The 70,702-nt window shown below is 37.8% G+C and overlaps 6 protein-coding genes and 1 long non-coding RNA gene across 11 annotated transcripts in view; 5 read left to right on the plus strand and 2 right to left on the minus strand.

Annotated features, from left to right (window-relative positions):
* LOC131360524 (uncharacterized) overlaps nt 1–1,110 on the plus strand; it is an 11,477-nt gene extending 10,367 nt beyond the window's left edge. For both annotated transcript variants that reach the window (XR_009205889.1, XR_009205888.1), the window contains exon 3: nt 958–1,110. This is a non-coding gene — a long non-coding RNA (uncharacterized LOC131360524). The remainder of the gene's footprint in view (nt 1–957) is intronic.
* Nucleotides 1,111–7,427: 6,317 nt separating this feature from the next.
* On the plus strand, nt 7,428–21,179 carry hap1 (huntingtin associated protein 1). 3 transcript variants are annotated; one of them, XM_058401080.1, is made up of 15 exons: nt 7,430–7,795; nt 12,636–12,712; nt 13,024–13,140; nt 13,394–13,500; nt 13,636–13,744; nt 14,817–14,895; nt 15,229–15,359; nt 15,685–15,759; nt 15,860–16,071; nt 16,149–16,361; nt 16,641–16,951; nt 17,050–17,244; nt 17,922–18,024; nt 18,379–18,435; nt 18,809–18,948. In XM_058401080.1, the coding sequence occupies exons 1-14, from the start codon at nt 7,666–7,668 to the stop codon at nt 18,416–18,418; spliced, it is 1,899 nt and encodes a 632-aa protein (XP_058257063.1). In that variant the 5' UTR covers nt 7,430–7,665; the 3' UTR covers nt 18,419–18,435; nt 18,809–18,948. The 3 variants fall into 3 exon arrangements, with proteins under 3 accessions (XP_058257064.1, XP_058257063.1, XP_058257062.1); XM_058401079.1 differs by lacking the exon at nt 18,379–18,435 and having other exon boundaries at nt 7,431–7,795; nt 18,809–21,179; XM_058401081.1 differs by lacking the exons at nt 17,922–18,024; nt 18,379–18,435 and having other exon boundaries at nt 7,428–7,795; nt 18,809–19,005.
* Nucleotides 21,180–22,216: 1,037 nt separating this feature from the next.
* Nucleotides 22,217–22,660, minus strand: LOC131360943 (uncharacterized). Its single transcript, XM_058401804.1, has 2 exons — nt 22,410–22,660; nt 22,217–22,324 (listed from the first exon to the last, which is right to left on the minus strand). The coding sequence occupies exons 1-2, from the start codon at nt 22,648–22,650 to the stop codon at nt 22,251–22,253; spliced, it is 315 nt and encodes a 104-aa protein (XP_058257787.1). The 5' UTR covers nt 22,651–22,660; the 3' UTR covers nt 22,217–22,250.
* Nucleotides 22,661–25,779: 3,119 nt separating this feature from the next.
* krt99 (keratin 99) lies at nt 25,780–31,730 on the plus strand. Its single transcript, XM_058400450.1, has 9 exons — nt 25,780–26,063; nt 26,285–26,413; nt 26,581–26,663; nt 26,793–26,949; nt 27,037–27,198; nt 28,824–28,949; nt 29,094–29,314; nt 29,679–29,761; nt 31,281–31,730. The coding sequence occupies exons 1-9, from the start codon at nt 25,848–25,850 to the stop codon at nt 31,385–31,387; spliced, it is 1,284 nt and encodes a 427-aa protein (XP_058256433.1). The 5' UTR covers nt 25,780–25,847; the 3' UTR covers nt 31,388–31,730.
* A 9,262-nt stretch (nt 31,731–40,992) lies between these two features.
* Nucleotides 40,993–43,370, plus strand: LOC131360652 (keratin, type I cytoskeletal 50 kDa-like). Its single transcript, XM_058401295.1, has 7 exons — nt 40,993–41,614; nt 41,767–41,849; nt 41,930–42,086; nt 42,211–42,372; nt 42,529–42,654; nt 42,767–42,987; nt 43,151–43,370. Exons 1-7 carry the CDS (start codon nt 41,048–41,050, stop codon nt 43,239–43,241), a joined length of 1,407 nt encoding a protein of 468 aa, XP_058257278.1. The 5' UTR covers nt 40,993–41,047; the 3' UTR covers nt 43,242–43,370.
* A 2,714-nt stretch (nt 43,371–46,084) lies between these two features.
* Nucleotides 46,085–52,030, minus strand: LOC131360699 (keratin, type I cytoskeletal 19-like). Its single transcript, XM_058401355.1, has 8 exons — nt 51,646–52,030; nt 50,500–50,582; nt 50,251–50,407; nt 48,136–48,297; nt 47,934–48,059; nt 46,603–46,799; nt 46,426–46,436; nt 46,085–46,176 (listed from the first exon to the last, which is right to left on the minus strand). The coding sequence occupies exons 1-8, from the start codon at nt 51,967–51,969 to the stop codon at nt 46,085–46,087; spliced, it is 1,152 nt and encodes a 383-aa protein (XP_058257338.1). The 5' UTR covers nt 51,970–52,030.
* A 14,802-nt stretch (nt 52,031–66,832) lies between these two features.
* LOC131360431 (keratin, type I cytoskeletal 13-like) lies at nt 66,833–69,853 on the plus strand. Of its 2 annotated transcripts, none has more exons than XM_058400901.1 (8): nt 66,833–67,399; nt 67,529–67,611; nt 67,709–67,865; nt 68,183–68,344; nt 68,450–68,575; nt 69,151–69,376; nt 69,493–69,506; nt 69,600–69,853. In XM_058400901.1, the coding sequence occupies exons 1-6, from the start codon at nt 66,956–66,958 to the stop codon at nt 69,373–69,375; spliced, it is 1,197 nt and encodes a 398-aa protein (XP_058256884.1). In that variant the 5' UTR covers nt 66,833–66,955; the 3' UTR covers nt 69,376; nt 69,493–69,506; nt 69,600–69,853. The 2 variants fall into 2 exon arrangements, with proteins under 2 accessions (XP_058256884.1, XP_058256883.1); XM_058400900.1 differs by having other exon boundaries at nt 66,835–67,399; nt 69,151–69,371.
* Nucleotides 69,854–70,702: the final 849 nt, after the last annotated feature.

The raw sequence follows: 70,702 nt of genomic DNA on the forward strand, positions 1-70,702 counted from the left end.
TAATAGGGGAAAATGGAATACAATAAAATAGAAAAAAATAGTCAAAATATAGAAAAGAATACAGATTATAGATTAAAAATTATAGATTTTATAATTATAGATATTATAGATTATAGAAATTATAGATATACAGAAATTATAGATATACAGATTATAGATATACTGAATGAATCATCCGGTTTAAGGATGGACCAATTAGAACAGGGTTTTCTTTATTTTATTTTATTTTATTTTATTTTATTTTATTTTATTTTATTTCTTTATTTATTTTTTCTCAGGAAACACATTAGTAAATGTTCTGTATGAAGACAATCCATGTGGATGCTATTCAGGAGATTCCGCTATTCATAAGAAAATATTTATTTATCGCACAGTATGTGTGAGATCATTATTTTCACCACAGTGTACTCTTTTTAACATGGATTTCTCCTTACATTGACGTCTACATACGTTATTACTAATAGCGTCTTTTCCCCTTCCTTTTTCTTTCTTTCTGACAAATAAATAGTACCTTGAATTATAGAATAAAGTATTTACCCATGCTGAGGTAAAACGGCATGCAGTGCACCTTCGTCATTGTTTTGAACAGCAGTAACATCACGTGCAGTTACATGAATTATTAACATCGTGATGATTCAATATATGATCTGAAAACCTTCATAATTCATGCAGATACAGAGATGAATGCAGTGCATCCAGGGCCTGTTTTCTACAGCAGCTCCGTGAGGCCTATCCTGTTACAGATCAATGCCACAGGGAAGGCTGGCCTGCTTTTAGAGAAAGTGATATGGGCTTATACAAAAGCACTACTGTTGTGTGTATAAACAATTCATTTAAATTATTAACACTAATGTAGATAAGTTTAGAAAACCATATTAACGTGTAAAATGACTCAGACGAGCATTTACAGCACCATTTAGAGTTTGATGCCTCTTTTGTGTCTATTTTGTATTTAAGGTCAGATGAGGAGGACCTACACATCTAAATTCCTCTTTCTTTGGCATCTTTGATCCACTAGGAGGTGGCACCACCATTCGGGATCTGTTTAAGCAACCGTTCATCACACTGAACTCTGGTAACCTGTGCCAGCTTCCTTTCTCTCCAACCTGCATTCCCTCTTCTCCGCCTGTTCCCCTTCAGGCTCTGCTGGAGCCACAGGATTCCTTCACCCTGAACGGGAAGCAGGAGGAGGGATGTGGCCCCCTCACCCAGGACCTCCACCTCTCTCCTGGGAACCTGAGGCATGGCCCTCTCCAGGTTAAAGCACACAAAGACGTGTCCACCCTCACAGGTAGGAGTCTTGTACAGCTATTGATGCAGAAATTACTGCAGATATGTCCATAATATGGTTCCATGATAGAATGATATAAGCATATTACTATAAGTTAATTACTTAAAAATAATTTTAAAAAGTCTAAGTTATTGTTTACACTAATTCATTGTTAAAACTAACAGTGAATTAGTTTTCATTTTAAAATGGTAAAATTAATTGTGGCTTAATAATGTGAAGTTATATTTATTTTATATTGCATGCATGTTTTGCATTAAATAAATCAGTTATTAATTATTACTTAATTAATCTATATAGTCTATAATTCTTAAACCAAGCCTAAAAGCCAAATACCTAAATGCAGTATCAAGTGAAATTCATTTCCATTCTATTTGTCTGTTGCGCACACAGATGTGTGTTCAGGTGTGGATTTGCCCGAGGTGGAGATAGTGAGTTTACTGGCAGAGGAGTTACCCAGATACACTCTGCGGGCAGATCATGTGTTTGGGTACGAGCATGATGACTGGCTGCACACTCCTCTGCTGCCACCTGAGGCCGCACTGGGATTGACCTACGAGCAGATCGAGGAAACCCTCAAGTACTTTTGTAAGTCTGTGCTTTCAAACTTCCATCATTACATCCATCATTGTTCTCATGGTGTTTGAGCTGGTTGTGTTTTCTGTAGAGCGGGTTCTTCTTACTGCTCCTCAAAGTGATCCACAGACTGAGGAATGGCCATTAAATTTATGCTGTGTGGTTGTACTGTATGCATGACCAAAGTAGTGGCCTTTAAGAGTGTAAGGATTTTTTTGCCAGGATTATGCTCAGGTACACTCCACAGTCCAGAGTTATGGGTTTAAATACTCATTTGTTTGTTTCTTTTTCCCTCAAATGATACAATTACTTTTTACACAACACCCAAGCTTTCTCTGAAAAAGGATGTGACATGAGTTATGCACTCTTGCTGTTTCTAAGCATCTGCACTAACATTCTAACACTGCTTTCACAGGGTCACTGTCACAAAAACAGTAAAAGGCAGTAAAAGTGCAGAGTGTGAAAAGATCTTTTTAGTTAGACTTTTTGGGCTAAAATAACTTTTTTAAAATTAATTAATCAATCAATTAATTAATTAATCTATTTATTTACTAAAATGAGTTCTTTTTAGTTTGACCTCTTGGGCTAAAATTTATTTATTTATTTATTTGATGTAATTATTTTTATTTTTTTATTATTATTATTATATTTTTTCTATAATTAGTTACATTTGTTTTTAGGCTATAATAATAATAATAATAATAATAATAATAATAATAATAACAATGATCATAACAATAATAATAATAACAATTATTATTATTATTATTATTATTCATTTGTTTATTTCTTAACCAAAATTAGTTCTTTTTAGTTTGACTTTTTGGGCTAAAACATTGTTATAATGTGGCAATCAGAATTTGTCATCCTTAATAAGCACTTCTTCTTATTATTATAATAAGTAGTAGTCATTTTGCACTCCATTATTGAACGTTTGATAACGTCAACACAATTCATTTTAAAACTAGAATGAATTCAGAAATATTCATATGTTGCTCAAAAGCTCCTGATTACACAGCTGTCCATATAGTACACAGTTATCGAAGGGAAATGAATAATCACACTCTCCGGTGTCACTCAGATGAGGATGGATTCTTTTTAAATCTGGTTTCTCTCAAGGTTTAAATTTTTATTATTTTTTCTGATTTTTTGATATTCCTGTAAAGCTGCTTTGTGACAATGTACACATACAAATAAAATTGAATTGAATATTTGTAGTCACTTCTGGAACAATGGATGCTCGTTGCCCAGAAATTGTTTTTACATGGAAAAGAGGCTTGCTGTATATTATAATGTCTGTATTTATGTCCAGTCCTCCAAATTCAGACATGATCTACTGACCTTAAAACCATTCTGAAGGTTTATACTTCCTATCCTGCCTCTGGTCCTTCTTATAGCCTTGTACAAATCATCCTGTCTGCATGGGCCACAGATGCCAAATACCATCAAGCTGATTAGCAGCCTGCTTTGCCAGTGTAATTAAGCTCCTTTGGCTCCCAGCAGCCTCTCTCTGTTGCCTGGACACCCAGTGTCCTGCCCAGACTAGCTTTGGCAGGCCTGATTTCCGTGTTTGTCAGGTCATCTTAGTGCAGCTCTTTAGGTCTTAAACATACAGGATGCAGAAGTGTTTAGTCTGTTATGGTGGTGTAGGTTGTGAGATAAACTTGGTGGTGGCTTTGACTTGGGTCTGAGGCTACAGGCTATATTTGAGATCATCAGAGATTCCATTTATAAATTTAAGAAATGAATACCAAGAAAGTGTTTTCTGTATGTTGCTACTGGATGCCTGAATTTCCTCAGGGATCAATAAAGTATCTATCTATCTATCTATCTATCTATCTATCTATCTATCTATCTATCTATCTATCTATCTATCTATCTATCTATCTATCTATCTATCTATCTAATAAGTGATAAAATTTAAAGAAAAAAAAGTCTAAATAGTTTTCATATTGTAAAATACTTAGAGTTGATTGAAACTAGAAGCTGAAGTGTCTTATTGGATCTAAAATGTAGATGACAGCTACTAAAGGCTCCTGTTCATCAAGTTACTCAAATATTCCTTTTTATTCCTCTGATGTTCTGTGTCATTTTCATTATCAATAAAATAAATTTGATCTATGGTGTGTATATATATATATATATATATATATATATATATATATATATATATATATATATATATATATATATATATATATACAGAGTGTCCAAAAAACTCCATACATAGGGAGCAGTTTTCATATTATGCCACATATCCTTATAACCTTATTGACTTAATCGACTTATTGGACATTCTTTCTGTGTAAACAAATGAATTATTTTCTTGCCACAAGTCTGATAATGTACGTACTTATAGAAAAGATTTAAAATAAATAACTGAATCAGCACTCTCTTGGCTTTCAGTGTGAGACGTGTGTTTTTCCCTCTGTGATAACCTTACACAGAATTTTAGTGGTTGAAAATAACACCTTTAATTTTTAGATGCTTATGAACAAGGACTTGGTGCAGAGAGCAGAAACAGGTTTAATATCATCATTTATTTTGAAAATATAACTTACACTGATCAATCATAACATTATGACCACCTGCCAAATATTGTGTTGGTCCCCCTTTTGGTGCCAAAACAGCCCTGACCCATCGACGCATGGACTCCACTAGATCCCTGAGGGTGTGCTGTGGTATCTGGCACCAAGATGTTAGCAGCAGATCCTTTAAGTCCTGTGAGCTGCGTGGTGGGGCCTCCATAGATCAGACTTGTTTGTCTAGCACATCTCACAGATGCTTGATTGGATTGATATCTGGGAAATTTGGAGTCCAATTCAACACCTCAAACTCATTGTTGTGCTCATAAAACCATTACTGAACCATTTTTGCTTTGTGGCACGGTGCATTTTCCTGTTGAAAGAGGCCACAGCATTCTGGTGCCATGTGATCCCCAGGTAAGCAACGCACATGCAGCTGGCCATCCACGTGATGTAAAAGGAAACGTGATTCATCAGACCAGGTCACCTTCTTTCATTGCTCCGTGGTCCAGTTTTGATGCTCACATGCCCATTGTTGGTGCTTTCATCGGTGCCCAGGGGTCAGCCCCATAAACAGCTGTGATGCACTGTTATTCTGACACCTTTCTGTCAGAACCAGCATTAACTTCTTCAGCAATTTGAGCAACAGTAGCTCGTCTGTTGGATCACACGGGCCAGCCTTCACTCATCACATGCATCAGTGATCCTTGGCCGCCCATGACTCTGTCGCCGGTTCACCACTGTTCCTTCCTTGGACCACTTTTGATAGATACTGACCACTGCACTCCGGGAACACCCCACAAGAGCTGCAGTTTTGGAGATGCTCTGATCCAGTCGTCTAGCCATCACAATTTGGCTCTTGTCAAACTCGCCGAAATCCTTACGCTTGCCCATTTCTCCTGCTTCTAACACATCAACTTTGAGGACAAAATGTTCACTTGCTGCCTAATATATCCCACCCACTAACAGGTGCCATGATGAGGAGATACTCAGTCTTATTCAGTCAGTGCTCAGAATGTTATGCCTGATCGGTGTACACTTTTGTGTGGAAAAAAACAAACTTTTAAAAAAGAAAAAAATTTTTTTTTAGAAAAATACCAGCCCATAATAGGTTGGGTAAAAACAAATATAATTTATGAAAAATTCTCAAAGCTCTCAAAGATTATCTGCTTTCATATAAGACATTAAGCTCCACTGTGGAGTGAAACATGACAGACACTTAATGCTGAACATTGATTGATTTTTAAACATTTCTTTGGGAAAAAGAGTCGACTAAATAAGGTCATGGTGTAGCAGGAAAAGATACAACACAAAGATCAGTTAGAGGAAGATAGTTAAAGTTGTCTTACATGCAGAACACCAGATGTGTTAACATGAGTTTATGATGAGAGGGAGAGACGACTCGAGAGATCATCATGACTTAAGCAGACTTCAGGGTTCCTGCAATGTCCTTGAACTGCCTGAGGTACTCAATTTGGCTTTTTGAAAATGTACATATTGGAAAACCTTGAAAATAGACATTTTTTTAAAATCAATTAGTGCTTAAAATGTGCTTGAATTATAAAAAGTAAATAAATACAAAATCGTTAAACAGCTTGAGTGTTTATTCTTTGATAGAACATAAATACAATCCTTTGACACAGCACTGCGTCCCCTAAATAATTTAATCCGGCTGGAAAAAAGGTGGCATATTAAAATTAGCTTCTTAAATATCTGACAATAGGATACCTGTTGTCAAATTTATTATTAATACTTTTTTGGGGAGGTATTTTAAAAGAATTAATAAAGAATATGTTTTAATGACATCTCTTGTATAGTCTTTAAAAACTAAAAAAAGTATTGGGATGCCATTTAGGTACATCTAGGTCAAGCTTGGATGACTGTAAACTGATTGGCCTGTGGTCTGATAAGGTGTCATTACATGAAATATAAAACTTTAACGTAAATGCGCAGTGACGTATGGCTACTCGAGACGTGCGAAAAAATTGAGAGTTGGAGCGAATTAAAAACAAAACAAAAGCAAAAACAGCTTAAATATAGCATTCATAAAAATAGATCTAGTTAATGAGTTGTTATGGTCCGTGTGTCCGTATACTCCAGATTTCATGAAAAAAGGCGAAAAACTTTTGTTTACTCTTTAGTTTAAGGAAACTTGATCAGTTAGAAGTGAGATGAGGGAAATGAATTGTGACTTTCCAGTCCTCAGACTCCCAGACCTGCTGCTTTGACTTTTCTTCCAGTATCTGTAATTTTAAAGTGTGCCTTGGCTTTTTATAGAGTACTATAACTGGTCTTATCTCTCTATAGTCAGATTTTCGGGCTCTGTGGGGTGTCTGCAGTGTTAAACCTGACCTGTCTGGAGCTGAAAAATTGATGTGGCTGGAGGTAAATATTTGATGTCAGGTAACATTTTTAGGGTATGAGCCAGATCAGTGTGACTGAAAGGAAAAGGTCAGCGATTTCGAGGAACCATGTCTATGGGTTCAGATTCGTATTACACTTAAAAAAAAAAAAACTACAGGTGAAGACGACATTGAGATGTCTGGGAACAGGAAGCACCAAGTGATGATTAAAATGCTGATAGGTTGTTTTGTGGGTCAAATTGCATTAAGCTATTGTTTAGGACTTTGTTTATTAAAAAGTTTTTGTTAGATTGAAAACAGTGACCCCTGAAACCTAATATCATATATTGAAATAATATCTGACACACGCACACACACAGGCGCACACACACACACACACACACACACACACACACACACACAGTCTGGGCTTCTGCGACAGCATTGCATCTCCAGATGGATACTAAATGTGCCAGAATGGAGCATACCATTAGCATGGGGGTGTTCACTCTGAAGTCTTTTTCAACATTTTAAAAACACAATTCCACCAAAGCACCTTTCTCCAAGCATTATTTCTGTCCTGAAAATGATCAGTGACAGAATAAATAGTTTCCCTCCTCTTCTTCTTGACAGTCACACTCGTTTTAACCGCCCCCCCCCCCCCACACGTCCGGTATTATCTTGACCCATGGCTTTGAGCAGCCAGGTAGGTGTCAGTAAACACACTGCAGCTGAACCACTGAGAGGATTTATCCTGAACTTCATTATGCGTGCAGCCCGAGAGCTCATAGGTGTGTGAGTCAGCGTCCGTGGCTCGTACCAGAGACTGTCGTCATTCACTCAGCACAGAAGTCAAGCCAGATTGTAGGGAATAGGGAGAAGAAAGATAAAAGGGACAGATTGCATTAGAGCAGCGACGACTGGAGAAGTAAACATGGAGGTTTGGATCAGCTCGGGTACAGAGGAGAGCGAGAGAGAGAGCAGCATGAGTCAGGACGAGGAAGATGAAGAAGAACATCTTGGAATTGAGAGTACCAGCGGTCTGTGCAGAGAACTGGTGGAAGGTAATGGCAGAACTGTTTGAGGTAATAACATGGGCTGGGGGAAAAAAAGGGCAAAACTAATAGGGAGAAGAAATGAAGGGGTTTGTTCTAAAGAGGACGGGAGACTGTTGGAGAATGTAATCAGTGAAGTGCGACAGAAAGCTGGCACACAGAGAAATGGATGCTGTTGATGTGTGTTGCATTTGTGCCAGAACAAAATCAAGCAAAGAGAATTTACCGATGCCTCGTGGGATTTAAATTCATTGCATGGAGTCACTTTGGTAAAGAAATAGTGTGTGTTTTTGCAGCCACTGAGAACTACTGACCGATTCACACAGAATGTCTTTAGATGTTCTTGTGTCATTTGTCAATTGTATAAAGATGTCACAAGAGTCCGGACCTCTTTTTTATGATTACTATCCACATCGACCGTTGTCCTTGTGTGCATGCAGTCAGCACCAAATAAAATCGCTGTGACATTGTTTTATTCGCACGAAAAAATGTAGTTTGTTTTAACCTTGGGGAAACACATTCATTAAGTTTAAACAGTACGGTTTTCTGAATTATACATTAGGACCCGGACTTGAGGCTAGACTTACAAAAGCTCATGCAAGCTAGAATGCTGTTACACAGTTACACAAAAAACACACACCTTCATTTAAAAGGTGTATATATATAATTATATTAATTATATAAATATATATAGAGGTGTGTATATATATATATATAATTGCCCTCAGAGCAGCTAGATGAATTTACTATTAAAAGCATGTATTTTTAATGTGTTGAAGGTTACACAAGCTCAAGGACACTTCTTAACACACGCAGTTCTGCAGCACAACACAAATTTCAAAGCTACACTCTACATATACCAATAAGTGTTTTAGTGAATAGCTTAACTACCTATAATTTACTAATAATAGTCGAGTGCATTGTTTTCTTCTTTTAATGGCAAGTAATCATTTGTAGTACATGAATGCAGGAAACTGAAAATTATCACCTTTGTGTATGTGTGTGTTAATCATTCACCTTAATCTCTGTACTGTAAACATATCTTCTGTAAACATAATTTCTCTCACTCGTGTAAGTCATGCGAGAAAGTTATTTGAATTTAATGTTGTTTCAGATATGAAGGAATGTAGAAAGCTTTATTTATTACATTACAGCACCAGTGAAATGATTTTCTTAACATTTCCCAGATTAGAGGTCAAAGCACAGGATAATACTGCTCCTGGAGCTGAGAAGGTTAAAGACCATCAGTGTGGCTGAGGCATGAACCCTGACCTTCTGATCAACAACCCAAAGCTTTAACCGTTTGCTCCATCACTGAACAAAACGTTTAAAATTTCTATGAAAGCATGATACAAACCCACCCCTCCATTCAGAGACCAGAACTTGAGTCTGGAGCCTTAGGCTGCCCCGGCATCCTGACACTGTTTGCAGCAAAATGTTACAAAGCTTAGAGGAAAACATCTAGGGATATGCAGAATGTTGTTGCGCTGATGTTATTATGGTGGTAAGAGCTGTGGAAAAGATGAATGGGAATGCAATCCGCTTAGCGCTGCTAATGCACAATGTTCAGGAGATCAGGTTAGTGAAGTGCAAATCATGCTGCTACCACAGAGTTGTTATTAGTTAAATATAAGGGTCGTAAATCTCACAAACATCTTTTTTTTTTTTTTTTTTTTAAAAATCCATATTTATTCTGAGTAAAGATTAAAGATATTGCAAAAAAAATATGAAACTGTGCATTAATATGGATTGTCAGCTCATGGTATTAAGCTTAAGTGGCTAAAATACAGAATCTTCTGCAGACTAAATTAAATTGTGTTCATTTGTTCAGCATTTATGATAGTATCTAATATGTCAGCTAAAACAATTGTAAATTCTTCAACTTCTTTCTCTTGGCATTTTGAACCCTAGATTACATTTACGGCATTTTGGCAGGCACCTTTATCCAGGACGACTTACATCGTTATCTCATTTCATACAACTGAGCAGTTTTAAGGGGTTAAGGACCCTGCTCAGGGGGCCAGCAGTGTCAGCTTGGTGGTCCTGGGACTCAAACTGACAACCTTCCTATCAGGAGTCCAGCACCTTAAACACTAAGCTACCACATCTCTAGACTAGAGACATAAAACTGATGTTTTTACATTATTATTTTTTTAATTGCTTGAAGCTTTAAACACAGTGAATGTCTACCAGAGTGCTAACAAAACACAGAAGCCGATTTTATTCCTCTGATCAGCTTTATTTTACTGAACCTTGAGTCAAAAACTGGAATTCTTCTTGGTGTGACGAGAGAGAAGATTTATCAGCACTGATCAGTCATGGCATGGTGTGAAGCAGTCAGTCAGCTCGTTCTGTTTATTTTAACTGTTCCACAGATTTAAGATCATGTTTGGTTTTTATATTGGACGAAACCTTTGGATATGATCGAGCTGATTTTCTCGCTGCAGACAAACGTCAAGCAAATGAAAATTTGCAGAAATGTCAAGCACATTAGGATAATGACAAGTCATTATATAGTAAAGAAAAAGCTCTTTCGGTGTCTATTCTCTCAAAATAATTCACTTCATGCACTGTTTAGACGATGATTCCCATAAGCATTAACTTATGTTAAGTGTGACTAACCCACAACAGAGCTGGGGTGTGAATATGTTCAGTTGTATGCAATTATTCAATTCAATTCAATTCAATTCAATTTATTTTGTATAGTGCCTTTTACAGTGAACATTGTCTCAAAGCAGCTTTACAAAAGAAGAAAACAGAAAGGGGAGGGTAAAATGAAAAATAATAATAAAAAATAAAAAATAACTAATTAACTAGAAATAAGAATAAATTATTAAATTCTATAATTAGACTATTTTATCCCTAATGAGCAAGCCTGTGGCAACGGTGGCAAGGAAAAACTCCCTGTGATGGAAAGGAAGAAACCTTGAGAGGAACCAGGCTCAGAAGGGAACCCATCCTCATTTGGGTGACACTAAACAGAAAATAATGTAACTGTAGCTGATTAATGTCCTTTCTACAACAGCAGTCAGTGACCCATGAGGAACTATTAGGTCATTGTAGTTTCTAAGGTCATTATAAACACTAGTTCTTTGCTGTCACGGGCTGACAGATGAAATGGCATATCTGTCATGGTGTCCCCAAGTGGCTCTGTCCATGGCTGTCTCCTGGGCCACACAGATCCATCCACAGCATCAGTGGGCACCATCAAGCGGCGAGACTCCGACCAGGGGTAGGGCAGCGGTCGCACTGGAAACTGGCAAACACTGGGCGCCCAGGAGTGGGGTGTATAGCTCGACAGAGAAGGTAGAGAGAGAAAGAGAAAGATATTAAGTTTCTGATCATGTGATGCTTAAAGACAGTGTAGAATTATGTGTAAAGTGCAGGCAGGGACTCCGGCAAGACTAGCTATGACAGCATAACTAAAAGGGAGAGCCAGAAGGTCACAGGCATGAAGGCTTCCCGGGACATAAAGCATCCAACCACTTCACAGTCAGCAAACCTGAGCGACTTGCGAGGGTGGTAAGATGACAGCATCCAACACATCCCAGTACACCAAACACTCTATGACCATGAACCTTCCAGATCTGCTCCTTTACCTAAGAAAAACTATACATTAAAAGCTTGACTAAACAAATGTGTCTTCAACCTAGAATTAAACATCGAGACTGTGTCTGAATCCCGAACACTAATTGGAAGGCTGTTCCATAACTTTGGGGCTTTGAAAGAGAAAGCTCTGCCCCCTGCTGTAGCCTTTGCTACTTGAGGTATTACCAAGTAACCAGCACCCTTTGATCGGAGTAGGCGTGGCGGATCATAAAAGACTAAAAGATCGCTCAGGTACTGTGGCGCGAGACCATTTAGTGCTTTATAGGTTAGTAACAGTATTTTATAATCAATGCGAAATTTGACTGGGAACCAATGTAGTGTGGCTAAAATAGGAGTGATGTGCTCATATCTTCTGGTTCTGGTGAGGACTCTAGCTGCTGCATTCTGGACTAACTGGAGCTTGTGTATGCTCCTACTGGAACATCCAGATAGTAAGACATTACAATAATCCAACCTAGAGGTAACAAAAGCATGAACTAATTTTTCTACATCATGAAGCGACAACATATTTCTTATCTTAGCAATATTCCTAAGATGGAAGAAGGCTACCCTAGTGATATTATCTACATGAGCTTTGAATGAAAGACCAGAATCAATAATCGCACCAAGATCTTTTACTGCTGGACAAGATGAAACCAAAAGACCATACCATTACTCTGTAATCAGAAAGCTCACTTCTAACTGCCTGTGGTCCTAGTACAAGCACCTCTGTCTTGTCCGAAATTATATATTGTTGTTGTTTATTTTTTGCCCTCTCACAGATGATTGTTCACATGGGGTGTCTATTTTTATTTTGGAGATTATATAGCCGGGTACAAACCCACATAAACAGTACACACAATGAAATACCACCCCCGGTGTAATATTATACCAAACCCATTGTTTTTTAGGACAAGGATTGTTCCTTTCTTTTTCTTTTTCTCTTGTTGTTGAGTCCAGGTCATGTTCCAACACAGATATTTATCACACAGACAGATAATGTGGAACTTAAAGAGGATTAAACTAAGAAGCTCAGTACTTACAGAAGGCAGAGCTTGCCTGTGTCACTCCTCCTCTTAGTACAATGTACATATATATATAATTACCTGATGAGGATTTATTACATCGAGGCATGTCTTTGGACATGATTAATTCTGTTCTACATAAACCACACTAGGAAGTGTGTGGTTATGCAGTACAACCCAGAATGCCTCATACTGATGAGTAACCCTTATTTCGTCTTCTCTGTCTGCGTCTACAGTGCTGTGCTCCGAGAGGGTGGGCCAGGTTACAAAGACATATCATGACATTGAGGCTGTCACTCATCTTTTGGAGGAGGTGAGGAACAATAAATGACTTGTTAAAGGAGCTTTTGGGGATTTTATGCTGCCTCTAAGGAGAAAAAGTTGACATTCTTTGTCCTTTTCCTTAATGATCCTTTCTATTGAAACGGTGCTTCATGTAAATAGGGAGGAGCTAATTTTCACATCAGTAGAACCCAAACAAGCTCTCCAGATCCCCTTGCACTTCAATATTACAATTATTTTTATTTTTAAAGTTATCTGATTGCTACAGGAACAGTTTTGGACATTTTGAACACTCTAGTAATATAATGACTTTGTTAATAACGCTCTTCACGCTCCCCACAGAAAGAACGTGATCTAGAGCTAGCAGCTCGAATAGGCCAGTCCCTTCTGAAACAGAACAAGGCTTTAACAGAACGTAATGAGCTGCTGGACGAACAGCTGGAGGTCGCAAAAGAAGAGGTCAGTATGCACTGTGGAGCTCCGTGACATTGGAGAAGTCCTTGTGGAGCCACATGTGTTTTTCCTGTTTCATATGAACCAATATAAAGATGTACAGGATCTATGAAAGCATGCTGTTTACATTTATTTAAAATTATGATTATTATTGTTATCAGTGTAAATTAGGCTGATATTCTGAAGATTGTTTAGTATCATAGTGAAATGATGCTAATGCACACTGAGTGGTGCGTAATGATTGTGTGAGACACTGCAGATTGCTCAGCTGCGTCATGAGCTCTCTATGCAAGACGATCTGCTGCAGCTGTACGCAGGCACTGAGGAGATAGAAGCTGCTACAGAATCACAGAGCACCCAATCACCGTGAGTACAACACACACACACACACACACACTTCATACCCAGACGTGACGATGCACACCTTTTAAGATGTTCACGATTTTTTTCATGATTATCTTTCTTGAATTTTATTTTTAAATTCTATTCTTGCTCTTTTAGGATCAGGAGAAACGAGTCAAGTTCTTCTCTCAGCAACTACGTCCATTATGATTTCCTGCAAACGAAGCTCAAGAGTTTGGAGGATGAGAACCTCAAACTGCGTGCTACGGTTAGTTTACAGCTCTGCAACCTTAGCTTGTGTTTTCTCAGAGAAATCTGGATTATTATATATACAGTATACCCACATAAGATTTGGCCAGAAGATTGGACACAACCGTTAAACACTTTTCTAACACGTGGAATTATACAGTAACTATGAAAAATGTTCACAGCAATATTATATGTGACATCCTTACCAGGATTAATCAGGAGAATCATAAGGAGAATGCATCAGCTACTTCTCCTTACTAAAATATTTTAATATCATATTTTTATTTAATATTATATATAAGTAAAATATAATATTAAAAAATAAATAAATGAATGTAAAAGCTACTTCTTTTAAGAAAAAAAATAGTAAAATAAATTTTGATTCAGAACGATTTCACTGGACACTGGATAAGTAAATAAAAACACAAAACAAAACAAAACAAAACAAAACAAAACAAAACAAAACAAAACAAAACAAAACAAAACAAAACAAAACAAAACAAAACAAAACAAAACAAAACAAAACAATGACGTGAGCTGTTGATTGGAAGGTCAGGGTTCAAGTACTGCCACTGCTAGGCAATTGTGCAAGGCCCTCTGCTCCAGGACCACTGTATCATAACTTCTTCACACTTCAGCTGTGAAGCAAACCATAACACTGGTGTTTTGCAACAGACACATTACCACTGCACTTTTCTACCATGTTTTAGTTGCCTAAATGTAATTTTGTTGCTATAACATAGTTCCCATCAGCATAGATGATTAAACAAAATGAGGTAGAACTACTGGGGTTAAAACAGGTATCTGAAATATTTTCAGAACGTTCAGGCTGGAGTGAATAATCCTAAGCAGCTATGGGCAAAATGGCAAAAATATAATAATTTTAATACATTTTGCAATATCTGGGGTCATGATATGATTACTGAAGTAATGAAGCACAAAAGTGATTAAAAAAACTGTTGATTTTAAAGAAGGCTGTAATTTTAAAAATTATTTTTTATTAGATAAATGTGACACCACCTTTGAAATATAATAGGGTAAAATCATACAGTGATGCTAATGCTGACATTTGTATTGTTTTCTCTACACAGGCCAACGAGTTGACTTCAGAAACCAGCAGCTATGAAGAGCAGGAGCAGCAGCTGATGATGGTGTGTGTTGAAGAACTCTGTAAGTAAACCTAAAGGATCCTGCCTGCTGTATATAACATTGTAGTAGTAAGTAGAATGAACGCATCCTTGGTTCAAGGGTCAAGTGGTTAAGGGTCTAGGTTGTTGATTGAAAGGTTGGGGTTCAAGTCCCAGCACTGCCAAGCTGCACCCTTGGGCCCTTGAGCAACGCCCTTAACCCTCCCTGCTCCAGGGGTGCTGCATCTTGCTCTGACCCCAACCTCCAAGGATGGGATATGTGAGAAAGATTTTTCACTGTGCTGTAATGTATAGTATATGTGACAAATAAAGGCTTCTTAACTTAATAATTTGTTCTCTTTTTTTGGGTGTGTAGCATCAGCGAATAAGCATGTGGTGGCTCTGTCAGAGGAGCTGGCCCGTAAAGTGGAGGACTCTCTCCGGCAGCAGGAAGAGATTAGCTCTTTGCTCAGTCAAGTGGTTGACCTTCAGCAGCGCTGTAAAACGGTAAGAGAGGCAATGCTGCACATCTGCTGAACATTCCCCAGCTTCATGTGTACACTGGGACATTTGGCATTATGATATAGATAATCGTCAATATCATCAGTATTTCTATCACACTGACCAACTTTGTGGTTGTACAGAGTAATACATTATATGCTGAATGTATTCAATATCAGCAGATTTTCCTCCTGTTGCTGATTAAACATCATATTTTTGTAATATTTTATCTTAAAGAGAACATTTGTATTTTGTCGAAAAAAACGAAATATGATGCACATAATTTATCATTAAACTCTTGTCCTTTATATAATAATATTTTTTGCTGCAGTTAATCAGAGAGAATGAGGAACTCACTCAGCACCTGAACTCTTCACGGGAAAGCCAGTCTCAGCTCAAAACAGAGGTGCGTCCTGTTCATCTCTGCATCACTGCTTTTATCGCCATTTATTATGGACCTGGGTATGACCTGTGATTATTCTTGACTCTGCTCTCTCTGTCTGTAGCTAAGGGACCTTCAGGAGAGGTATTCAGAGTGTGAAGACATGCTGCAGGAAGCCAGAGAGGACATCAAAAACCTGCGGAATAAGAGCCTGCCTAACAGCACGGTGCAGCGCTACAGTTCACTGGCTGCTGTGTTCCCCATGGATTCACTCGCTGCTGAGATTGAAGGAACCTTCCGTAAAGGCCTGGACAGTCCTGCTCCTTCAGAATACAGGTACGCAGGACCTCAGTAACCTCTAAAAAACCATTATTGCCTAAAGCATTTAATTACAATCTGACTTTTTGTAATAGGTCCCATCCATGGCGGGTGTTTGAGACAGTGAAAGTGGCCAATCAAGTTGCACGACTGCGCTCTCGTTGCCACTCCCCGCAGGTCCCCAGCACTAGCCCCGCCTCCTCCCAGTCCAGTCGAAACAGCACACCACGCACTAGCTACTACGGATCTGACTCCGTTAGCCTCAACCTTGAGGACAAACCCCACTCAACACCATTACAAGAGCAAAGGTGAATTTAAAAAGGAGATTGTTACCTCCTCTTCAGATGGAGCTAGGGTTAATTTAATGAACTGATTAAAACTTTTCTGGCCTTAACTTCCATTATTATGGACCAAACTATTATGTAACGCTGTCTGTGTGTGTGTTTACTTATGAACAGTATAAAAACAGTAGCCATGGGTGATTTTACTAGGTTTATTTCTGGCTCTGAAAGCATATTTTATCATTTGGCTTCATATATGCTACAAAAACCTAATGGTCACATTTTTTCCTTGGTGTTCCCGCACAGCCTTATAGAATCAAAGCGACTGGGTCAGCCGGGTATGCCCGGTGGTCAAGATCTGGAGGAAGCTCTGCGTTCCCTCTCTGCACGCCAAGAAAGCCATTCTTCTGATCGTCCGTTCTTTGATGTAGAGCGTGAGAGGAAGCTCAGGGCGCTGGGTGGCAGCAGTGAAGAAGGTTCTAGTGGATTCCTTACACCCAATGACAGCTTGGCATCCACAGGAACCAACTATTCAGGCAGCTCCCAGCATTCATCTGCTACATCCAGCTCCAGATCATACTTGCCAGAACGCCTGCAGATAGTCAAACCACTGGAGGGTGAGTGAACCCAGACACACACACACACTTTCAAAAGGTCATTTCATGTTATATGATTGTATTGTACAATGTATCATGGGATTTCTATGTATATATAGGCTCAGTCACCCTACATCACTGGCAGCAGCTGGCTACACCCAACCTCGGGGGCATTCTTCATCCACGGCCAGGCATCCTCACCAAAGATTTCAGGGAACTGGATGTGGACGTTCAGCAAGTTTATAGCCTCAATGACCTTGAGGAGGATGAGCCTAACTGGTCCAAAGTCCCTAACCAATTTCACATACCTATTGGTAAGAATTTATTATTCGCACACTTCAGCGTTTGGTTGAAGTCGTCAACACTGAAGCCTTATTTAAAGAGTCCCACCAGGGGGCATTGTTGGACTGAAATTTTATAGGACAGTACGTCGCTTAGGATGAAGGTTATATGCTTCACATATTTTATAGTAAATCATAATACTTGTAAATGCTTTCAGTGAGTGTTTTGTAGCTTTCGCTTATTTACTCTGGTCCACCCAGACACTCTAACCCTAGGATGTGGTGCATCTAATATCCTTTTCAGACATTTTTTTTCTGGCCATTGTATTGAACTCGGGAAATGGGAAAACTAACTTTTATACACTGTAGTTTTGTTTAAAGCAGTTGGTAGTTATTAAATGAGATGAAATGCAGATTTTGGCTACTATATCAGTTGCCACCTTTGTGAAAGTAGAGGGTTTCTGGATGCTTTTATTAATGAAATGTAACAGACTGTCCAAGCAAAAGGCCTGGTTTGTGAGACCGGACTCATAATTTGAACACTGATTGTCAGCTATTATGAAGAAAAACATTTGTTACACATAATTATTTAATATAAAGCTTAGCTTTTTTTGCTTTCTTTTTCTCATCTACTTTGACTTCCATTTGCTGTGACGTTCATACCAATAATGAATAGCGCATTTTAGTAAGTGTGCATGTGTCTATCTCAGTCACTTCATCTGGATCCAACCTCCCCCACACCTGCCCCACCCACACCATCACCAACTCTCAGATCCTCCATCCCTCTGTCCTGCTGTCCTCCGTATCCACTAGGTAAGAGACCATGTTATCCCACTGCTTTAGTAGTCTGTATTTTCATTAATAAATTAGCTATATGATGCATCACTGAGATTCAGCAGCTCCATCAGTTTCTCCATCAATTTCTCCAACATTCCCATTTCCTGTTTACCTTCATTGTAATTTTAACCCTTTAATGAATCTCTAAATTGATTCTCCCAAGATACCATTACTAGAAATGTTAAGGCATTGTTAGAAATTCAATTTACATAAGCAAATATAAAAGCTGAATTTCTGCACAGTTGACTCAACAGTTCAACACATTAGACGATTCAACGATGTCAGCTTTTCATTCTTCTCTTTATTCTTTTTGAATGCATTTTCTTCCAGTCACAGGAAGCGTTGGTCAAGGCTCTTCCTTCAGCTGTAGTCACCTACCTCCATAAAGTGAGACCCAATAGTAATGGTCACCCAGATACTCCCTAATGCACTAATTCCCTAATTTATTTCCACTTCCCAGCTTTTAACAGGCTAAACTAATCGGCATGAAAGTTTTTTTTTTCTTTAAATTCAAGAGTCATGGAGTAATGTTCCCCATTTTTGCATGGCATTATAAAAGGCATTTATTTAATGCTCATTGTTGAGCAATATTAAAATCTTCAATCTTCATATGGAAACGTTTGCTTTTTCATTTCTCATTGTTTAGATATAACCGGTTTTTTGCAGCATTTTCGCCTGGTGAAATACTAACCTTTTTTATTAGTTTTACAGATTTATTTTTTTGAAGTATTTACTTAGTGCCATGTTTTGTTTTTTAAAGCTTTCAGCCTCCTAACCTGTCCACCTCTGGGAGCAATGAGCATGTAAGGACCTTACCAGATCACCAGCATGGTTTCTTCCATAGACCTGCTCCGAACACGACACCCAACTTAGGTCTTATTCAGTTGCTTCAAGAGCGTGGTATCTCCGCTTCAACTCAGCCCAGCTTGCCTCCCAATCTCAGACCTCCAACCAGCACTTTAGCAGCTTTAAACGATAAAGAAACAGATCGGAGAGGTAGGGGAGAGAAACAACAGAAGAGGAATATTTTTAGCTTCAACCTGGTGGAAAAGCTTCAGAGTCTTGGTCTTCATAAAGTGGTCGCCAGAGGATTCATAGACTCTTCCAATAAAACACTGAACGCTGGCTTTCAGTAGAACTACTGTTTCATGTACCGTCTTCCATTACTTATGCAGAAGATCCGACCTCTTACCCAGCGTCGTGTTTATCACTGAATATTTGAAAGCCATATCCCTCCATGTGGAGTGGTTCTTGTAGTATATTGGTTATGAACGAACAGGATGTCCTGCAAAAATTATGGTAGACTGGTTGAGGCTTGGAGATCTAAGACATTTTAACAATCTGAGGTACATAAACTATGCTAGGTATTTAAATTGCTGTCTTATGTGTTCTAAAGACATATCAAAAGGGATGAACTTCATTATGTTCTTCATTATGATTTAAGAACTAGTCCTGTTTTCATTTTTTCATTTCAATGGCAGTCCTTCATCCTGTGTCACCAGACTGCTTGTCTCGACATACATGGGCACTATATATTATTTATATATTTAAAAGCCAGTGACCTCGGACTTGTCTGCGTACTGGATTGTTAATTGTGACTGTTCTTGGGTTGTTTAGTTATTTTTATGACAATGTGCACATTTCTACTACACTAGATGACCTGAGCATATTGTTCAGGATGTCTGGTCAGACATAATATTCTATGATCTGTTGTTTTAGATTTCAATCAAATGTATTTAATTATTAGATATTTAGTGCCCCAAAATGCACTGGGGATTTTAATTGTGAATATCCACAAACATGATGCCTTATACAGACAGTAATATATTAGTCACAGGCCTATAGGTAAAGCTGTTATATAGGTTATATTTTTTTCCACAGACACATACACGCACTAGGTGAATGCATCCAAATCATCAAATAGATGAAGAAAGATTTATGACAGTAAGACATATGAGGAGCCTCCAAACTCATTTACCTTTGAATATTTTACTTATACTGAAAGTTTTAGTGCATAAAAATCTGAAACTTTTAGTCTCACCGGCTAAATTAATATAATTATATAAAGATGTGTATTTCATTCTGTTTTAATTTGAGTATTATTTCTTGCAAACACAAAACGGATCACAGCTGTCTTTTAAAAAGCACCTTACATAAAATACTGTGTCCTTTTTTCCTGTTTTATTAGACACACACAGCTAAAGCAGGCTAGTGGACCATTTACACCTTAGCATGCGATCTGTATGTACTGTATATCATTGTCTGGAAGGACATTGTATGTATAATGTTTGTCCAGGCTCCATGTTACCACATGCAAATCTGAATACTGAACCACACAGTGTTCACCGGAAACATGTTAGCTGTAATCGTCCCTAACAGTGATCCAGGCACTGTGGGAGCAGCCTTTTTTTAGGCTTCTTTGGAATAATCAATGAGTCAGTTTAGATGAAACTTGCCTGAGATATGATCAAGATCAGAATCAGCCAGGCTCCTTTATCAGATGGTCTGACTGATCACCAATAGCATCATGATCATGTTATGTTCTTTGTGCCTTAAACTCTGCATTAACATGTTTTCCACGGTCCAGACGAGATATCCAGATTGAAACTGTATTGTAATGCAGATTTCTGTAGAAGTGACTGTGATTTAATGTAGCTAAAGACATGTACAGCTTTGTTACATGTAGCTCTAAATCTTGAACTGAACACTGGCTATTAAGCTATCACTCAGTTACATATCTGAAGAACCCCACCACTTTGTCCTTCATCTATATGTAATATATGTATGCAGATTTATATTACACAGATCCAATCATCCAAGTTTATCATTTGGATATGGGAGAATTCAAATCGATGCTTGAGCACTACGCATACTGTAGAAATGGTAGAAATGGTAACAGCATTATAATGACACTTTGCATTTGTAGTTTGGAAAATATGGGAAATGACCTAAACAACAAATTCACACAATCACTGAGTGGACTGTAGATATTATAATTATTGTAATTATTGCTGATTACAAATATGTTGCACCTACTGATTGTATTTTTTTTGTTATTTGGTCTGTAAATATGATGCCAGTAGTTTGCACCTATGATCGCTGTAATTAAAAATAAAATGTAATTGGAATAAGAGCTGTGTACAGTATTTCAGCATGTGAATGAAGGTTGCAGTGTTCCAATAAATACAAGACTTTGACATATTCATGGGAAAGAGCTGTGCATATTTGGATTTCAGGACATGTTTACATTCTACGCATTTTATTCCCACTAACTCCTATGTTGCACATTCGCAGAAAACCTTTACAGTATGACTCTAAAAGCTATTTAAATGTGTTAAAAAGTGGGTCTAAAAAATTGTAAAGTCAAATTACATGCCTTATATTCATTGCATTCACCATGTAATTGATACACACTAAAGGTACCACCCCAGAGATAAGGAAAGGTCTATTTAAGAACCTTTTTAAAAGGATTTTGAAATCATTTATAGTTAATGAATCAGAGCTTTGCTAAAATAAGGAATGACGTGACAGACTGAGCTGTAAACAAAAATAATGCATTATTGCACATGGTGAGGTGAGAGACAGCACAACACACAAGTCCCTCTACCCTCTGAATGCATTATTTTTGTAAAACAGCTCAGTTAGTCCTGTGTTATTCTGCTTATTCAATGCTGATGTGTCAAATTACAATTATTTAATTTATGCTAAGCATCATGTATTTTGCTTGATTGTAGTTTGACTGAATAATTGTGAAACGTCCGAGAGACAAGTTAGTTCCTGTTCTCACCTATGTTATAGCAAAGAACCTGACCTTCTCTCACCAGCCTCTTCTCTCTCTCTCTCTCTCTCTCTCTCTCAGATTGTCTTTTACAAAGAAACCAGAAAACATTAAACTCCTCTGTCCTGAAGACTTGCAATTGCTTACAGTTGGCTCCATAAACGTTAAATATGTATCCTAGAACGAGCGCATTAATATGAACCTATTCAGGTTATAGTCGGAACTACTTTTTTGCCGTACTGTTCGTAGAAAATAATGCACACCTTCTAACCAATCAGATTCGAGAATTCAGCCTCGCGCGCTATTCCTTCCTAATTATTTTATATAAAATACAAAAAGTTAGAAACAAGTTTGAGTCTGCATAAAATATAATGAATTTTAATGAAAGGTGCTGGTCGTTACAATGATGCATTAATTATTATCTTCAGTCCGTACTGCGGCGCCCGAAGTCCACCCATCCCTGATAGTCTGAAATGCAGTCGTCCCTCTGGATAATTTCTGTCAAAACATCAAAAAAGGACATGATGAGACATGAATGAAAGACAAAACAACCGAACAGATCATCTCATCCACCGGCACTTACCTGACAGAGCTTGCAGTATCTGTTTGGATGTAAACCGGCGCTGGTCCTCCGGTAAAGGTGCAAAGCGCTCCGTTCTCGCACCTCCACTCTGAGCGCCTCTCTGCACCTGTAGACCCCTGATCTCGCGAGATTCCGACGCCTTCGGTGCCTCGCGCGCTGACGATAACAGCGGCGAGGCCGTGCACGTGAACACCATCGCCACAATCACTATAAAACCGAGCACTTGGAAGTTCGCAGCCATGCCTGCAAGGGAAACGCGGCTCTTTTAGTACGCGGAGATAAATGACACATCAAAGAAAAGTCAGGTTTAACAACACTATCAATAACCACCCAAAACAATAACACTACAGTTTCTCTAGGTTTTAATATAGGATCATTTACCAGAACAGTGCAAAGACGTTTATTCCAAATGTAATGTCATGGATCTGTTCTGCATCTCGTTTATATATACACACAACTCATCTTCATCGACAAGCAGCAATCAATAAAACATCACTGGTAATACGGAAGCAATAAACATTACTGTACCTTACTGTGAACTGGTCACGTGATTAGGAGTCGCTCACCTCCAGCATCAGCCTGATTGTGTATTTTATATACAACCTTTCTGGATTTGGACATATATATTTTATTGTTGGTTTTATTTACGCTACTGTACTTCATTGTATTGTAGCTTTTGTTATGAGAGCAACCTTTGCGTAAAAAAAAATAATACTAATAATTGTTGTTATAGAGATGGTACCCTCAAGTACACCTTTTGTTCCTTTAGCAGGTACATCATCTACAGAGACATGTGCATAAATTGAATGTAGCTTCAACATTTTACTCTAAAAGCTCATTTACAATTCAATGATGCACCATGCATTTTGAAAATGTAGACAATATTTAAGTTTAAAAAGTAAAGATGCACAATATATGACCATCACAATCATTTCCGAATCTGTTGACACAAATTTGGACGTTTGAAAATTTTGAATAATGTATTAAAAGGTTTCGTTTCACTAGAACTAAGAAGCCTAAACCTGTTCCAGCATGACAATGCTCCGTGGATAAAGCGAGCTCCATGGTGTGTTAGGGTTGGACTGGAGGAAATTGAGTGTCCTTTCCAGAGCCCTGATTTGGACTCGACCCCACTGAACACCTTTGAGATGAATTGGAACTCTGACTGCAGGCCAGACCTTCTTGCCCAACATCAGGAATGTCGAAACAGCAGTAATCCCCAAAGGTATGTTCCAAAATCTAGTGGAAAGCCTTCCCAGAAAAATGCAGGCTGTAAAAGCAAAGCAATATAACAAAATAGTGGACCAAATCTATATTAATACCCGTTCATACCCAAAGTTTTGGAATGGTCAAATGTTCAACATGCATGGTCAGGTGTCCACATACTTTTGGGTGACACTCCAGTAACTAGAACATGTACAGTTAATAGCCCTTTTTTCTCTGAGAGTGTAGACCTTCTATAAGATTTTGTCATGTCTTTTGATTCAAAGTCACATCTAAGGTTACACCAACGTCTCACAATTCCTAGGTATTGCCATAGGGGAAAAAAAAAACACGGGCCGGATCCAATTTCTTATTTGTGCCAATATTGTGGTCATACATCAGTGATCACAGATATGATCCTATCATGCATTATAGGTTTTGATAAGAAGATTGATTAGCTTAAGGTGAAATAAGACTTAAGTGGTTTTTCTGACGTAAAGACTCCTGTTTAACACAAAACTGGACTAAGTATCTTGTCCTAGAGATAGAACATGGTTTATGTACCTAAAGATTTTAGGAAGCGGTAGTTGTCAATCCCTGCAATACGGTAGACCTCACTGTTTACTTAGAGCAAACAGCTCAATACAGTCTGCTCATTTTCCACTGAAAACAAATGCGGTAACCTGAAACAGCTGCAGGAGTTGAAGTCAACGTAATATGAAGTGATTCAGAATTGCTCACTTTGGAAAGTGGTACACATGTACACTGAAACAAATCCCGAAAATGCCAGAAAATAACAAAAGTTTATAAACAAAACTAAAATATAGTCATATGTGCACCTGGCCATGTGTCTATAATTTTATAAGCATTTCAGAGTAATTCAAACTGATTCTTCTCACACACCCAACAAAACAAGAATACATCTATCTAAAGCACGTTGTGAATTCTTTCATGTAACGAGATTCTGTGCTCATTGTCTCAGATGTGTCATGAAAAACATTTTGACCTGCCTGTTTCCAGGGAACTGGAACTGGACCGTAAATGTTTTTCGCCATCACCACCTGTTTTTTTTTTATTAGTTTGTTTAATAAACCAGTCAACCAAATAATGCCCAAAGGTGTTGAGGGATGAGTCTACTCAAGAAGTAACACTTGGGTTTTTAGACACTTGTCACACGTTTCAAAGATTTGTTTCACGTGTAACTAAAGAAAAAGGTAGATGCACATGTTTTTACTCAATTTACAATTTATGAATGTGGTTTTGATTTATTTGCTTGCTTGCTTGTTTATTTATTTATTTGGTTGTTTGTTGTTTTTAATAATCTGTTTTTAATTTCTTGATTTATGTATTGCTTTCTTTCTTTCTTTCTTTCTTTCTTTCTTTCTTTCTTTCTTTCTTTCTTTAATGGTTTATTTATTTATTTATTTTTTGTTTGTTTGTCCCATGATGTAACATGCATTTACTTGTTTTCCCCTAAGTGACCACACACCACTCACATAATCTTATGTGGATCAAGTGTGACGCGGATGTCTGTAATGGAAAAACAGATGCACTTTAATGTTTAGTCAAACAGAAGAGCCCATTTGTCCCACTGTACTCTGCTGATTGATTGAATATTATTATAAATAAAAAGAACCCTTGAACTGTCTTCACCAGTCTGTCAGGTCATGTATGAGCAGTCCCTGTCAGATCATGCTTGAGCAGTTGGTTAAGCATTCCAGTCTGTACCAAATAATGAAGATGAAGCAAAGATTATCTGTGAATTAAAGGTGATGACAACAGTAGTATGAGATTTATATCTATGGGACTTCATCAGAATGTAACACAAGGTGTCACATTATGCAATGAAGAAAAAATATAATAATTAGGAAACTATTATGTTATAATTAGTCCCTCCCGGACAGTTGGCATAACAGAGCAGGGCTGTTGGTATTTCATTACTGCAAGTAATTCTGTAAAAATCATTAGGCCTGTTTGCAAGCAAGACTTTTCTTCAAACACTGGCTTAGCCCAAAGTATTTTGTTGCTTTTACACAGGTATGTACCATCCCACTTTTAAAGAACTGATTAAGATTAATGAATTCTTTGGAAAGGTGTAACATGGTGTGGGATGTTAGACCAGCCCATCTAAAGAAAGGAATTCCTCACATCTAAGACTATAAAAGGAGAAACAAGTCAGACTGAGTATCAGCTGTGAAGGACACAGGATTTAACAAGCACCTGAAGCATCCAGCCATGCCTGTCTCACTGCGTCGTAGTGCTTCATTCAGCAGTATTGCTGGGGCAAATTTCCAAACTTTAGGTTTAGGGATGGGGCTGAACGGTCTGGCTAGCTCAGGTCAATCCATCACTGCTGACTTTGATTTTTCAACCTCACAACTCGCAATATTTGGGAATGAAAAGTCGGCTATGCAGAATCTTAACACCCGTCTGGCATCGTACATGGATAAGGTACAGTACCTGTTGGATTTTTTTAAGCAGTAAAAATGTTTTTAATTATTATCTTTCCATTTTTGCCAATTTTGCCATCAAGCCAAATGCTGTCCCTTTGTGTTTTATTCAAAACACAATAAATCTCACGTTTTCTTTTGTTTCATGACTGCATGTCTAGACCTGAGAAAATCATTCAGGACTATTTATAGACATTTCTCATGAATGTTCTTTACTGTCAGGTGGTCTCCCTGGAAAGAGCCAATCTAAAGCTTGAGCAGCAAATAAAGGAGTTCTACGAAAGCAAGTCCTCCATTAGCAGGAAAGATCTGAGTAAATACTATGTCATCATGGAAGACCTCCAGAAACAGGTAGCAAGCAGCAGCCAAAAAATTCTTCCACAATCCATTTAGGCTTCATAAAATTTTGCTGTGTATTTCTGTGTATTTCTATTCTGTGCATGGAAAATGATGTGTTGATTCTTCTTAGGTCTTGTCTCCTTTTTCTTACACTGATTTATATATATTTGTCCCTTAAGATTATTTCTAGGGCTGCAGAAAAACAGCAGGTTCTCCTGCAGTTGGACAATGCTAGTCTAGCTGCTTCTGACTTTAATATAAAGTAAGTGTCTGCTTTTTTTTGTGGTTGCACAGTGGTTTGTAAGAAACACTCAGTTAGACTTGGTGTACTAAATTCAAGACGTCTTTAGGTCGAATGAGAGTTTTATTCTCGGTTCATTGCTTGCTGCAGGTTTGAGACTGAGAGGAGCATGCGTTTGAATGTAGAAGCAGACCTCACTCGTCTCCGCGCCTTTCTTGAAAACGCTGAGGTGGCAACTAAAAACCTAGAAATCCAAATATTAGGGTTAAACGAAGAACTGCAGTTCCTCAAGAAGAGCCATGAGGAGGTGAGAACACCTTTGAATTTAAACATTTGTCCTTTGTGTGTGACCATCTGTAATCGCTGTCTATCCAATTTCTGTTTCTGTTCGCAGGAGCTGCACATGGTTCGCTCCCAAAAGAGTGACTCTGTGGATGTGCAAGTGGACTGCGGTCCAGCTGTAAACCTCGATAAAGAGCTGGAGGAGATGCGTGAGCAATACGAGGCACTCATCCTAAAGAACCGCAAGCAAGTTGAGCAGTGGTTCCAGAGCAAGGTGAAGCGGCCGTTTGGTTGTTTAAAATGGATGCAGGGGTGGATGGATGAGTATCCTGATTTGAAGTAGTCAGTGTATGACTTCTAGTACCTTAGAAGAGTGTGAGAGGTGATGGAGAGGATGTAAAAGGTTTAAAGAGGTGGTTCGAAAAAGGCAAATGTCAAATAGATAAATTATTACACAAATATTACAGAATATTTCTATGATATTGGAAAGGAAGATGCAAATATTTGAACATTTGAACAATTTGAATGAAAGTATTTGGAATGGGAAAGCCAATTCTTTTCCACTGAAGACATTTGATCAGAGTTTCAGCTGATATTTACACCTAGATGTGTTAAACAACTCAGAACATGGCACCTTGGCAACATGGAGGCAGATCACCTTATCAACATATATATATAGATCAACATATAGACCGACAAAAGTATTGGAACATATAGTTTTAAATATTTCATCATCCTATTCTTCGTTTTGTTTTGTTTTTTTCCAGGCTTGTAGTCCATTTTCTTTTGATTTTTCCATGTTTCAGGGGGTTTCTCCCTTCAGTCTTCTCTTTAAGTGGTGACATGCTGTTTACTTGGGTCAAGGTCTGGTGATTGACTTGTCCAGTCTAAAACTTTTCACTTCCCCAAGATAAAGTCCGTGCTTAACGGCATGATGACATTTTTCCCAATTAGATTGGATGCATTTCCCTGTAAACTGGCAGTCAGAAGGTTTCTGTAGTTTTCTGAATTTATTCTCCTGCTACCATCGTAAGTTCCATCATCAATAAAGATTAGTGAGAATGTTCCAGAAGCATCCATGCAAGCCCAAGCCATGACACTACCATCGCTTTGCTTAACTGATTAGCGGCTATGGTTTGGATCATAAGCAGATCCTTTCTTTCTTTACATTTTGATCTGTCCCATCACTTTGGTAGAGGTTTATCTTAGAACGTTTCTGGGTCGTCTCTATATATATTTTTTTGTGGGTTTCATTCTTTTGATTCTTTCTGCAGACAAGTCTCTTTTCTTATAGTCAGCACTCTGGTGTTCATCTTGATTTGATCTTTTTAACAAAACAACCCCCCCCCCCAAAGTTCACAATATTAAACAAACACAAAAGTATCACTTTTAATTTAGTAACCGATAAGGCTATTTTTAAAGGTGTTAAAGTCTTTAGTGTCACTTAGATAATAGTGGCACTTGTCTTTTAAATCTTTGATTTAAATCTATGACTGTAATCCTTTCCTGTTCCAGGGAATGTTGTAACGCAACATATAAGTTCCTGTGGATTACCTGAATGATAATTATTACTTTTTAACAATAGTTTTTTTCCCTAAGGGTTTCAGGTGTAGTAGTCAAAAGAAGCGTGCTCATCATGTCACCAAAGGAAGTGAACTTTAAAAACCTCTTTGTAATTATTTTAATTACTCTTTAAGCATTTCAGATGATATATATGACAAGTAAATGAGAGTGACAAGTGCTTTCATACATGTACAACACAGACTTCAACTGTAAGAGCATTGAAAATAATAATATACAGAACTGAGAGTTTGGTCTGTTTTTTTTTATTGTTTCTGAAATTCTGTCATGTTTCTAAGCAGTTTGGCTTTTGTATAATAGAGTTTGGATGTTTTCTAGGTCAAAACGTTGAACACTGAAGCGCTTCAAAGCCACACAGAAATCACAACTTCTCAAAAAGCCCACAGCGACCTGAAGAAAACCTACCAGTCCCTGGAGATAGAAATAAATGGATTTCACACACAGGTACCTTGTTGTGTCCCACTGCTAAAAACTATTCCTAAACCTCTCTTGGACTTTCTGTACTTAATGATCTCAAGAACTCAATTTATAGAACATCACTTTAACCTGCTGACTTCACTAAGTCTTCCTTCATATCTTGTGCTACAGATTCAGTCCCTGCAGAAGGATGTGGTTCAGGTGAGTGCACGTTACAGTGAGCAGCTATCCCACCTGCAGGTCTACATCGACCGACTACAGACAGAGGTGCAGCAGATCACCGCCAACATGCAGCAACAGGCCATGGAGTACCAGCAGCTGCTGGACATCAAGATGAGGCTGGAGCTTGAGATACAGGAATACAGGAGGCTGCTCGAGGGAGAACTTCATGAGTGAGCCTTTATTATGTCTTATACTGTTGTACATGCATAATGTTTTTCCTGTAAATACAACTAGCACATATTTGATAATGCACATACTACCTGCCATAGCCTTATTTATTTACATATTTACATACATCTCCACTTCTTAATTTCTATAACTTCTACTATTTGCACTTCTGGTAGATGCTAAACAGCATTTCGTTGCTATGTACCTGTATCTATCTATTTGTCTTTGCTTCTTGTGGACGTAAAGCTGGACATAAAATGTGCTTAATATGATTAGATTTCATTGTAAGAAGTTCAGCTTGTATTTATCCTTACTTTGATACATGTAAAAAATGATAAACCAATCATTTTTCTTTATTGTTCACAGATATCGCATCCAAGAAATCGACACATCCAAGACAACGACCGTGACCGAAACAGTCGTGGTAGAGACACAAGAAAAGGAAGAGGGTGAATTAAAACTTTCTTACATTTCATTTTGTCCATATGAATATTAATTGATATACAACCTGTTATGTAATTGATGCTTACAAATGCAGAAAGTGTCAGTCATTACTGCTAGAATCTGGAGTTGTATGTATATGTTGAGTGTGTAAATCTTCATTTTCTTTAGGACTTTTCTAACAAACCAAAATCCTTCAAAACCTATTAAAATGTGAAACACACAAATCAATAAAAGTACACAAACGACAGGTACAAATAAATCGGGCAGCTACTGCTAAAAGTTATTGAGATTGTAAAAGTAGGTTTTAAGATGTTAAAAATCTGATAAAACTATGAACAAAAGCCTGCTCTGTAAGCGTAATCTGGAAATTCCGGCTCTGACAGTTCCTCCACCTCAGCTCATCACCCAAGCTCATATTTTATCTTTTTAGTTTTAAATATCATTCACACTGTTGTTATTTTTATTTGGCTTGCCAGTGGACCTTTTCTCTTTTTTTATCATCGATAAGTGACAGGTAGAGATGACAATAAGCTCCCCCTTACAAGTGACAGGTAGAACAAGGTAAATTCTGAAGTGCACAGAAATTCCTTAACAGCACTTGGTCTACGTACTTATGTGCTAAAGAGTAAAAACAGACACATTTATGATTGCTGGTTGACTCGATACAGATGGAAATACCTATAAATGACAGCGTTAACCATTCAGTAACCAAAAAACAACAACAAAAATTATGTTTCATTATTTATGATTTTGTATCGGGTAAAGAAACAATGGTTTCCTACCCTCAGTCTAGAGACATGCGTTGTAGGCTTATTGTCATCGCTAAGAAGTCCGTAGTGTGCTTATGGGTGTGTAAACCCCATCCAGGGTGTGCTCCAAGTTACCTGGGTTATGCTCCAGGTACAGAAACCGAATGGATAGAGGGCATGATGTTAAGATATTCTTTGGTTCTCTTTCGGATTTGTAATACTTTGTGATTAAATACTGACTAAGCAGCTTCCACTAGAAGAGGGCACCATCCCTATTTATTTATTTATTTATTTATTTATTTATTTATTTATTTATTTATTTGTATCTGGCCTTACACACATGGTTATTTATTCATTTATCTATTGGTTTATTTCTTTTTTTTATTTATTTGGGCTTACATGCATGGATATTTATTTATTTTTTATTTAATTTTTATATCTGACATATGTACTTCATAGCTGATTGCTAGCTAAAGCCCTCATCAAAGCAAATAAAATAAAATAAAATAAAATAACTTTCCAATAACTTTTCCACAGGGTTTTAGTGCTGATGCACACCTCTAATCTTACCCAGATCCCCGTCAACTTTTCTAAAACAATGCTATTCACATCAATATTTATTATATCTGTTTATTCTGTTTATGATATACAGCTGAAAAGCTGCTGTTTCACCATTTCAGTTTGTCCCTCTGTCTGTCAGACTCTCAGATGATACCTCAAATAGTTTAATTCAATAATAACGTGTGTGTATGTTTTCTTTGTGTTATACATATAGAGAAACATCTCCACCAGAAACGGGTGAAGATTATCATGGAGGAGCTGGTGGATGGAGTAGTTGTGTCCACTTCCGTGGATGAGAAGGTGGAAGATTTGTCCAGCTGAACAGAAGATTCATCAGTTTAATGTTGCCTTAATTATTATTATCATTCTAATAATATGCATTTACAGTCGCTGAACAAAATAATAATGCAAAAACTTGGAGCATTTGGATTACAGCAGAGGTTTATTGACATTTGAGTGGGGGGGTGACTCTTCAAAATGTTATTGAGTGTGGCATGAGGTAGCAGTTTTATTTTAAGTTTATGGTGTAGCAACGATCTGTTATGTTTATCAGACTTGGGTGGTAGGGACTTCTACCTGTTCCATGTGCTGCCTACTATAATGAAAATTGTAGCATACACAAACATATGCTTTGCTTCCAATGATTGTGTTACAATAAACTAAATTGTGCAAATAATCTAATATGGGGTTACTTTTTTTTACATGCAAATGGCTCACTTGTTGGCAGAGCAGGTCCTCAGAACTATACGGAGATTTAAGCTGTCAGACACACCTATGATGAGCAAATACAGATGTTATGCACCATTAAGGATAAAAATTTGTCAGATTCTTCTGCAGTGTGGATATTTACAGGAGCTTTGAATTTTCTGGCATAGAGACATGGTGACAGTAACGGCCTTTTTAAAAGCCTTTTTTATCCATTTTTTTGTATTGCAGTCTGGGACTAATGCATTATAATCATTACAATCATTCCACCTCTTTCAGCATGTGTGCAGAAGGTGAAATGTTTGACGACCAGACCTTATTTTGAAGTAGTTAAATCCTTTAAAAAAAAAGCCTTAAATACAGTGTAGACCACAGGTAATTGAACATTAGCATATTTCGGGTTATGTCACAACGCTGTATAATGCGGGTCTGTGTAGTAAAGGCCAATCGTCTGCTCGGTTGTTTCTTGTTCGGCTGCATGCCTGTTACACCCCTATCTACAAAAAAACAGTGCGATGGGAAATGTAAATGAACAAAAGACACTCAGAGTTTCTCAGACATGAGCTAGCGTGAAAAACAGCCAAAATGTAACTGCCCATAAAGAAGCTACATTACAAATAAACTGGCTGCTTAAAGAGCCAAAAATACAGACAAACACCTGGCCACTGTAAACAATATACACAAACACATATTTAGCAAAAGGCTCACAATAAGAGACATACACTATATGGACAATGGTGTGTGGACATCCATATGTGCTTGCTCAATTTAATTCAATTCAATATTATTTGTATAGCACTTGTATCAATGGACATAGTCTCAAAGCAGACATAGAGTGTGGTTATAAATCATTATAAACACCAGATAGTGTGATTATAAATTATTATTAACACCAAAGAGTGTGATTACAAATTTATAAACACCAGAGAGTGTGATTATAATTCATTATAAACGCTGGAGAGTGTGATTACAAATGATCATAAACACTGGAGAGTGTGATTATAAATCATTATAAACACCAGAGAGTGTGATTATAAATCATTATAAACACCAGAGAGTGTGATTATAAAGTAGTACATAAACATTATTTTAATTAATTACCCCTTAATTAATTACTTAATTACAACAACTTCATGAAGCGGAGTGGATTTTGTTGTCCTTCGGTATAAATAACCTCCACTCTTCTGAGAAGGCTTTCCACTAGGTTTTTGTTTGTGATTGTGTGGATTTGTGTTCAGACACTGACATCAGGTGATGTAGGTGATGCTCAGGGTGCAGACAGTCTTCCAGTTCATCCTGAAGCTGTTCAAATCATGTCCATGGCTTCTTAGTTCCAGTGAAGGGAAATTGTAATATCACAGCATACGAAGACACTCTATACAACTGTCCTTAGGCTTTCTTTCTGTTCTCACAGAAAACCAACTTTGGGGGATGGGGTCAGAGCACAGGGTCAGCCATATACAACACCCCTGGATTAGTGGGGGTTGAGGGCCTTGTTCAAGGGCCCAACAATGGCAGATGGATGGTGCTGGGGCTTGAACCCTAAACAACAATGCAGAGCCTTAACCACTGACTTTATAGCAAATCACAACCAAGTGTGAACACGGCTGCTGACGTTCCCTCTAGCTGCATCCAGAGAGTGATGTTTAACACCTGCAGGTGGCAGAAGATGACAAGCCAGGATCACAGAAGCGAGTATTGAACAGCACACCTGAACACAACACACTTGAACAATGCCACAGATTTCTAATGCTGTCTGTGCTGAGATTTTTTGCTTTGTTTTGGTATTTGTAAACTTTTACAGTCTAATTGTATGCTTTAATTGTGGTGTGGTGACATTTCATGGTCCATAATTGTGCTGTTTATGCAACATATTTCCTAAATAAAGACACTCACTAATAGCGAATAGTTGCTAATTAAAGATTATACAGCAATATTTTATTAAAAATTTCAGATATACTATTAGACGTAGACATAGATGTGTCTAAAATAGACAGCAATGGTGAAGCTCAGAAACACATGCCACATGCTATTTTAATCAGGGTGGAGATAGTAGCATGGCTTGGAGATGTTAACTGCCAGTCGACCAACTTGCTTTTGTTTTTTTCAACATTGTGATTACATGTGCAGGGAAAATCTTAATTATTCAGATCCACCCAAATAACTACAGTCCACTTATTATGTACTAACAGGCCGTAACAGAGTGAAATGACTCAATACCTCTAAATTACACATAATATTCTTTCACCTTTACAGTGAAAAGCTTGCTGGAGGTTTTACTAAAAACAACAAAAAAAACATCTCACTGTTTCCCTGCAGGTTGCACTGAGCTCAGTATTTCAATTCAATACAGTAATTTTTATTTGTCATTGTCAGACACACCTATGATGAACTAATATAGGTGTCAGATTCTTCTGCAAAGTGTTGACTCTTACGGGAGCTTTGACTTTTCTGACATGATGACAGTAACAGCCTTTTTGAAAGACTTTTTTATCCATTTTTTTTGCTGCAGTCTGGGACTAACACATTATAATCATTACGATCATTCCACTTCTCTCAGTATGTGTGAAGAAGGTTTGACAACCAGACTTCACAAACAACCTTATTCTGAAGTAGTTAAATTCTTTTAAAAAAGCCTTGAATACACTGTGTAGACCACAGGTAACTGAACACTCACATATTTTTTTTTACAAAATGTCCAAAAGCTTGCTGGAGGTGATACTAAAAACAACAAAAGAATCTCACTCTTTATTCCCCTGCAGGTTGTACTGAGCTCAGTATTTCAATTCAGTACAATTTAATTTTTATTTGGATAAACATTGAACATTGTCATTCAGGACAAACATTTTAAACATATAAATTTATAAATGGCTAATGAGCAAGCCTGAGGCAATGATGGCAAGAAAAATCTCCTATATAAGGAAAAAACCTTCAGAGGAACCAGGCTCAGAAGAGAACCTCATCCTCATTTGGGTGACACTGGGCAGTAAATAATGTCTTTTTTTCAACAGTTTATATTCACATGCAATTGTGCATACAAGAGCTCCTGAGGAACTAATAGATCACGGTAACAATCTGCTGTAAATTTGAGTCAATCTCAAAATCATGACATCCTGGAGGAGCTGTTCAGTGTGTGATGGGATGTTTTGATCTTTCTGTATACTCATAGATTATGTATAAGCTGTATATTAGGTGTGGATTAGGTTATGTGTTTGTTTCATGGTCCTGTTTATGGACTGATCCATAATATTATATCTCGTTATTCAAACTTTTAAAGCAAACTAAAGCAAACTTCACTGTAAGGAAAACATTCTGCAGTTTCATAAAAACATCATTTATTCTTCTGAACCTCAGATATAATCTATGCAAGAGCTACTTGTGAGGTACTTGCAAGCCTCATATTTCGGTTTCTTACACCAGTCAGCAAGAAGCTGCCTATGAAGAAGGATAGAGAATAGCTAAGTGTGAGTCAGGAATCTAATACAAATTCAAGTCTGAACAGGGCTGATAATACAAGTCCTCGGAGGTTTTAAGTACTCATCACTATTGGATTCATCAAACCATGCTCTTTTGTTCACAGAATGATTCATATAATGCCATTGGAGGCCAGGGTGTGCCCAGATGACACACACTCCATTTCATCCTTGCAGGACTTCTGCATGCTTTCTCACACACACAAAAAAAGAACATTTATTTTCCTTTATTTTCTTTTTTAGTATCTTTAGCCTGCTTTGATGACACAGAATCTGCCCTTCAAATAAAATATACTTACCCTGATTGTTTCTATACATTTTACATTTACACCTCTTTAGATTTCAAATTTTATAATTGATCAATAATCTGCTTTTTTTTTTTTTTTTAAATAGATTTTTTAAAAATGAAGTTAGCGATAATTGTTGTATTTATTATGAAGCAAGGAAACAGTGGATGAGGTAGCATTATGAAGTGGTTTGAATGCAATACAAAAAGATATCTTGAAGGAATGTTTTGTATGGATCAATCATCTAAATTAGAAGTTGTATAAATTATTTGTAAAGTGGTTTTAATCATTATGCTATAAATCAAAATCAGTTCAGCTATTGTGTAATGCAGTTTAGTTGTGTACACAAATCTGCGTGCACACATATCTTAAAGCTGTGAGATTATATATTATTAAAGGTTTATCCTGACATGCCTGGTAATGTCTCTTTACAGACACAGAAACAAAAAAAAAAAAAAATCCCCTCCTGCATGGAGCACATGTCTGTACAATGGATATAAAAAAAATACACATTCAATTCAGTTCAATTCAATTTATTTGTATAGCACTTTTAACAATGGACATTGTCTCAGAGAAGGAAAACAGAGAAGGAAAAATTATATATAAATTATATATATATAAAATATATATATTATAAAGTTTAAATTAAAGCAACTATTTTCTCCCTGATGAGCAAGCCTGCGGTGATGGCAGCAAGGAAAAACTCCCTGAGATGATATGAGGAAAAAACCTTGAGAGGAACCAGGCTCAGAAGGGAACCTCATCCTCATTTGGGTGACACTGGTCAGTAAATCATGTAAATAATGTCCTTTCTTTAACAGCAACCAAGGGCTTATGGGGACCTATTAGGCACATCCCTCTTAAAAAGGCAGATTTTGTTAAACAATTAAAGTAAGATTAATCATGTCAGAATTTATTTTACCCTCAATGTGAAATTATGATGCATAAAATTACAGTGAAATATAATAATAATAATAAAAAAACATTTTAAGGAAAAAAATAAAAAAACTTACAGTCACTTACTGTAGTTGCATAAGTTGCATAAGTATACACACCCCTTTAGTTGGATTCAGGCTCATTCAAAAACACTGATTTTTATATTATTATTCATTTTCGAATTAGTTTCTTCAGATCATCACACATTTTGCCACATGGTTTGGGGTGGTTAACTTGGTTGTTTTTTGTGAGAAAGTGCTTCGGTCTAGCCGCCCCACCCTATAGCCCAGACACGTTAAGAATACAAGAGATTACATGCAATCAGTAATCAGTACTTTGTCAGATCTTCTTGCAGCTTCTTTAATATTTGCCATTGGTCTCTTGGCAGCCTTTTTTGTACGTTTGTACTTTTAAATATTGGAGGGATGCCATGTTCTCAGTGATGTCGCTGTGGTGCTCCATTTCACATTTGTTGATGATGGCCTTGTTCCATGGTATATGCAATGTTTAGGAAATTCATCCTGATTGATACCGTTCAACAATTCAGACATCATTCATGCTTTGTGAACTCTTTGTGGACCATGGCTTCAGCACTCAGATAAAGCGTATAGGAAGATGTGAAGATAGAAAGAGCTGACCATTTGGGGTTAATGAGAATAATTTCATTGATGGCAAGGATATGATAATTAATTTTGATTGGTTCATTCTATACATAGCCACATTTGCAATTATCAAAGGTGTGCACAATTTTAACTTTTCTTGCAACAACATTGTTGTAATTTTTTTAAAAAATGTTTCTGATTGATTTTCAATTTATCTTTATATACTGCTATGTCACATTGAGGGTAAAAAAATTCTGACAAGCTGCATCTTGTTTTCAGTTTTTAAATGACAAAAACCTGTTATTCTTTCGGTGGGAAGTAGACTTTTTTTCCCACCATTGTGTGTTTATTTTGCAAACCTGTATGACCAACTTTACCTCCTGTGATTAAATGCACTCTAGCCAATCTAGCCAAATCTAGCCAATTAACCTACTATGAACTAAAATGCAGCTCAAAATGCTACTTTTTTTTAATACTTACAAATATTGTCAGCTGAAGAAGTGACAAAATAAAGTAATTTATTGTTTATTGCTTTATCTAAAATTGTTAGATTATTTTCATTTTTATTTTCATTATTTTCATAATGTCTGGATGAACCCATTTCTCTCTCTCTCTCTCTCTCTCTCTCTCTCTCTCTCTTTATACATGCCACTCCAGAGCTCCCAGTGTTCTGAGTTCCCAGTGTCTTCATTCTGAACCTGCCTGATCCATCCAGATGCTCTACCCCTGGTTGAAGTCTCATTGCTCGGTGGTGCTCACTGCTGCTGGGGATAGATCTGCATAGACAGCCTGTGACCCAGGTGACTGCTGTGGATAAAACCACTCAGAGACTGTCATGCCGTCTTGTCTTTGAACTGTCATTGCATCAGTAAACTCAGAAACTATGCTGACCTATTAGTTCCTTAGGAGCTCTTGCACAACTGAATGTGAATATAAACATTTGAAGGAAGGATATTATCGACATTTACATTATTTAATGTCCAGTGTCACCCAAATGGGGATGAGGTTCTCGTATGAGCCTGGTTCCTCTCAAGGTTTCTTCCTCATATCATCTCAGGGAGTATTTCTTCATCACTGTCACCTCAGGCTTGCTCATTAGGGATACATGTTAGGGGTAAAGAGTAACTTAACTTTGAACTTTATAATTTTTTCAATGTTTCTATACTTCTGTAAAGCTGCTTTGAGACAATTTTCATTGTTAAAAGCACTATACAAATACAATTCATTGAATTGAATTTATATCAACTGAAGCTACAAAGGTGATTGTTGAGTCTCTTGACATCTTGAGACTGAATTTCTTTGACATCCTCCTGCCTGGTCCACCTGGTTTCAAAAAGATATGAATGAAAAGGATCTGAATATTACAAATATAGTGTTCTAATATACATTGGAATGGCAAGGTCAAGTGTTTTTTTTGCTATACAGTGAGTTCAGAATTTCAGATTTCATTTCCTGATATTTACTTCTGGTATTTGGCAGACACCCTTATACAGAGCGACGTACTTAAGTGCTTTGAAGTCTCTATCAATGAATACATTAACACTGGTTCAATAGGTCACAGACTTAGGATACCATCAGCCTAAAAAAATCTGCCTAAAAACTCTGTTGGAAGGATTAAAAAAAAAAAAATACACACAATACATAAACAATCAGGAAAAATACATGTTTTAAGAACTGGAAGGTCTTCATCATATCTAGATGTATGTAGATGTGTAGAACATGACACCTTTCATGGCAGACAACCCCATTAATAGGTGAGCATATGTCTAGGACCAATTTATATTAAAGTAAATAACACATGCATATTTCTTGCTTTAAATAACTGCATCGAGCAGGAAGCCCACTAACCTGATCCATCACCTACTTCTTTTGTGAGATTTGTACAGACTTGTACTGCAGCATCTTTCATCATGAGTCTTTCATCAATAAAGATTAGTGAGAGTGTTCCAGAATCATCCATGAAAGCCTAAGCCATGATCCTATTAACACTGTGCTTAACAGATGAGCTGAAATGTTTTGGATCATGAGCTTTCTCCACACTTCATCTTTCATCTTGGTTCCAGAGCTTTTGTGGCTCATCTCTGTATTTCTTTGCGAATCCTTGTGTGGCCTTCTGATTCTTGTTACTGATGAGTGATTTGCATCTTGTGGTATGGCTTCCATATTCTGCCCTCAAACGTCTTTCTTGGAAGGTGGATTGTTACAGCATCAGTTTTATTCTTTCAAACATTCAGTACATTGCAATATCTGTGGTCTTCATTGTCTTCTTATCCTTTTTAACAACAAATGTAGTCTTTACAGTAGAAGCCCAGGCCTTGGGCTAAGAGTAGACATTCAGAACTATAATTGTTTAAACAATTGATTTAAAAGCTAACATCTGGAAAACATAAGTCACATGTTCCAATATTTTTGATCACCTGACAAATGGGTGGGTTCAAATAAATGGTGGCATGTTCTACGTTTCTTTTTTCTTTTTTCCACATATCTAGACGTAAACGTCAGGAAATGGAAGCTGAAATTCTGATCTACTGTCTCATATTCATCATTTGGTCTCAAATTCATGTCTTCAGTGTACTGCAAAAACTGAAGGATTTGCCATTTCAATCATTTCGGAGGGGACTGTATGTAAATGTGACATCATAATTTTACGATACCTCAGTCACAGAAGCATTACAATTTTAAAGTAAGCTATCCTTAGTTTCTCCTTAAAAAAAAGTGTTAGTGTTTCTTCTTGCACGCAAGAAGAAACAGAAAAAGGAGCAGCAGGCTATGGCATGTTCTTTGAGGCACAATATGTGGAGATCACTTCGCTACACAGTTTATGCCTGGAAATTCACCAGGGCCGGATGCCCATGCATCTCTGACAAGGCTTTGCAGCTTGCGGCAATCTGACTCGTATGTTTTCTGCTCCAGTTCTACACTGTGCACACAGGATAGTACATGCACAAGTTAGCCTATCACATTTAAATAAGTAGCAAGAATGTCCTTATATGGCATTGTTAATTATAAGAAGAAGCTTTGCTATAAAAACAAGTTTGCATTTTTTTAGTATATAGTAAATATACCTGGACAGTGAAATTGTTAGGTAGAGAAGTAGTTTTATTAGCACTAAATGGTAGAAAAAGGCATTATAGATGAAATGTTCTGTAACCCTACTAATAAATGGAATCTATTATGTATATCTGAAGCAACGCCTCAGGCCAAAACACTGCAGAATGTCACAGTGGAAAATGGTGAACAAGGCATAAAGACAAAAAGAGGTCTGTTGTGAGGATGTTGACTTGATTCCAGGCAAAACAGCCAACTCTGTAATGAGGTTTTAGTTTACTGCTGCTTTGCTCCAGCTCTTAGCTGTCTTGGGGATATATAAATGCTAAGCAATAGTCACTAAGGCATGTTATAGACATACTGTGCCATAATAAAGGACAATGTTTTCTATTGAATGTGTACAGGAAGGTCAAGGAGTTCTATGTTGGCATATGTTTGCATGTGAACATCATGAGTTACAGTATATATTTGTGCATGTAAAGATTGGCTGTGATACTCAGTTATTTCCCCTCAGCTCTGTGAAAAAGCTGTGAAAGGTGTTCACCTATAAACGTGGCTTAGGGGAGGATATAATTTGTGATGACAGGAATGTTGGCTCACATTCATATATGTCTCCTGTTAGGGCTAGTCTTATCATGCACCACAGTATTATAACGGAATATGATATTTCACCCGAGTGCTAATTGCACACTATGTACACCTTTAGCTGCCAGGTCTTCTGCCCCTGGCCATATTCTGGGTGGAGTGTAAAGAGGTGTAACCCCCCATCCCCACCCCCCCCCCCCCCCCCCCAAACACACACACAAACACACACAATCCCCCATACCCTCCCTTCAGCAGGGCAACCTATAAAACCCCAAACACAGTCTTAGTTCTGCAGTCTCTCTCCATTTCTCAGGAAAGAGCCACTTCTTGCTTTACAGCGCAACCATGACCAGTTTTATGACCTCAGGTTTTTCTATCAGCGGAGGCTCCTCTCGGGGCCCTGCTACTGGTGGATCCTCTCGGTTTTCCACAACAAGCAGTGGCACTGGTCAACGCTTGATGACTGGACGTGCCCCAAGCATGTATGGTGGTTCTGGAGGATCCAGAGTGCACATCTCCACTGTGTCCAGTTCCATGCATGGTGGTGGAGGTGCTGCAGGTCTAGGTTTTGGTGGTGGAGCAGGTTTTGGCAGTGGAGCAGGTTTTGGTGGTGGAGCAGGCTTTGGCTTTGGAGCCGGTGGAGGAGCTGGTGGAGGAGCTGGGTTTGGCTTGGGTGGGGGTTTTGGTGGGGGTTTTGGTGGTGACGATTTGGGAGCTGTGACAGCCAATGAAAAGGCCACCATGCAGAACCTGAATGATCGTCTGGCATCCTACCTGGAAAAGGTACGCACCCTGGAGAAGGCCAATGCTGACTTGGAACTGAAGATCAGACAGTTTGTGGAGAATAAGACCTCCCCTACTGCCCGAGACTACTCTGCTTATGAGGCCACCATAAAGGACCTGCAAGATAAGGTACCACTGATTGTAAATAAGCTCATTACACAGATAATATAACAAGACAAATATAATTCTATAAGTGTTCCAAAATTTATTGCAGAGACATTGACCTACATAAAAATGCAAGCAATGAGTTTTTGACTAGATTTATTTAAATATTTCTACAGATACAGGATGCAACCAGAGAAAATGGAGGCATCTACCTGAACATTGATAATGCTAAACTGGCAGCCGATGACTTCAGAACCAAGTAAGTTTTCCGTGTTTTACATAATCCTCAGACAAATATGCCTCAATTTGGGTTCTGAGAGACTCTGTGTTCCTGCTCAGGTATGAGAATGAGTTGGCAATGCGTCAGTCGGTGGAGGCAGACATAGCAGGGCTTAGGAGACTCCTGGATGAGCTGACACTGACCAGATCTGACCTGGAGATGCGGATCGAAGGCCTTAAGGACGAGTTGATCTTCCTCAAGAAAAACCACGAGGAGGTGAGTGCTATGACAGGACAATAACTCAAAGCTGTCAAAAACAAAGTATATTTATTTATTTATTTGAACTACATTCATATTTTTTTTACATTATTTCTCATAAAAATCCATACTTTATAACTAGGAACTGGAAGCAATGCGTAATACCATGTCAGGTAGTGTGAATGTGGAAGTGGATGCAGCACCTGGGGAAGACCTGAACCGTGTCCTGGCTGAGATCCGTGAACAGTATGAAGCTGTGGCTGCCAAGAACCAGCGTGAACTCGCGAACTGGTTCCAGTCTAAGGTAAAGGAATCATGACAATCATGTAATGTTTGATAATTAGTGTTCCTGGTACTCCTGCATCTTGCTAAGTTCAAAGTGTTTTAGCCTCATCTTATTTATTTTAAGCTAAAGATAGTAGAAACATACTGATTAGCTTTAGCTACTGCTTCTTTGCAGAGCGATAATCTGAACAAGGAGGTGGCTGCCAGCTCAGAGAATCTAGAAACATCCAAGTCAGAAGTCAATGAGATCAGACGCACTTGCCAAGGCCTGGAGATTGAGCTACAATCCCAACTGAGCATGGTAAATCTTATTGGCAGACTAGAACTTGACAGTTTTAAAATTTTTACATTTTTCTATCACCATCACATTTCCATTGCCATTCTCTTCATTCTTTAAACCCAATCCTCCACAGAAAGCATCTCTGGAGGGCACTCTAGCAGATACAGAAAACCGTTACTCCATGAATCTAGCCAGACTGCAAACTCAGGTAACAGGATTGGAGCAGCAGCTGGTGGAGCTCCGAGCTGATATAGAGAGACAATCTCAGGCCTACAAGCTTCTGCTGGATGTCAAGGCCCGGCTGGAGATGGAGATCGCTGAGTACAGGAGGCTGCTGGATGGAGAGGTTGACAGGTGAGAGAAACCCAAAAAATCTGGCTTTTTAAATGATTTTGATTTTTGCAAAATGTTTTAATCAAATGAAGTATTTTTTGAAATATTCTTTACACCAACCGAAAGCAAATCCGAACTAAATCACAATGTTTCGTTAAAATATCTGTGTTTCTGATCATTGCAGTGCCCCAAAAAAAATCACTAAAAACCTGGCGGTGAAGACCATTGTGGAAGAGATGGTTGATGGGAAAGTGGTGTCCTCCAAAACTAGTTAAATCCACTGTGGCTTCATTCAACACCATGACTTCAACACCATGACACCACGACTAATTTCAACCAAAATACAGCAAGAGTTGCATGTGAAATGATCTGCACTAAAATGAGAAAATAAAACGACTCACTGACACAATGACTCCTGCTTTTCATTATGCCATATTTCTCACACAATCACAAATAAAATCCATTTGCTACTGTTTTACTGCAGAACTACACTCTGTAGATGTTTTAAGGAGCACTGACAAAACAATATAACAGAACATGATGACATATTTTCTGGAAAATGTTTTAAAATATCACCGCTTATGACATACATTTTCACTACATCATACAGGAACACAATCAACAGAAGTGTTGGGACACACATAGTCCAGTGAAAACAGTTTTTTTTTTTGCATAATTTAAGACCAAGGATATAATTGGGCTGAAGATTCATCTGCTTGTATTGTGAATGTATTCATCTGTATGTTATGCTATGTTATGTTAATGTTATTTTATGCTGTACTGCAGCATGGTGTTGAAGTCGGAGGAGCTTCACATTATTTTGGTTTCTGAAAGGTTCTCCAGTTTCCTCCCACTGTCCAAAAACACACTGTAAAAAACTATCTATAGAATCTACTCAAAAGATGTGAGGTAGCAATTTGCACTCAGTTTGTTTGGGTACATTTCACCCCATATTTTTCATAAAGAGTACCTAAATAAATCAGCTATAACATGGCAATTGAAATTAGGTAAAATCTACTCAAAAAAAAAAACAAAAACTACTCATTGCAGGGCACACACTTACTCATTCACTCACATACTACAGGCAATTTAGAGACTCCAATCAGCCTACTGTAGAAGCATGTCTTCAGGACTGTGGGAGGAAACAAACCAAGCACCAAGAGAGCATGCAAACTCCACACACACAGTAAGTGGGAGCAAGACTCAAACCCAGGACGCTGAAGGCGTGAGGCAAACATGCTAACCACTAAGCTACCATGCCGCCAGTGTGGCTGTTTGAAATTTACCAATTAATGTCACCTGAGACACTAATGCTTCAATACATGCTTTTGTATGTATACAGTGACATACATTTCAAAACATTTTGACATCAACATCATAAAAAAATGATGAAAAAATGAATAACAGTGTACTTTGACTTGGGTAACTGTCCCCAACACAAGGCAAGGAAACACTCTATTCCATGAACTTAATTTTGAGGCTGTGAACCTTCTTGAGACTCTTGCCTCCATCAAGCTCCAAAAGAAGTTTCTGAAATACTTCAAAAGTATTCTGAGCTTCTTGGGATACCCAACGAACCTGTCTTAAATAGTTCATGCTAACAACAGGGCCAGTGTTTTTGGGTATATATTACGATGTTTTTTTAGGTTGCAGGTATTACTATAAATAATTAGGTAGTGTGGGTGAATTTTACTCATTATTATATAATTACACTTGCTGACTAACATAATAGGTAAATGGTAGACTATTTGCAAGGGTAGTATTTACCACCCACCAAAATAATTTTTTACAGTGCACTATATTATATTATATTATATTATATTATATTATATTATATTATATTATATTATATTATATTATATTATATTATATTATATTATATTACATTATCTCTGGTGATGTATCACCTTCACTGTTTTTTCTCTTTTATGACACAAAATTGTAGAATTTTTAGAGACAACAGCAAGTGGTGATTAAGTTAAATTATTCTACAGTAAAATCAGCAGACAGACACGGACAGAATTTACGGAATTTTGGTAACTGTTTAGAAGTGTGGCTGTTTTGTGTTGTTTGCAGTGTAATATTGTGCAATACCAAAGAACAGGCACCAGGGTGAGTCTCTGGAGGCTGCTGGAAAACAGACAGCATGTGCTGTAGTCCTGGTTGTTGATGACTCTGCATTACTGTCAGGTGTTGCTCTTTAAAAAGAGGTGAGCTTATCCATTATGTACTCACCAAGTTTGAACATTTGGCAAAGAAAAAGTGCCAGTGACGGAAATTTGTTGTCATAGCTTTATTGTTCTTTTAAGATTTCTATTTAATCAAAGTCTTGTTATTAATCATTTCAAGTATTGAGTATATTGTTGTAAATATCTGTGGATAAAATGGTTGCTGTTTTACAAAGTTTAACAGTTTTGGTCCAGAAAACAAATACATGATGAAGTACATTTGCGTCCCTCTTTGGTTAGCTTGAGAGACAAAGAACATATATACTCCACAACAATGTATCTGAGGGTATCCTGTGGTATCTAGCACCAAGATGTTAGCAGCAGTTGTGAGGTGGGGTCTCTACAGATCAAACTTGTCTGTCCAGAACATCCCACAGAGAACTGGGTAATTTGAAGGCCAAGTAAACACCTTGAACTCTTTGTCAACAAGATGATCAATGTTATTCAAGTCACCTGGCAGATTTGGTTCTTCGCTCCTTGAGCTGTTAAGGTAAAACAAGGATCTTCCAGATTTTAAAATGGATACAATAATTAACCCTGAAACAAAAACCTCATAAAACCCTAATATATAAACCTCTCTTAAACCTCTGATTACAACCCCCTGAAAAAATGGAAAGGTTAGATTCCAATTAGCTTAAAAAATGCAACATTTCTAGAGAAATGAGACAAAGACTGATGTGTATGTTAGTGACAGTAAAGGAAGGTTTGGAGAAATAGGATTGATCTAAAGGACAATATAATGTATATGGAATAAGAGGATTCATTCTCTCTCTCTGTCTCTCTCTCTCTCTCAAAATCTGTATGATAGCACTCTCATTTTCATAAATGCACTCCTTCCTTGCACAGAGCTCTGCAGATAGACTTTATTGGGTTAGGTGAAAGGACTGGCTTTATGAAGGTGTGTTCATGATATGTTGCTGTTCATGTGTAGTCATGGACTCTTTTCTTTCCACCACCTTTACCACTGCGATCTTCTTGCATACTGAGAAACAGAACATGAGAGAGGGTTATTTCAGTAAAGTCACCACGATACTTCAAAACTATGCCTTTTTAATGCAACTTTCTTCAGGCTTTTTTAAATTTTTCTCTCTGTTAATCTTTTTTAAAAATAACTCTTAAAACTTTTTTTTTTTACCAAGTGTTCTCCAAATGATGGCAAAACCGTGCTTAACGCAGCAGATTATTCTTATAGCCTCTTATAAGCAATCAAAACTGAAAAGAAATCACTCACCTTGCAAGTAACTATAAAAAAAGAAAAAGAAAGAAAGAAAGAAAAAATTATAACATTAGCATAAATAATAACCTCAAAATAATAATAATAATAATAATAATAATAATAATAATAATAATAATAATAATAATAATAATAATAATAAATTCTGTCAGGAAAACACAGATTTCTCTTCACCTGCCCAATTCCTCCAGCAGTAACTTGTACTGCTTGATCTCAGACTCCAAGGTCTCATATTCTTTCTTTTTGGCGGTTATGTTAGTATGAATCAGCTTGATCTCGGAATCCAGTTGGGTGATGATTTTTTGGAAGTTTGCGAGCTGTACTCCATTGCGGGTCTCAGATTCTTGTAGACTGACTTTAAGGAGCAAGCTCTGTGGAGAGATAATTGTGCATGATACATAGAATTTAGGATACCTTCACTGCACATGTCCATTTCCATTTTACAAACATGTTTGTAATTACAGCTAGAAGTACTTAACTAATAGTAAGAAACAATCAGCTTTTGTTTTGTGTGTTGTGGTTCAAATTCCTCTTGACCTCCAGGGTTCCAAAAATCCCTCTGATGGACTCAGAATCCATAAATGTTCAATAGAATTCAAGTTATTTTTCTGCTTCCTCTTTTAAGCCAGGTAATAGGCTAGACCAATGCACACCATTTGGTTGTATTCCCATCCATGTGTCCTTTAAAAATACACAACGCCCCAGTACTTTTTGCATAGAAGCAGCTCATGCCACAATGATCCCACATCTGTGTGCTTTTTTTCTCTCTAAAGCTTCACAACGTTTCTTTCTTCAAACACCACAAACTTAATGACTACTTATGGACATGTGCTCTGGAAGCGTAAACCTTCAGGGCTTTAATATTGGTTCAACATTTAAGGTATCAAGACCAGATGTGCACAATTCACTGCTGATCTACAAACCTGGATATAGAATAACTTGGTACATGGAGAAATTAATAATATTTATAGTAATTTTTGCACCCCTAATTTAGAAGGTGCTCAAAAAAAAAAAAATTCTGTATTGCTTTATTTCCTCCCTCTTATTCTGCATGTTAATCATCTAAGTTGGCAGTGCACTGCTTGGCAGGGAAAGGGCTGGGCATGATGTATCTTGGAATACTCATTAAGGCTGAAAAGTGGTATTTTGCGTTATGGGAAACCACCTGGCACAACAATCCTTCTGCCTTTACATGTTACTGCAAGCTTGAAACACTATACTCCTGTTTAATTTGCAGGACGAGTAATTACATTTGATTGAGTTGCAGATGGAACCAGTAACTCCATGGACCCTCCAAAATGCATAATGTTTTTCGTTCCTATTTACAGAAAATTGTACATGACGAGGGCTTTCTTCAAACAACGATTACATGACCTCCCCTGGATAATTATACATCTGCGCATGATATGTAAATAGATATTTTAAACCACTCAACACAAAACTGTGATTAAATAAATACAACATAATGTGGTGGTGTCTACAGTCAGGTGTGGGTGTGTGCCTACCAAGTTCTCTTGGCTCTCATGATCAATCTGCAGTTTATGGAACTTGGTCTTCAACATTCTGACTTCTATAGTCGCATTCTTCAAGTCATCATTCTCCTCAGTAAACTTCTTGTCCAAAGCAGAAATCTATATAACACAACGCATGTTATTTTAACAACTTTCCACAGAAAATGTTTTGCACAAGACTTTCTATTTGGCGTACCTTTTTTTGGAACCAGACCTCCAAGCTTTTACGATTCTTGGCAACCAACTCTTCATAATGTTCACGAATCTTTGTCAAAGTCTCAAACAGGTCTGTAGAGGGTGCTGCATCAACAGAAATGTTCATGTGGGGTCCAGCCTGTTCTTGTAGCTGAGCTTTCTCCTAAAAGACACACCAACCACATCTTCCATGAGATATGACAGGATTTAAGAATTAGAATGGAAGCTTTTGCCACTGTGATATATTGGACATGAGTAATGGAAGGTTGTTTGGGCTTGTGCGTATGTGGGGGGGAGTGTGTTTAGATCAAGCTAACATTCGTGTCTGGACTCTTTTTATGGACATTGATTTAGTCCAGACATCCTTCCTCTTAAAGCACATGTGTGATCTAAATGTAGTCTGTTCTTTTCAGTCAGGAAGTTATTCAAATGGCTTTGAGAGATGACTATAAGATAAAAAGCAAACTGAACAAGTTGGCAATATTTGCAAAAAAAGAGGAAGAGTAATAAGAGTACTATATCTTTTAGGAGAAAATATTTGTTTTAGTTTGTTTTAATTCTAAATAAATAAATAAATAATTTTGTTTTTTACTTTTTTTCCTTCTTCTTTTTTTTTTGTAAATAATTAATATTTTACCTGTGCTTTAGGTGCCTAAATACTTCTGGCACAAAACTCCAGAGATCAAACCCTTAGTGCTTGTACTGAAACCCCCATTCTGTCAGCCTTGCTCTAAGTACGGGACATGTTGCATTATGACAAAAAAAGAAATTTCAAATTCTGGATATATTTTCTCAGCTACAGTAAGACCAGGACCTGTGTACTGACCCCACCCATCTTCTTCACCTACTGCCATCAGGGGGCAGAATGAAAATTCATCTTGGAAGAACTGCTTGTCTAACCAGATTCCAGTTAGCGTTATCGCCTTTCATCCCCTTTCACACACATTTTTATTGCTCTGCATACACTATACTTTTAATTTAGTACTGCATGGTTTTTATGGCTATTCAACTGAACTGAACCATAAATCTTTCGTGACGTGACTGTGTTTCTGCGCAATGAGTCACGACAATTATCATACGTTAAACCAGAATCCTCAATTTACTCTGGTTTTATGTGTACTACGTACTTAAGTGACAGATTTTCTATCATTAACTGTGTTTGTTATTCTCTCCACGATATTTCCATGGCTTTACTATGACACTTATGTCCACTGTTATAGCATGAATCAGCCATACAGTCATAGTTACCATGGTAACCATAGTCACGGTACACTATAATTTGCACGACTTTGGTATTTCAAACAGAAACCAAGCAATGGCAAACAAATTTCTGTTTCATGCAAATTGTGTAAAATGTTGTAAAATGTAGGATTCTGAAATAAAATACATGACCGTCAGTTCCAGAGCGAATGGAAGGGGAAACTGCGAGCAGAACAGATTACCGGAGAACAAAAACAAGTGAGAGGGGAAAAGGAAAGACTGGCGCATTAGTCATACACTGCTTCCCCTGTAGAGACCTCAGTGTTTTGGTGAACTACTTTTTTGAGCTGGCTGAAAGTTAGTAAGAGGACCAGTTTATATTTAAACCTTGTAGTTCATGTAGATCATGTTCTTTTACAGCTCATATATGTACAGTTTCTTAAAGGCAATATCACTGGCATAAAGTTGTTATGCCTTTTTGCATTTTTACCCTTCTTTTGAAAGGTGAGATTCATGCTTATTACACTCAGTCATAAGAATTTAATTTGAGTAGAAGTTTTCAAGTATTAAAGCAGCAGATGAATCGAGCATGCTGCACATTCCAGGGTATATCTGTGCAGAGTTTGCAGGCAGCGCTGGAATGCCAGGGCAAATGTGAAGAGTGACACACCTTTCTTCAAAGTTAAAGAGATAGACACATCATGAGTGAGAAGATCAGCTGCTGGATTAAATGGCTTCATTGGTGCTTCATCAAAGCTTAAAAAAAAAACCTTTTGACATGTAAAGAGCAAAGTGTTTGAGCATTATAACAGCAGACTTACTGCCTGGTTGATACTTAAAAACATGCCTTGCATTACTTCATATAAAGAACTATCTGAATATTATGCAAGGTATATAAATGATAAAATGTCTGCACCTCCTTATGGGTCTTCTGAAGAAGGATACGTTCCTCCATCAGGTTTTCATACTCCATCTCCAGAGTTGAGCGGGATAGAGTAATCTCATCCATCTGCCTTCTGTTGTAGGCAGTGTCAATCTCCGCCGACCTACGGAAGCCCAGCTCTGTGTTATACCTAAAATGAGGTAAAGGATTATTACTGGAATAAAATCTGGAAACTAAAACAGTTACACACTTATTCTAAATACACACACTTCCTTCACTTACATGTTTTGGTAATCCTCAGCAGCTAGACTGGCATTTTCAATTTTTCGAGCAATCTCCTTATTGGACTTATACATGTCCTGAATCTGGAAAATGAAGGAAGTATTTTCATCACTGTAAGCCATGTTGTTTTTACTAGGGACCCTTGTGGGCTGTTAAAGTAGAGCAGCAAAAGGGAGTTAATAAAAAATTGGCAAACGCATTGTCATTTTGGAGCAAGGGTAGAGAATTTTATCTTATTAAAATCAAGTCTGTCTGCAGGTTTTTGTTGCAACAAAGCAGGGGCACATCAGATACAACTAATCAGTTGATTACTGATACAAACTCAGACAAAAATGATACTTCGCGTTCTAGTGTCTGAGAAAAACTATGCAGTCTTGCTGGCTCTCGCTAGATATCGTATGACCTTATTCAGATAAGATACCTGAGATGCCTACTCTTACATTCGTCACATCCTTTCATTCAATATCATCTAACTGCCATCAGCTATTTAAAGTTTAAAGCAATTTATAGCTATTTAAAGTGTAACAGCTTGTGTAGCAAATGGAGAAATGTCACTATACAGGTCATGCATTTTCTAAAATATCTACAGCGAGTGAAAAGGATCAGAAAGAGAAGTTTTAAGTAAAGCAACCAAAGAGTGATTAGTTATGGATGATTAGTGCAAATGAACCCATCAGTACACTATAATACAATATGATATTTGATAGATATACTTTTTCCCCCTAGGTGTGAAAAACTAATCACTGATCAATGAATATAACCCTCAATGTAGTATCAGAGAAAATATTAAATTGAATACACAAAGTACGCAGTACTTGAAAACGGTAAAATGGTGCTGTCTCTCACAGATTTGTCTTCAAACAAGATGTTGAATTGACAATGTTTTTGAGGCAACAGCAAGGTAAAATGTAAGCAGTAATCAAAAATGTAAATAATCAGTTAATATCTGAAATTGTGCACTGTTTTGGAGAGTTTGCAGCATCAGGCACATATTCTCATGCAAAATATATCTTAAATGCTTTAAAAGAAACAAAAATATAAATTAAGAGTTACATTTATCCAATTTAGAGTTACGCTGTAATTTGACAACCATTTTATTGATCTGTGACTCTATGATATTTGATCAGATTTACTGATCAAGCTTACCTGGTCTTGTAAACTTTTAATGGTGGCCAAGTATGCAGAGTAATCACGGGACACCAGAATGCGGCTTGTAGACCACTCATTAATCTTCCATTGTAAATCAGCGCTGCTGCTCTTAACAGACTGCACCTTCTTAATAATGAATGCCAGGCGATCGTTTAAATTCTGCATGGTGATTTTATTGTTGCCTAAACTGTAAAAAGTGAGGTCATCAGCAGGTTTGTATTGGCAAATTTCATAATAGAACGCAGACTTGGAAGATGAAATGCGGGTTCCTTCGCCCACGGCATCCCCACACACGCTAAGTGTCTTCGACATCAAAGACATCTTGATGTTCTGGTAGAGATGTATAGAGAAGAGTAGCTGGAAATAAAGTGCCTAAATGTCTGCTTGCATGTTGTCTTTAAGTACCTGGTATGGATGTGGAGGTAGAGCTGTTTCTGTGTATGATAAGATAGGTGCATACCCCTACATTTCCATTTAAGGCAGTGTAGCATCTTTTCCTGTTATATGTATATATTTATCTACCTGCATTTTCTTGCCACCAGTGACATGATAATATCACATATGGCATCCATGTCCAAAATCATGAACCTGTTCAAAGTCAAGGACCTGTTCATTCACCCAAATCAATTTTAGTAACTACTTTATCCTGGTCAGGGTCACGGTGGATACGTGGAAGGTATCCTGGGGAAAAAGTTTCTATATCATTTATTAGAGTTTTTACATTTTGTATTTCAACCTTTTAGGTGAAAACCAGTCAAAAGCAGATTGTTGTCAAGATGTGTATCAAAAGTTGAAGATTTTTAGATATGAAACACTGTCCTCAGAAAACCGCTCAACCTGTTGGAGGGGAAATTTAACTAAAAAGATCTTTCCTAAAATGGTAACTTAACGTATTAGATATGCAAAGTAATATTTTGCTTTATATGACATTCATACTTCATGGACAGTGCAGAGGACAGATATGTGTTATGGATCTGTATATGTAGTATTCTGATGTGAGAAAGAACACCTTCTGAATTGTTTGACTTTTTTTTTTTTATCATATCTGAATGTTCAGTTGTTCAGTGAACTGAGCTTTTTTATATGAAAAATAATGAAAAAAATTAATAAAAATGGTAGTTTACTGATACATTTCGGTGAATAATTCCCAATTCCCAGTTGCTGTTTACATCATACAAATATGATGCAGTGTGCATTACTATGTACTCCGGGTACTCTGGTTTCCTCCCACAACAACCTTAGGTTGATTGGTAACTTTAAATTGCCCATAAGTTGTCTGTCTCTATGTGTGGCCCTGTGATGGACTGGCGACTTGTCCAGGGGGTTGCCCCTGCCTTTCATCCAATGTGTGCTGGGATAGGCTCCAGCAGATCCCCGTGAAATAAAGCGGATATAGAAAATGGATGGATATTGAATAGCATTTTGTTAGAAATCTGCAAGTCAGAAAAATATTCTTGTAATTTGATACTGTATCTGTGCTATCTCAGTAGGCAGTATCACAAGCACATATTTGGGCCAAAATGGGTTTGGCAAAAAACACTGCACTGGGAAGAATGTGAATGCCACACCTCATGTGCAAACATAAAAAAATAAAAAATTTAAACCAGATCAAATAATGATGAAGGACATACTCCTGCCTTATACTCTTACACTCAACTGGAGACAGAATAAGTCTTTAATAGGAGCAGATTCCTAATTAACATTAGGAGAAATGTATTTATACCATATATTTAACAATATATGAATATATGTCAGTATACATGACTGACATACATGTTAGATAAGTGATCTTTATCACTTATCTAACAAAATACAGATATGCAATCTCCATAGATAATCATTAAGAATACGTGCAACGAAAAGCACAGTGACTTTCTATAGAATACCTTTCCAGTTTCACAAATTCTTAAACTGCCTCGGTTAACCGTACAGATCACATTCTTCTCTGTGTCTTGAAGGTCTATAGTAGCAGCCCAGAAATGACTCAGTTAAAATAAATACTGTAGTAATTATGAAAAGACATGCTTTGAAATACACCCTTCATTTGTTGCTAACAAAGCATGCAATTATTTGATTTATGAGTCAGTAATAATTTGCAGTAGTTCTTCTGAAGTGTGAATTCTGTAAAGAAGTGAAGTGAGCTTCTGTTAATAGTCAGTGAATCACAGTGCCTTCATGCTACATAAAATAAATAAAATATGCTATTCTGTTAAATGGTTAGATTGCTAGTTTAAAGTAATGCTGTTTGTGCATCTCCATCTTGTGCACATGCACACACGTTCTGAGACCTTCCACAATGTCATAAAGTAACCTGATGATTGATTAGCCACCTTCTGGTCCAAATAGTAATAAAAGCATTCACTGGGTATAAGAAGGACCTTGGGCAGAAATTCCAGGTTTAACCACAAGGTCAATCTGGAATTATCTGGCCACCAGGTCATGAGAGGCAAGCATAGTATTTTATCAAGGTGATTCTTTATCAAAACCCTAAAGGGACTCCAGCAAAAGAGACAGATCCCATAAGAGGTGCCCTGTTCCCTTCAGAAGGTTTGCAAGACACTATTCACTGTGTTTTTAGCATAGACAGGGACTTCTCAATGTCTAGTAGTCTATGCAAGAAAGTTGGAACTGGGTAGTTCACTAGATGCGGATGATGAACACCATCTGCGGAACCAACTGTTACCATCTGAGAGCATGCAAGGCTGAGGGGTATTGCAGGGTTTCCTGGACCAATAGATTGTAGACCTCAACATGTGGACCAAAACCACAGGCCTGGGCCTAACCTCGCCAAGGGCACCATCTTCAACAATGAATTGTTTTTGGATTGAAGAAGTCCATCTGTGCCTTATCAAACCACTGAATGGAGAAATCTTTATAAGAGTCCCAAGAGAATTACTTTTACATCTGCAGTCAGTGATCCAATTATCCTTAACAAGAGCTGGTATAGCATTTTGTACCTTGCCCTGATTGAATGGCAAATGTAGTAAAAAAAAAAAAAAATGTTGGGTAGGTGGAAATATGTATTTTGCACGATTTGCTGATGTGAACCAGTCCCTTGGTTGCAGGGTATAAATAACATCTGAAAGAAAGTTTTTTTGGGACTATTTTAGGCTTCAGAAGTCTGGAAACCACCATGCTTCTTCTAAACAATGGTGTTCATTGAGTTTTGAAACCTTTGTTCTGAACCACTGGGTTTACATTTGAAAGTGTGCCTTTGTCCAAGATGAACCAAATTTCTATGGGTGGCAAACTCTGGACAAGGCCATAAGTCCCAAAATGTCTGGGGGCCAATAGCACAACCTGAACTTTGATACCATTTGATCTGATGACTGTGATGAATCCCACCAGCAACCCTTGCCTTATGAATTTGCTCTGCATGACCCTTTAGTGGAGGAGGGCACTAGTTTCTAGTTTCTGAAACCTGTGCTCTTCTCTCTGCGCCTTCTTTAGCAGTAAAAAAAAAAAAAAGAGCAGACATGACATATAGGGCAGATTTCACAATACAAGTTGACTTACAAGTATCTAGCAATGCAGACATTGCCAAACCACACTGGCAGAGAGCTATCACATCCTTGTCAAGCTAATATAAGTGAGGGTTCAATCAGCAACTCCACAGAGGGCTTGATAGCTGCAGAATGTAGTAGTCATTCCAAAGCAAGTAACAGAATGGCTAAAAAAAAAAAGGTCTGCACAAACAACAGGTGAAGAAATATGATCAGTGTATCTGAATTAGATATTTAGGCTGTAATATTCATCAGGACCTTGTCGGGTGAAATCACCAGTTAAACAAGAATCAAGACATGTACATGACCTGTGCCAGTCTGTTAATAATCTGTTTTGCTACTTAAGCCTTGGAGTCTGGGCATAGTAAAGTTGTCATGATAAAGCAACAATAAAAAAAAGAACATCATATGTAACCAAGCTGTTACAAACACTTAATGTTGTTAGAAACTCCTGCTCCACTCGGACTTATTTGGGCTCAGACCCACACAGACCACATACTTGGCACTATTTTATATATCTGCCTTGTAGTGTATTGTGTTGTCTGTTTGCACTGTCTCTCGTCTTGAACTGTTTAAACGAGGTTGCACACATGCACTTTATGTGAATAGGTTAATTTACTTTTTAGCTTTGAGTCTTTATGTAGCAATAGGGTACTGGAGGAATGTTGTTTCATTTCATTATGTAATGCGTTAGCTATAAATGGTTGAATGACAATAAAAACTACTTGACTCTTGACGTTGCATGATATTATCTAAGCCTAAATATATACAGAATTATATTAAGACAATGGGTTTTTCCAATTTCTAACCACGTATTGACTGTCTGCCTGCAAAGATCATGACAGGTTTGAGAAATCTATCTATCTATCTATCTATCTATCTATCTATCTATCTATCTATCTATCTATCTATCTATCTATCTATCTATCTGTCTGTCTGTCTGTCTGTCTGTCTGTCTGTCTGTCTATCTAAAGATCCTGTAATTTCAGAACAATGTACAGTAGAAAATGTCCATAACAAAGATTTTCCTAGTTTAACATACACTTTCTTTGATTGCTCAACAGATCAAATTTGTAAAAGCTGTCATATTTATCAATTGTGATTTATGCTACAACATACAGACCCTGTGTTGTGCAGTAATGAGTTTAAAACCCATCCCTGATCTATTCATTATAAACATCATAAAACCATGAGGTATTAACTCTAAAAGGTCCTAACTTTTTTTTTTTTTTTTTAATGTGAGCAAAATCTAAATTTAAATACAGACTTGAGAGTTACTTTTATTTTAACAATGTGATAAGCTAGTGTCAGACAAATACTTTGCTGTGAAGATGATGGTGAAGTGAAGATTTTTTCATAGCCTCATTATCGTACATCACACTCTCTAATCCAGCAAGAGCATACATGATATTTTCTTCAAACTGTGACTTCTTTCTAGTATGGCTAAGACACAAACATGGATTCTGTTTTAAGTAACACGCTGCTATATTAGGATATTTGAAATCAGACCATGAATCATAGTTAAAGTATTTGTTGTGGTTATTATGGTTTGTTTCCAATGACAACAGTTTGACAGAATCACTTCAAAAATAAATGCCTTGAAATCCCTATCCTAAAGCCTTTACACTACACTGTATGTATAAGCAGCTTGTCATTCCTGTAATCATGCACAGCCTTTATAGAGTAATGAAAGATGTCCTTGAGTAATGCATTAGGTGTGTTGTTATGGGTGGAGTAGATGTGTCTGTTCAGTTTTGCCACTAGGCTATGCTATGTAAACAAGCCTCTACTTTGCCCTTACAGTATCAGGTGTGGTATCGGTAAAGTGACATTTTAGTCATGAAACTTGTGAATAACATGGTCCTGAATTGAAATACTGGTTGTTTTTGGCATTGAAGTTGCTATGGATTGCTGTGGTTGCAGTTCTTATCACTTTGCAACATAATAGACTTCAATAAATGTCCTGGTTACCAATTGCAAACTACGCAAACGTCTTCTATTATCAAAGGAAAATTATTTATAATCACAGATGATCCTCACCAAGATGAGGATGAGTTCCCTTTTGAGTCAGGTTCCTCTCAAGGTTTCTTCTCAATATCGTCTCAGGGAGTTTTTCCTTGTCACCATCAAGGATAAATTTTTAATATATAATTTCTCTCTATTAAATTCAGTTGTTTTAACATACCCTAGCCATTTCCTAATCAGAGGAATCGCCATCACCATCATCCTCGCTGTTTCATCTCTTTCAGCGTGAGAAAAGTGCAGTGCCCCTAGATGAATCATGTTCATTAACCAGATGCATTACCTTATATTTTATACCTATAAGCATTTATAATTTATTATTATTATTTATTATTATATATTATTCCATAATGTAGAAAAACTTTATCTTACAGCTAGGTGGTGTTAGGCCTCATCATTTACAGCACTGTCTACTTTATTAGGAACTGCATATTAATTCAATTATCTAATCAGCCAAACATGTGGCAGCAGCGTAATGCCAAAAATCATGCTGACACATGTCAAGAGTTTCAGTTAATGTTCACATCATACAGCAGAATGAAGAAAAAGACTTTGATAGTGGCATGAGTGAATGCTGATACACAATATGCTGGTTTGAGTATTTCATAAACTGCTAATCGTCTGGGATTTTCACATATAATAGTCTCTAGATTTTATACAAAAAATTGAGTGAGTGAGTGAGTGAGTGAGTGAGCAAGAGCTCTGTGGGTGGACATGGACGGGAAGTAAATAGTAACACATATAATTACAGTAGAAATGCATCTCAGCATGCACAAAACATTAAAGCTCTAGGTGATTGTGCTACAAGAGCAGAAGATCACTTTAGTTTCCACTCCTGTCAGCCAACAACAGAAATCTGAGGCTATCATGTGCACAGGCTCACTGAAACTGGACAGATTAGGAAAAGAATGATAGCCTCAGATTCCTGTTTTTGGCTGACAGGATTGGAACTCAACATGCAACCTGCAGGTACAGAGATGCTTTTTTACTTGCTATGGTTGTAAAGAGTGCTTATTTGAATACCTATCAACTCCCTGTCCACTCAGAACAGTCTGCTCATTCAAATGGCTTCTTTTTGAAATGGCTAGTTTTTTTCTGGCTATCTTCAAATTTGCTGAAACCTATTAAAAAAAACTGTTAATGGTATTTCCTCCAACACAGCTGTACAAATGTACATCCTAAACTCCTCAAAAAAAAGCTGCTAGACCATGTGCTGAATGATTGTATGTTGTTGGTTAATAATGTTAGCTGTTTTGTGTTTGTCTCACAAACGTAAAACACACCAGAACAGCTGTACACCCTCTCTGTGAGGGTCAGACATTCAGGCTTGCTCCATTCTCTCTGTGTTACACCACACATGCAACCACCCATTTCTCAAGAATATGCTGAAGGATGACTCATTTCATTTTCCACATGTGCACACCAGTGCTTGCAACTGCTGAATTCTCAAATGTGAAATGCTGCCTTTACACACTGCTACGCTACTATAATGTCCCTCTTTATCTAACTGATGGGCAAGACTGTTCTGATCACATCACATTGTGCATTGACGTGGTCAGTGATCTGATGACCTTCTGCTTTTCCTTACATATGATACTAATACTTGAACATCCTGCCATTTATTGTGTGCCAGTAGGTTTCCCATAGCTTTCCCATAGCTTTACAATTTTTGCTTTAGTCACGTTGCCCATAAATAGAATAGAATAGAATAACTTTATTAAAATTAAGTTGGCATAGCAGCTCGGTACATTTAAAATACAGTAGGGACCCAAACAACAAAACACATAATGAGGTAGTCATATGTGCAAGAATAGACAGATATACAAAATGGACTGATAAACACAAAAACAATGAGTGGAGAATAATAAAACCTCAACCTAATAGTGAACTCACTTAAATTAGTTTCTAGAGCCCTCCTGTTCCAGCACCAATCCATCACTACTGAATTCACGTCATGCATTCAGTTTTCAGTGATGGAAAGAGTAAAAAAAAGAGTGAAAGCGCTGCTAATATGGAAATAATTAACTTGAGTCATCAAGAAAATAACACATGTAATATATTGTAAACAAATTAGTCTACAATTGACATCTAATCTGATAATTCTAGGTTCTGTTTTGTTCTTATGTTACAGTGAATGAGCTAGCATGCTAGCCGGCTTGCTGTTGAGGAAAACCTTAGCATGCTGGATTCAGTACCTTACAGAGGTATAGCTGTATAGCTTGCTCATGTACCGCCAAGTTGCCACTGTTGGGCCCTTGAGCAAGGCCCTTAACCCTCTCTGCTCCAGGGGCACCGTATCATGGCTGACCCAGAGCTCTGACCCCAACCTCCAAGGATGGGATATGCGAAGAAAGAATTTCACTGTGCTGTAATGTATATGTGACAAATAAAGGCTGTTTCGTTTCGTTTCGTTAATTCATACATGTTTCTAGCTACATAGTTAGCTATCAAGCAAAGATGCCCCTTACACACTGTCCTGATCACTCAGATATTTATTACAGAGATTTTATACAATAAAACATCAAAACATGTAGCTCGCCAGTATGGATCACTCACCTAGCTTGCATGTTTTGGCAGGCTGGATGTTTTGCTGTGAGATGGCAGTGAACTGTCTATGGGTTTTAGTTCACATAATTTGCAGATCATTGCAGATCATCATGATGTTTTTACTGAAACAAGGGACACTTTTCTGTCACAAGCTCAGAATATTGATCCACTTGACTAAGAATTTGGCACTAGAAGTGTAGAATTTTGTCAGCAAACTTTATTTTGCATATACAGATTTTTGAGTACAGTTGAGTAAAGTACATTATTATGATTTTCAATGTAATAGTAATCAAAAATAAATGCTTAGAATAATTTATTTATTTGTTTATTTAAGGACCAGTACATTGAACTATGTACTCATGTTGTACACAAGAGTGCAAATAGTTTGTTACTTTTCAGCCTTGGCAGTTTACATAGGTTAAATATGATCTATTCTCTCGAGAGAAAACTCTGTCACAGTGTCACCTGAATACATTTGTGGCTCTTTAAGTGGATTCAGTTAGGGTGTTGGTCATATATGTACTCTATAGTTGTTTAATAAGGTGTATCACCCTGTAGGCAAGAGACATAAGTTGCTAGAACTAATATTTGGAACAGAGTACCAAAGTAAATGTTAAGTCTAGTTCATTAGGCACATATTGACTCAATAACACTATATATGTTATATTTGTTTTCTCCATTGCTCAGTTTAGTCGGTTTAATTGCAGAAAGCAAAAAAATTTGTTTGTTTGTTCTTTTCTATTTTTTGTCCTATTGTCACCAGGAAGTCTTTATAAAACCACTAACTCAGCTTGTAGCCTTTTCTCCCAATAAAAAATGTGAAAGATGAGACAGGATGATGGGTGTAGATCACACAAAGATCAGCTTTCAGGCATTAGGTATCAAAAACATGCACCACCCAGGTCCAATCTGAACGTTTTATCCGCTATTAGGATTTACTTTCCACTTTATGTGTGAGAATGCAGTGAATACATAATGCATATTGAATTTCAGAGTCAAGTCATTTATTCTCTGGAGATTTCCCACACCTTCACATCAACAAAGAATGTTGAAAGAAAAAAACTGAACAAGTGAAATTCAATGTTCACATAAATAGTAGGGTGAGCATTTATTCTCATCAATGCTGCTCCATAATGAGCTTCATTTATAGGCTTGAATGCAAAAATGAAAAACAACAACAAAAAAAAAAAATTAACTTTCAGTAACCGTTGGTCTGGATCACAGAACATCCGGAGCCTCTCCCACAATCACTAGGTGTGGGGCAGGATTAGAACAGTGCCTCACAGTACACAATGATTATACACACTCACAATTACAGGCAATTTGGCATAGCCACAGGTTCGAGATTTACCCACGGTGGTGTTTATGTCAGTGGACCGTGAGAGCCATTCCAAAATTTCTTTTAGTAGTTGATAGTGGATTTTAAGGTATGCTTAGGATCACTGTCCTACTGTAAAAGCCAATTGCTTTTCACCTTCAGGTTCTTGACTGGCTGTGCCATATTCACAATTCCAGAATTTAATATTATTTGTATAATGCTTTTAACAACAGACATTATCTAAATTAAGTAGCCTTTATTTGTCACAAATACATTACTGCACAGTGAAATACTTTCTTCACATATGCATTCCTTGGAGGGTTAGGAGCCTTGCTCAAGGCCCCAACAGTGGCACCTTGGCAGTGCTGGGGATTGAACCCTCATTTTTTGATCAACAACCCAGACCCACTTTGAAATTCAAAGGAAAAATTAAGTGTAAAATTTATATGTATATTTATCCCCATTGAGCAAACCAGAGGTGCCGGTGGTGAGAGAAAACTCCCTGAGGAAGAAAGGAGAGGAGAGGAACCTGGAGAGGAACCAGACTCAAAAAGGAACTCATCTTCATCTGGGTGACATGTGTGATTAAATAATTTCCTTTCTACAGCTGTATATAGTCAAGTGGAATTGTGTAACCAGAAGCTTTTTAGTAACTATATAAATATAAGCATCAGAGTCATTTCTGAATTCAATATAGATTTAAGATAAAGTCCTTCCTGCAGAAGCCATCAAATGTTCACTGATAAAGAATAATGACCCAAGAATTCGGTATTATTAACCAGAATCCATTCTTCCATTTACCTGTACACTGTTTCCTGTGCCATGAGCTGCCACACAACCTTAAACCCTAAACAGATCTACCATCATCAAAATTGATATTTTTTCCTGCACATACCTTTAACGATTGTGGCCAAAGAGTTACATTTTTACTTCATCAATTCACATGACTTGTTTCCAAAATGCCTGTTTTTGCATACATCAAACTTAGATTTTTGTAAGGTACAGTTTTCTTCTGATGACTTTTTCATGCATTATGTTTGTTCAAGTAAAGCTGATTAGTAAAACGCCACACCACCATTACGGTGTTGTCTGAACCTTCCTTCTGGTCCTTAGTGGCTTTGCATTGACTTCCTGTACATCACAATGCTGTGTTTTCAGTTCCAAAATTAAACTGTACTGGAATTAAGTCTAACATGTGTATGCAATTAGAACAATGAAATTAAAATATACACCGATCAGGCATAACATTATGAGCACTGCCAGGTGAATTGAATAAGACTGATTATCTCCTCATCATGACACCTGTTAGTGGGTGGGATATATTAGACAGCCTGTGAACATTTTGTCCTCAAAGTTGATGTGTTAGAAGCAGGAAAAATGGGCAAGCATAAGGATTTGAGCGAGTTTGACAAGGCCCAAATTGTGATGGCTAGACGACTGGATCAGAGCATCTCCAAAACTGTAGCTCTTGTGGGGTGTTCCCGGTCTGCAGTGGTCAGTATCTATCAAAAGTGGTCCAAGGAAGGAACAGTGGTGAACCGGCAACAGGGTCATGGGCGGCCAAGGCTCACTGAGGCCTGTGTGGTAAGATCCAACAGACGAGCTACTGTTGCTCAAATTACTGAAGAAATTATTGCAGGTTCTGATAGAAAGGTGTCAAAACACAGTGCATGGCAGGTCAGTGTTGTTTTGGCAGCAAAAGGGGGACCAATGTAATATAAGGCAGGTGGTCATAATGTTATGCCTGGCCAGTTTATATTGAAATTCTAATATTTTAATTAATGGTTATGTATGAACTACTTCTTCGGATGAAAGCTGATCTTTTTCTCAGAGCATAGCCTGAACTGTTTATGAATACCTTAACTGAAATGGGATGCAAAATTACTCTGTGCAGCTTTTGTTCATTTTTATTACCACTCACATGGCATATAGTCTTTTTTTACATGAAAAGAAAGGGTGTACATGAAGGGTGTATATTACACAAGGCTTGGTTTTCTGGTCTTAGGCAAAAACAAGCAATAACAAGAGCTAAGTATAAGGAATTCAGACTACCTAAGCCTCATGGCACCGTCGGTTGGGGATGATAAATCCATGTGTGATTCACTTTAAGTCATCATCATCTCACTGCTGCTTTGTGTGGCTGACCAACAGATTTTCACTTTTATTGCATATAAAAAAAACTGGCAAATGAATTACATGTGCAATATTATATGTTTTATACATTAAATACAGTGAAATGTTTTAGACATGCAAGTTGTTGTCACTTTGTTCAGCTCATATAAAACTATAACTCTATAACTGGATTTAGTACAGAAGTATGGAGTGGTCAAGGCTGTGCAAAATGTATTACCATGAAACCTAAATTGTGAAAGTAATGCTTGTTGCAACACTATGTAGAATTTCCACATTTGTCACACTGGCATTTAACAGGTTCCAAACACCGAGGCTATATTGGAAAATTTGACACCGTGCCGGGGCACAAAGGGAACCATGCCAGCATGGGAACAATGTCGCCCTTCATTTCATTTCCAGCTGTACACACCCATACCTGAATGTTTTTTTATTACGACATGATCCCGAGTCAGCAGACGTCTTATACCATGGGAAAACTGTCATATTTGGCTGAATGCCAACGTCCACAGCTCGATGCAGGTTAGGACACTACCTTCACATCCTGTCATGAACAATAGGGCTCATGAAAAACAATATGAAAGAGGTAATTTAGTTGTTGAATGTTGTTTAGTTACTATGGCACTATGAAGGCTTTTGCACAGATTGAGTTACACTGAAGGGAAACAGGAAGGTAAAAGTTAATAGCATGAAAGTAAAACAAGTCAATGGTAATGAAGAAGCAAACACCCATTTAGAGATATTTTAGACCATTAGTGTGAGCCTGAATATGGCCACCCACTTCGAGGGGTTTTGTGAAAAGTAAAGCACAAGAGTCAGAAGCACAATCCGTTTGCTGATGCGCCTTTCCTGTCCAGGCTGCTTTTATTATCGTAAGATGTGAATATAAAAGAAAGGTACTGTCACTCTTTGGAATGCATTTGTATTATTAAAGTCGAGTTAAAGACTTTAGAACAATGGCAGCAGTGTTTTTGATGTCAAAACTGTTTTGGATTTGTTGGAAATCTCTAGCCTGAGGAATTCAAGTTCTGCTTTATAGCAATAATCTTGCTGCAACCTTTAGCTTTGTGCAGTGGTAAATTTAGTTAAATATTACCAGGCAAAATAGAGGTTTATAGGCTTTGAGGCTCAAGGGTGTGGTCAGTGTGACTTCTCATTGTAATCAGTGCTGCTATAACAACCATGTGTTTCCATGCCAGTGCAAGCCTGTTCTCGAGAGCATGCAAAAGATCTCTTTCAGCCGACTTTTCAAACAGACCACAGTCAAACCATGAGTAACCTTATCAGAGCTGTCACCCAGAGCTGAGCACACCTCTACACGGGGGAGAAAAAGCAAAGGGGTGGAGTGTTGTTTATACAATGAATCATGAATCATAGCTCTCCTGAGTCTCAGCTAGCTTAACACTAAAGCATCAGAGACAAAGGTAGAACCAGAGCTCAATGAAATATTAGGGACAAGCCCATGAATATAAGGTTTTTGTTTGGGACAATTACAGGTTGTGTAAAAGTTGGTACTCCATGTGCAGTAATTCATATCCACATTATGAGTACAGAATGTACGTTACAGGCTTATCTTGTTCCTATGAATCTTTGTTGAGTTGTTGAATTCTTTCCTAGCAGCAAAACATATACTTTATGCATGCACTTTGCCAAATTTGTATCCGAGTTTTTTCTCTGGTTCAATTTCTGGGAGTGGTGTGTAGCAAGACTGGTGTTGTGTGTCTCTCACCAGCATTTGGGGGGGATGTGAGATCATCTCTGAACTATAGCCAACCTTTTCTCCCCCATCTCCTCCCCCGGTCACATCTGGAACTCTGTATCACGCCAGATACCATACTAGTGAACAATAGAAGGAGAGAGAAGAAAATAAACGTAAGGCACAAATAGAGACTGTATCTTACCAAACAGGCAGGTTTAAAAAAAAAAAAAACCCAAAAAACATTGCACACATTGTACTGTGACTCTGCACCGTCAATACTTCTATTGTTCGTATTGATATTTGAAATATGTTGCATGCTATTTCAATTATGTGCCATTAACTGCAGAAGGTGAGCAGACAAATTCTTAAAATGAATAGTTAATTACGGGCTTCTTAACAGAAATACAAGAAGGATTTAGCAGTGACCTCTGGGGTCTCTAGTTTGATCTTGGGCTCTGATTAGTGTCTGTATGAGGTTCCTATACATGTTCTCCCCATGTCTGCATGGCTTTCCTCTGTGATCTCTAGTTTCAGCCCTGATCTTACTTCTTCTTCAAGTACAAATGAAGATTATACTAAAGAAATGAAATACAATTGTGCAGATTTGTGCATTTATTTGACTGTTAAATATACACTTTATGAGCAATCGTATGTAGACATGGCCATAACATACAGGGGACATCCCACAAACTGTTAGAAGCAAACATTTGTCAAGGATGTCTTTGTATGCTGTAACATTACAATTTCAATTCAATGGAAGGAAAGAGGCCTAAACCTGTTCCAGCAAAACAATACCTCTGTCCACAAAACCAGCCCCATGAAGACATGTTGTGTTAAAGTTGGAGTGGAAGAACTCTACACAGACCCCTGACTCTGACTCATCCCCACTGAACACCTTTAGAATGAACTGGAACATGCCATGTTTCCTTACTGGACATAAATGCACAAGCTCTTGCTATTCACACAAATCTCCGCAATCTAGTGTAAAGTCTTCAGAGAAGAGTGGACCAAAGGGAAAGCATGTTTTTTGAATGGGATATTCAGTACTCAGATGTCCACATACTTTTGGCTATATAGTGTACGTGTTAATAACAGTTTCAGACGCTGAAACAGGCAAACAAAAACATTCAAATAAATACTACTTGACATTTTTATTACGAACTGACTGTGTCATGACATAAATGACTTTAGGGCTTGTTTCTGTACCCTCCCTTTTTTGCCACAGTCAGACAGGTACGATGCAAATGCAGCAATCGCTGATAATTTAGAGATAAGGATTAAACAGTAAGACATAAGATACTACAGTCTGCAGGTAGGACTTTGGCCCAGCAGTGGGTTTGTTAATGTAGAACAGCACTGCTACTCAGCTGAGTTGTAAAAAAAAAAAAAAAAAGGGTGCTGTTGAAGTGAATAGAATCTGTCATGTGCAATTCAAAGTAATGTGATTACTTACTTCATACATAAACAGTTAAATGTGATACAATAAATACTGTAGAGCTCTATTCTTTTACAGTTACAGATATGGGATCTAACATCATGGGTTGGTTAATATATATATATATATATATAGGACATGATTTGAATATAGTTTTTTCAGTGTAAACTTATCTGATCTAGAGTTAATTGTAATGTAATAAATGTGTCACTTAATCAACCATACACTGGTATTAAAGAAAGAAAGCTGCCAAGCATAAAACAAAAACAAAAATTCCACACCCACCAAACTTTTGTTTAGTATGGTGCAAACCTGTTGGTTCTCACATTGTACTCCCTCTTCTGTAATCCCAACTCTCGAGGACATGGACACACACACATACACATACACACGCACACATTCCAAAGTTGTTTCCTCACTTGGGTGGTTGGTGGTTTCCCCTCCCTCTCTTTTGCACACACATGCACGCTCTCCCTCTCTCTCTCTCTCACACACACACACACACACACTGCAGGACCCGCCCCAGGGCTCAGGCTATATGAAAGGACAGAGCTGGATACAGCGGATCACTCCAGGAGAATCACATTCTGGGTAGCTTCATCCTCTCTGAAACTCCATCTTCAACCTGTCTCTAAAGTCATCCATTAGTCAGCATGACCTACTACCAGCGATCCTCCTATTCCAGCGGCCCTGCAGGCTTCACCGGAGCCTCTGTGATCAGCCAGCGCCGTGTGGGCTCACTGTCCTCTGCACCTAAAGCTTTCAGCGTCTATGGAGGTGGCTCAGGCGGCACCAGGATCTCCTCAGGAATCGCAAGGACTGTGTCTTCTGGCTATGGTGGCGGACTGGGCATGGCCGGAGATGGTGGCTTCAGCCTGTCTTCTGCCCTGGACAGTGACAGCATGCACATGAATGAGAAGGCCACCATGCAGAACCTGAACGATCGTCTGGCCTCCTACCTGGACAAGGTCCGCTCCCTGGAAGCTGCCAATGCAAAACTGGAGCTGAAGATCCGTGAGTACTATGAGAAGAAAGGACCAGTTGCTGAGAGAGATTATAGTGCCTACTGGGCCACCATCAATGACCTGAAGGATAAGGTAAAGTTGTATGTTTGTGTGGTAAATTAGAACTTGTGGCTTGTAGAAATACAGATGCATACTTTGAAGGGTTTGCTTTATAAGATCTGCTCAGTCAATGATGTCTAATAATAATTGTCCCTGTTTCAGATCAAGAATGCAACCATCAACAATGCCAACATCCTCCTGCAGATTGACAATTCCAAACTGGCTGCAGATGACTTCAAAACTAAGTAGGTTTACCTAAGTTATGAAAAATTCTATATTGTACCATGAGCTTTTTATGATACAAAATACAAATGGTATTGATGCACTTTCTCTACTGATTAGATTTGAGCATGAACTGTTAATGAGACAGTCTGTGGAGGCTGACATTGCCAACTTGCGACGCCTGCTGGACCAGACCACCCTGACCAAGGCTGACCTGGAGATGCAGATCGAAGGTCTGCAGGATGAGTTGGCCTACCTGAAGAAGAACCATCAAGAGGTTAGTCATTGTATCACCATTTGCACCAAACTAGGCCACATTAATTGAATTGGATTGGAATATTATGGAAAGTATGAAACTAGCAAGATATCATTTCTGGCGCCTTTAAAGTAGTCAACTTGGAAAGCGCAGTGATTCTGCTTGGAATGGATGCTCTTGTAGATTAGGCCAAGTGCAGTCTTGTGCCAAGAATTTGTCTGCTGCAAAGATACTATTTTTAAAATCTCCATATTTGGTTGCTGGTCAGTTCAAGTTTTTCTCAGGACATTTACACCAGAATAAACCCATCTTCATCTTTGTAATGCATGTGCTTGTAGGAACTGGCAGCTATGAGATCTCAGCTGACTGGAAACGTGAACGTGGAGGTAGACGCTCCTCCTCAGCAGGACCTGAACAAGATTCTGGCGGAGATCCGTTCTCAGTACGAGTCCATCACTGAAAAACACCGCAGAGACCAAGAGGCTTGGTTCAGTGAACAAGTGAGTGGGTGCTTTATTATGAAGTTGCATGTAACCATTAATATTTTTATATTGTTGTGCATTAAAAGATTACCTTTCTAATATATGTTTCTATTTATTTTTTAGTCGGCAACACTAAACAAGGAGGTAGCCATCAGCACAGAGACCATTCAGACCTCCAAGACAGAGATCACAGACTTGAGGAGAACTCTGCAAGGCTTGGAAATTGAACTACAATCACAACTAAGCATGGTGAGAAAAGATACAAGAATGGAAATCATTGAAAGAGGCAGAAACATGGGAGAGATTAAGGGAGAGGATGTGTTGATGGAAATAGTTCTAAAAAAAAGTTACATAAGAGGTCAAATGAGAATAATAAGTATGCTAAGGGGGGAGGCTGTAGAATTGGAAGGGAGGAGACTGACTAGAACCAGGCATATTGGTGGGGAAGCGTGCCAAGAGAAACTTGTGTCCATATCCCAGAGAAACAGAATGATCCAGGGAGTAAGGAATGTGGAGGCATTTTGAGGTAAAAACAGCAAGAAGTGCTAAAGGTTTCTGACGCTTGGGTGTGGACTTGCAGCACCTTGGTGTAACTGTCTCCATAGAGAATGTTGCCAAATATTTCAAAACAGGACCTTGGAAATAGTCTGTCATGTGCGTGTTGATTTTGACTTCTGAAAGTTATTTTAAAACCTTGCTTCAAATATGAGCAATCCTTTCGGTATGTGGATGGCAGAGTTCGTAAAAAATGGAAAGTGCATAAACATCCAGCATTTCTGCACACTGTCAAAGACACTTTTTTTCATTATGTCTCCATCATACAGAAAGGAGCCCTGGAGAACACGCTTGCTGAGACAGAAGCTCGCTACAGTGCTATGCTAGCAGGCTTCCAGAACCAGATTAACATGCTAGAGGCAGAGCTGGCACAGATGCGAGCCAGCATCGAGCAGCAAGGCCGCGACTACGCCATGTTGCTAGATGTCAAGAGCCGTCTAGAGCAGGAGATCTCCACATACAGAAGCCTCCTGGAGAAAGAAGACTCCAAGTAAGGTCACATGGACACACTTTTTTAAGCTCAAAAAATATGCCTGGTTATTAGAACATAAAATGTATCTGATCCTTAAGACATGAAGCTAACTAAAGCATCTTTTTTTGTCTGTCCTCAGGACTCCTGGCACAGGTAAAGATCACCTTTTATTGAAGATATTTGAATTCTGAAAGTTATTCAAATAGTCAGAAGAAATTCTAAACAGAAATGTGAACTCTTTTTCAGGTGGATCCAGCTCGGTCACTACCACCACCACTGTGCGCACACTCAGCTAAGCAGAGCATTGCTTTCTGAGAAACACACACACTAAAGCATTGTTTCAGTGGGTCACTGATTATGGTATGACAGTAGACAGTTGTCAGTCATGATCATTAAACCTAGGAAATAACTGTTTGCATTTGATCAAGATTAAATCCACCTCCTTGTTGTTGTGTGTGAGGAAAAACCAGTGTCTGAAAATAAAGCTGCTGGCAAATTTATACCTGTTCTGGTCTGTCTCTTTTAGATCCATGGTACATAGACCTAAACACATACACATGTACACACAATAAAATGCTAAAAACACAGCAACATGTGGTCTGAAAGCTGTGTCCAACAAATATCATGCATCACTGAGATACTAGAGTATAATGAAACCTTCAAAGAACAACTAAAGCTGTTCCAGACACCAGATAAAAAATAAAACTGGAATGTTGAGTTAGTGTGTTAATCAAAAATTCTGCTCAAGTTGGTCTAGGATACAGTCTAGTCCACTTTGCCACCATTGCAACACATTTGAGTTGGCAATTAAAGTGCACTCCTACGGTTTGCTCTCCAAAGCCCACTTTTCAAAGCTCTGAGCTGTTGCCAGGAAACCAGGTCATCACAAAAACACTGTGAGTGGAAAAGCAAAGTTTAGCCTTTAAAAAGAAGTCCGGAGTTTGTTCACCCTCCCTTTATCAGCGGCGCTCTTTGCCCTTGCGCTGAATCGACATGGAAAAAAGAAGCAATGAACCTCACAGTGTCTGGCAATGTGTGCAACACCATGGAAGAATTAAACATGCATGTTCTTGAGAGCATTTTTCTAGTTTTAAAAGCTCTTCTTTATTACTGAATACAAATTTCAGTGGATTATGATACACACACACATGCAAAGAGCAACACTAGTAAAACTGAATTAAATTCTGATTTCATTAGTAGATGTTTCATTCATTGTCACTGCATTTAATCTACCAGTAACCTATGCTAACAATAAAAATTATACTATTGTCCCATTAAAACGAAAAAACCCGACGTCTCTGTGCTTGTGTGAAGGCTAGACTAGGTGTGGCTGCAGTGTTTACTCAAGG

The sequence above is a fragment of the Hemibagrus wyckioides genome, linkage group LG10 (assembly GCF_019097595.1).
Source record: "Hemibagrus wyckioides isolate EC202008001 linkage group LG10, SWU_Hwy_1.0, whole genome shotgun sequence".
NCBI lineage: Eukaryota > Metazoa > Chordata > Actinopteri > Siluriformes > Bagridae > Hemibagrus > Hemibagrus wyckioides.

Bases quoted from the DNA above. Each gene is read 5' to 3' on its own strand.
- krt99 (XM_058400450.1), top strand. From the start codon at position 25,848: ATGCCTGTCTCACTGCGTCGTAGTGCTTCATTCAGCAGTATTGCTGGG. The intron at 26,414-26,580 runs GTAGCAAGCAGC...TTGTCCCTTAAG, and splicing joins TGGAAGACCTCCAGAAACAG to ATTATTTCTAGGGCTGCAGA. The intron at 29,315-29,678 runs GTGAGCCTTTAT...TATTGTTCACAG, and splicing joins CTCGAGGGAGAACTTCATGA to ATATCGCATCCAAGAAATCG.
- LOC131360699 (XM_058401355.1), bottom strand. From the start codon at position 51,969: ATGTCTTTGATGTCGAAGACACTTAGCGTGTGTGGGGATGCCGTGGGC. The intron at 50,583-51,645 runs GTAAGCTTGATC...TTCATTTTCCAG, and splicing joins TTAAAAGTTTACAAGACCAG to ATTCAGGACATGTATAAGTC. The intron at 50,408-50,499 runs GTAAGTGAAGGA...ACCTCATTTTAG, and splicing joins GCTGAGGATTACCAAAACAT to GTATAACACAGAGCTGGGCT.
- LOC131360652 (XM_058401295.1), top strand. From the start codon at position 41,048: ATGACCAGTTTTATGACCTCAGGTTTTTCTATCAGCGGAGGCTCCTCT. The intron at 41,850-41,929 runs GTAAGTTTTCCG...GTTCCTGCTCAG, and splicing joins GCCGATGACTTCAGAACCAA to GTATGAGAATGAGTTGGCAA. The intron at 42,988-43,150 runs GTGAGAGAAACC...TGATCATTGCAG, and splicing joins CTGGATGGAGAGGTTGACAG to TGCCCCAAAAAAAATCACTA.
- LOC131360431 (XM_058400900.1), top strand. From the start codon at position 66,956: ATGACCTACTACCAGCGATCCTCCTATTCCAGCGGCCCTGCAGGCTTC. The intron at 67,866-68,182 runs GTTAGTCATTGT...ATGTGCTTGTAG, and splicing joins TGAAGAAGAACCATCAAGAG to GAACTGGCAGCTATGAGATC. The intron at 68,345-68,449 runs GTGAGTGGGTGC...TTTATTTTTTAG, and splicing joins AGGCTTGGTTCAGTGAACAA to TCGGCAACACTAAACAAGGA.
- LOC131360943 (XM_058401804.1), bottom strand. From the start codon at position 22,650: ATGGCTGCGAACTTCCAAGTGCTCGGTTTTATAGTGATTGTGGCGATG. The intron at 22,325-22,409 runs GTAAGTGCCGGT...ATGTTTTGACAG, and splicing joins GATACTGCAAGCTCTGTCAG to AAATTATCCAGAGGGACGAC.
- hap1 (XM_058401079.1), top strand. From the start codon at position 7,666: ATGGAGGTTTGGATCAGCTCGGGTACAGAGGAGAGCGAGAGAGAGAGC. The intron at 13,501-13,635 runs GTGAGTACAACA...TTGCTCTTTTAG, and splicing joins TCACAGAGCACCCAATCACC to GATCAGGAGAAACGAGTCAA. The intron at 16,362-16,640 runs GTGAATTTAAAA...GTTCCCGCACAG, and splicing joins ACACCATTACAAGAGCAAAG to CCTTATAGAATCAAAGCGAC.